Raw genomic sequence first — 60,948 nt, forward strand, 5'->3', positions numbered from 1 at the left:
GCTGTCAAGTGATTAAAAAAATTAATCATGATTAATCGCGCAATTAATCACACTGTTAAACAATAATAAAATACCATTTATTTAAATATTTTTGGATGTTTTCTACATTTTCAAATATATTGATTTTGATTAGCACACAGAATGCAAAGTCTACAGGGCTCATTTTATATTTATTTTTTATTACAATCTAATACAAGTATTGCAGTGCAATTTCTTTATAATGAAAGTTGAACTTACAAATGTAGACTTCTATACAAAAAATAACTACATTCAAAAATAAAACAATGTAAAATTTTAGAAGCTAGAAGTCCACTCAGTCTTACTTCAGCCAATCGCTCAGACAAACAAGTTTGGTTACAATTTGCAAGAGATAATGCTGCCCACATCTTGTTTACAATGTCACCTGAAAGTGAGAAAAGGCGTTCACATGGCACTGTTGTAGCCGACATTGCAAGATATTTACATGCCAGATGCACTACAGATTCATGTGTCCCTTCATGCCTCAATCAGCATTCCAGAGGACATGCATCCATGCTGATGACGGGTTCTGCTTGATAATGATCCAATGCCGTGCAGACCGATGCATGTTCATGTTCATCATCTGATCAGATGCCACTAGCAGAAGGTGCATTTTCTTTTTTGGTGGTTCGGGTTCTGTAGTTTCTGCATCGGAGTGTGGCTCTTTTAAGACATGTGAAAGCATGCTCCACACCTCGTCCCTCTCAGATTTTGGAAGGCGTTTCAGATCCTTAAACCTTGGGTCAAATGCTGTAGCTATCCTTAGAAATCTCACATTGGTACCTTCTTTGCATTTTGTCAAATCTGCTGTGAAGCTGATCTTAAAACGAACGTGCTGGGTCATCATCCGAGACTGCTATAACATGAAATACATGGCAGAATGTGGATAAAACAGAACAGGAGACACACAATTCTCCCCAAGGGAGTTCAGTCACAAATTTAATTAACACATTTTTTTTTAATGAGCATCATCAGCATGGAACCATGTCCTTTGGAATGGTGGCCGAAGCATGAAGGGGCATATGAATGTTTAGCATATCTGGTATGTAAATACCTTGCAATTCTGGCTACAAAATTGCCATGTGAACGCCTGTTCTCACTTTCAGGAGACATTGTAAATAAGAAGCAGTCAGCAGTATCTCCCATAAATCTAAACAAACTTGTTTGTCTTAGCAATCGGCTGAACAAGAAGTAGGACTGAGTGGACTTGTAGGCTCTGAAGTTTTACTTTTTTATTTTTTTGAGTGCAGTTATGTAACAAAAGAAATCTACATTTGTAAATTACACTTTCAGGATAAAGGGGTTGCACTACAGTACTTGTATGAGGTGAACTGAAAAATAGTATTTCTTTTGTTTATCATTTTTACAGTGCAAATATTTGTAATAAAAATAATAATATAAAGTGAGCACTGTACACTTTGTATTCTGGGTTGTAACAGAAATCAATATATTTGAAAATGTAGAAAAACATCCAAAAATATCTACTATGTTTCAATTGGTATTCTATTGTTTAACAGTGCGATTAGTCACGATTAATTTTTTAATCACAAATAATTTTTTGAGTTAATCCTGTGTCTTAACTGCGATTGACAGCCCTAATAAACATAAAAAAGCTCACATAAATATATTACCACAAACATGTCACAATAACATTTTACAAAGCACAAAGAAACATGCACTCAAATGCAATCCTTCTCTCCTGCTTTACTTTATTTACTTGGCATCCAAGCCCTGTAATCACAAAAATCAGCCAGAATACCTCCTCCCACTGCAAAAGGGAACCCGGAGGTATTCTGTGAAGGGTGGAGGGTAGCTGTAGGACAGGAATACCAGGAGGAGCTATGCGCTAGAACTGAGGAGTGCTGGAAGAGCTGAGTGTGATTTTCAGGATTGTGATAGCAGAGAGAAGTGGAGTGGAGAAGGAGACTCCTGAGGTGGCTTAGAAGAACTACTGTGTAGGGCCCACAGAAATGGAAGGCCAGGGGTATTTCAGATCAGCACTGGATTGCAATAACAGAACTGTGTGAGCTATTCTAGGGCTAGAATAGAAGGGATTGTACAGATAAAACTTTGCATTGGCAGAGGAGTGGGGGGGGTGTCAAGACTGGAAAATGACAAGAAATATGACTGCAGGGAAGGACTGAAGTGCAACCCTAGATTGGTGTGGGGAGGCAGGACTAGACTAAGAAGGGGTGTTGCAGACAAAGACTAAGTTATTTCGCTAGAGCTCTAAGATTTGAGGCCAGGAATATTAAGCCAAATGAGGAGCCAGGTGCTTTGGCAGAGTGACCTAATAGTTGCATGAGTGGAAGAACATGGGAGCAGAGGAACAGGGCTAAGGTGTGTTGAGTATCAGTACAGTGCTTGCTTGGATTTTCTTAACAAGGCGTAACTTCTATTAAACACAAAAAGAAAGACTCCCAAGGAATTTTAAAGAATAAAGAGCAGCCTCTGTTACCAGCACTTCCTGCACCTTTGCATGCAGCCTATCCCAGACTCAGACTAAATTACTTGTACACACAACTGCGGGCTACGACATGTTGTAACACCGCACTGTGTTACCCTGGAGTATTCCCAACCCTCTGTCACCAACAGGAACACAGCAACTCACACGAACTCTGCAACTCATTTAACCCTTTCATTATTGGACTAAAGCTTTGTGCAAAATACCTGTCTGACAAGGTGCGTCACTAGAGCGATGTGGCTGTGCCAAGAGTGATAGATACAGTGTTGCAGGTCCGGATCGAGGTGCATTATCAATGCGTGAGTCAGCAGGACTGGTATGGCAAGGGGCGATGTAGGTAAGAATTCAGGTGCACAGGCAGAATGGTGTGAGGTCCCAGTGGTCTGGTTTTGAAAGGTCAGACTGAGGTATATTTGTAGAGGTGGTCAGAGGGCCCAGGAAGGGAATAGCACTGTGTGCTGCAAAAGAACTGAGGTGCATCAGTGGAAGTACAGGAGGGTGCAGTGGGTCACCACAGAGATGTATTAGCAAAGGTGTGGGGAGGGTTGAAGTAGAAGTGCTGCAGATCAGGTTTGAGATGCATCAACCTGTGCAGATGGCTAGGGGCCTATGAACAGCATGTTCAAGTTAGGATTGAGCTGCATAAGCAGAACTACTTGGGAAGCAGCGGACTGGAATTGTGGGGAGGGTCAGATTTTAGGGTGACTGGGCCAGGGCCTACTGCTTTCAGGTTAATTTAATCTCAGAAATTTTCCTCCACTCTTAGACGTTAAACATGTTTTCTTTTTATATTGATGGCAGTTTTTAAATAGCTTTATTGAATTTTGACAGTTTTATTGCTAATGTAACAGTAAACGGATGAAAATGCAACTTATAAAATGTATAGCTCCATGCAAGAGCCTGGGGGCTCAATTCAACCCAACGTATTCCGGAGTTTGAAGTTCCTCGCAGAAGAAAGTTAGCTGGGGTGAAGCTGCAGCAGCTTAAAATAGCTACAACTGTCCCTTTGCTGGGAAGCTTGAAGGCCAGCACAGACAAAAAAACAGTGGGTGGTACTGAGTAGAAAGGGGTTGGGGCCAGGGAATGATTCATATCCCCGCAGATTCTAAAGCTGTCCATGCAAGAAAGCAAGCAGTGCCAGTATCATTATGGAATTCTCCCACCTGTGCAGCTCCATCGGTGCCAGTGGTAGTCGGAGTGCTGGTGTTGCTCTCAGGTTTAGACAACTCAGTTGCATGGGGGCTCTTAGGGCGACCAAATGTGAAAAATGGGGACGGGGGTCAGGGGTAATAGGAGCCTATATAAGAAAAAGACCCAAAAATCGGCACTGTCCCTATAACATCAGGACATCTGGTCACCCTAGGTGCTCTGAGCAGGGTTGGAGGACGCTGCAGCTAACTTGCCTACACTCTGTCTACATTAGCACTTTCACTGTCACTAGCACTGGTGGAGCGGAGGCAGTGCTAGAGCAACCGGGGGAGAATATGAAGAAATCCTGAGTGTAGATGCAGCCCATTGGGGAGAATCTCCCTCCAACACTGTGAACCAGAGGGGTGTAATTTACCCTGTGTCAAGTTCAGTGAATTTGGCCCTAAGTCTTTCACATTAATTAAAGATAATGCAATCTGTCTGTCTGTGTGTGTGGACTCTTCTGTGCTTTTCTCTTAAATGATTTAAAGGCTTAAAACAAATGCTTTATTTTTTTTAAAATCCTTTAATTGAATCATAATCAAGCTGTGCACACTAACCCTGTGATCTGATCACTGCTACCCTCATTCTCCCACCCTTGCTCTCTCCTATATATTTGTTTGCTACACCCATTTGTTGCATCCTGACTTAGACTTAGATTGCAGAGTTAGTTCCTCTGGGCAGGGACCATACCTTGATTTGTATTTGTCCCACACCCATACAATGGGGACCCTCTCTTGATTGGGGCTTCAACTGCTACAGTAATATACATAATAATAATAATTAATAATTAAGGGCTGCCCCAGTGTTTTAAATACAGAGGCACCTGAATAAAGGCAGCTGTCTCAAGCTGAATGCACACTAGATGGGCATGATAGTTATAGGGAAAGGGAAGCATTTAAAAGAACTGGCAGAATCCATTACCAAATCCTCTAGCAAGGGCATCTCCACTCCCCACAAGTTGTCAAACTGGGGCTCAGTCTTGTAGACCTATTTCATTCATCACTAAAAAAAGGCACTTAAAGACTAATGGTGACCAGAAATGTATTTTGCTATCTACACAACCCTCCAAGGATACCTGGATCCCCAAGGACACCTTGACAGATGGCACAGGTTTAAAACAAACAAAAGGAAGTATTTTTTCACACACCGCACAATCAACCGGTGGAACTTCTTGCCAGAGGATACTGTGAAGGCCAAGACTATAACAGGTTCAAAAAAGAACTAGATAAGTTCATCGAGGATAGGCCCATCAATGGCTATTAGCAAGGATGGGTTGAGAGGGTGTCCCTAGTCTCTGTTTGCCAGAAGCTGGGAATGGGCAACAGAGAATGGATCACTTGATTGTTACATGTTCTGTTCATTCCCTCTGAAGCACCTGGTATTGTCCACTGTCGGAAGACAGGATACTGGGCTAGATGGACCTTTGGTCTGACCCAGTATGGCTGTTCTTGCGTTCTTATGCCCAAAATGCATCTCTTATCTGCTTGGGGAAGGATCTGGGACATACAGGAAGTCAGTCAAGATGATCCAGTGGCCTTTTCTGGACTTAAACTCTATGACATTTTTGGAAGAGGCTCCCCAGGTATGGAACCCTCTACCACCTGAGATCAGGATGATTCCATGTCTCTCCTCTGTTAGGCCTTGTCCAAAGCCCATTGAAATAATTGAAAAGACTCTCATTGCCTACAATATGCTGTGGATCAGGCACTCAGAACAAAATGCAAGACACACCTTTCCTTCTCCGGAGGAGTCAGCACACACACACTCAATTCTGTTCCCTCCCTCTAGATACTGACACCCACAAGATGCCATAGATGTTCCATATATTCTCTCCATCCTGTGGGAACAGCAGAGTTAATGGCCTGTTTGCAGACTAGCAACTACCAATTCTTTATAATTGCTTTTTAATTGTGGCTGTCTTATTTATGCAGAGTAGCATGTTACTCCACCTGTGGCCCCATTGGAGCCAGTGAGACCACCTGTGGAGTAAGGCGCTATTCAGAATTCAAGGAATCTGGTCCTATAACAGATGCCAAGATACTATGATGAAGGGCACATTAAAAGTCCTAAAATAGATAGAGTGTTGAATGCAGCTAACAGGAGGATGGGAGGAAAGAGGTCTGTGCGGGATGGATGTGTTGATTGACTACTTATTTTCATGGGACTGTCTTCAGAAAGAGACCAGTATTTATACTCTGAGGGTTGTAGATTAAATCTATGATGGTGAATCTACCTGAACTGGACCAGGTGCAAATCTGCTTAAATGGAACATTCTTATGAAATGAGAACAACTAGACCTCCTCTTTTAGAATGGAGTTAAATAATGTATGAAGGGCAGGGACAACTAATTTTCTTTTAAAATGTTCTCCTTCTGGGATAAAATGAGTTTCTTAGAAAAAGCCAATGCTGTTGGAAGAATATTAGATCATTCACAGGAATTATTTAGACCTCTCACATTCCAAAAGACAAATTCGGAGAAATCCATCAGGTAGTGAAATTAAGAAGCCTAACTGGGTTGTCTCAGTTTAATTTTGGAGGCACGATTGCATAAGAAGAAGCTAGAGGATGATCAAGCACAGACAGGGCTTAGATTGTACTGGTGCATGGCAGTACAGCATGTAAAATATGGCTGTTATCTTGTTCTCCACAATCTCAGCTTTCATTTTTACAAACAGTAAGGCTCTAGGTGTTAAACCTCAACAACCTGAATCAGTGCGGAGGTGTCTAGCTTAGTAGCGAGCCTGGAACAATAGCTCTGAGAAGTGTGAGCAGCCCTACTCATCTCTTTGAGGTGTTAACTCATACGCCCAGTGAATCATTCTTCATGTAAGAAAGGAGAGAGAAGCTCACAGATCTGCACAAGTTACTGTCAGTGCCTCAAGTTAGTGACATTTGGGAGATATCAAATATCTTTTTTCCTCAATCAAGAAGGAACTAAGCCCAAGAAGCCTAGCGGAGCCGATGAATATATTCAGGCCCCAATGAGAGTTAGCCAAGCTTAAGGAGCTCAATATTAGTACAATGAGCAGGGGTGAAAGTGAGCCAGTAAGGCCAGTACTCTGTACCGGTAAGAACCCGCACCGGCCCATACCCCGCCCACATTAAAGTGCAGCCACGGCAACACTTTAATGTCCGTGCCCCTTTTGCCTCCCCTGTTGGGGGCCCTGCCGGTAGGGTCTGCACCAGCAGGGCCGCCAATGGGGGTGGCTGGGGGGGAGAGGCAGCATCGTTAAAACGATCCTTTGCTGCAGCAGCGCTTTAACGTTGCTGCGCTCCCCCACCCCCCGTTGGTGAGGCCGCAGATGGAGGGGAGGGTTGGGGCCCAGCAATGTTAAAGCGCTGCTGTAGCAAAAGACCTTGCAGTGTTTTAACGTCCCTACCCCTTTTGTCCCCCCCGCCCCCCTCCGGCTGCTGATGGGGGGGGGGCAAAGGGAGCAGCTGCCCTTGGGCCGACGATTTAAAAGGGCCCAGGGCTCTGGATGCCACTGCCTCTACTGCAGCAGCAGAGTCTGGAGCTCCATGCCCTTTAAATCAACACAGGAGCCCCAGGGGGTGCAAGCCAAAGGCTGGCTGGGGGATGCTGACCCCTAGCCCCGTACTGGTAAGTGCCCTCAGTTACTTTCACCCCTGACAATTAGAGTTCTGCAAAATCATATTTTGAACAGCTGCACAATCTACAACAAGCAGAATCCCATTTCATCCACTCTCTTGGGAACTTGGAAGAGTAGCACCACTTGTTCCCTGCCCCCTCCCACCCTCCAATTTGACCCCTGAGTGAAGGAGAATTCAGTGTAGAAAGTATGAGAAATAGAGTGGAAAACTTCAGAATATGTTGTGAGAGACTGATAAAGAGTAGATTTAAGTGATAAGGATGTTAAGTGAGATGAAAAAGACATGTCAGAGTGAATTCAAGAAGAGAGGTTCCCAAAGAAGCACAACAGCCTAGACCTCTCCCACCAAGGGGTACAGAGCAAGAGAAACATTTAGGAATGACAGAAGAGGTGACTGAGGTAAAGCCTGTGGATTTTCACTGATGTATGCCTGCTCAGGATCTGGCTCTGAGTCAATGCCATCAGCAGTATATCAGATTACAATCTTGGATCAGACTCCCATCACAAACTTTGTAGAAACGTATCAGAGGGTAGCTGTGTTAGTCTGGATCTGTAAAAGCAGCAAAGAGTCCTGTGGCACCTTATAGACTAACAGACATATTGGAGCATGAGCTTTCGTAGGTGAATACCCACTTCGTCGGATGCATGTAGTGGGCATGGTGTTGTCCACTCAAAATCCAGCATTGGGAGATTTAATTTATCCCTACTTAAGGGCACAACATTCATGCAGCAGCAGTTTCTCCTCCCTTGTTTTTCACACCTCAACTGCTAGAAGAGGGCCTCATCCTCCCTGATTGAACTAACCTCATTATCTCTAGCCTGCTTCTTGCTTGCTTATATATACCTGCCCCTGGAAATTTCCACTGCATGCATCTGACGAAGTGGGTATTCACCCATGAAAGCTCATGCTCCAATACGTCTGTTAGTCTATAAGGTGCCACAGGACTCTTTGCTGCTTTAACATTCATACAAACAATTTCAAAGAGCATCTCAGACTACACATAATTCATCCTGGGAAGCCCTCAAAGCCAATTTCAGAGGGATGGCAACTTCCACCTTTTCATGTTCTCCGTATGTACACCTCTATCTCGATATAACGCTGTCCTCGGGAGCCAAAAAATCTTACCATGTTATAGGTGAAACCAAGTTATATCAAATTTGCTTTGATCCGCCGGAGTGCGCAGCCATGCCTCTCCGGAGCGCTGCTTTACCGCATTATATGTGAATTTGTGTTATATCGGGTCACGTTATATTGGGGTAGAAGTGTACATTAGTTCAGTGCACACAGTACCAGAAAGAAGCAAACCAGTCTTCTCCAACAGACAAACTTGGGGAATGAGATTAAATCTGTGGAGACCCAGATAACGACCACCTCCAAAACAGTTTAGTAAAACTGAACTATGATTTAAACTCCCTTTTATCCTCCAAAAGAGAGCTCTATATAAAAATGATATAACAAAGCTATTCACTGATGGGCAAAGAGCATGCAAACAGGATTGAAAAGCAGCAGACTGTTTCCACGATTACTTCAATCCTCACTCATCAAAGGCCTTAAAAGACATTGACAAAGCCTTTGGAAATGATTTACTGGTGATGAGATGAAATGCTTACCTGCTGTCCATTGACAGCAAGAAGGTGTTTCATGGAGTCAGGAGGTTGTGCCTACTTATTACACTAAAGGAGTTTGGATTTGGTCAGACCTTTTTCAAATAGGTTTCAGTAATCTAGAACTACCAGCTAAAACACTGTTTCTCAAAGGGAGGTGCATGCCCTCCCTCCACTCCCCCAACCAGGCGTGGGGTAGTGCCAGACAAAGCTCTATTGTCCTCTAGAATCTCAGCTTTCATTTTAAAAAAGTCTCTAGCTGTTATGGTTGTGAAGAAAACCTTCTAAACACAAAGCAAGATGTCTGGCTTAGTTTGCAGAGCATCTGAGACTATAGCTCTGAGATGTAAACTGCTCTGGTCATTTCAGTGGATGTTAACTCAGATGTCTGCTCCTCATCTAACATCCCATCTTAGAATAACATGGCAAACTGATGCTACTCCAACTTCACTACTCTAATTCATAACATTACTTAGGAGATATGTTTACAAAAAACAAATTCTTGAGCTCACGCAAGTGAACAAAAAATATCAGTTCCATGACTCACATCTCCTGTTTGTCATGTATTACAGCCATTTATAGAATCAAATCTTGGAAACTAGCTCTTCTTTAGAAGACATGGCTGTCAGTCTTGGGGACTCGGTCTACTCATTTTGTTGACAATTTCTACCTTTGGCTCAATAATTACAGTATATGAACTCGCCCCAATCCAGAGAAAAATGGGATGCAAAATTTAGCCTTACTGCGCCAGAAGATTGGGCTAAGATATCATGAAAGACTCTCACTCTCTCTCTCTCTCCTTATTCCAAAACTAAATTGTAGAAAGATATTGTCAGATTTCAGCAAGTTTCTCTTGCTGTCAGCTTAACTAATAATCTATGCAAACTGTTAGAGATGACAGCACTCCCTATCATCTCATTTATAGAGCGGCCAGGTGTCCGGTTTTCGACCAGAAAGTCCAGTCAAAAAGGGGACCTAACGGTGTCGAGTCAGATCTACTGACCAGACACCCAAAGTCCGGTTACTGTGGGCAGGAGAGGTGCCAAGTCATTACCTGCACCAGCCCCTACTCAGCCAGGGTCACCTCCTACCTAGGTCGTGCAGCTGCAGCTCCCAGCCCTGGCTCTGCTGGTGAGTTCCTCCTGACCCAGGCCGCGGGAGGTGGTGGTGAAGGAGGGGGAAGAGGAGCGAATAGGGGGTGGATCTTCAGGGAGAAGAGGCAGGGCAGGGGGAAGGGGAGGTACCAGTACTCCTGCTGGAGTATCAAGTTTTTAAATATTACAAGTTGGAAACCCTACTTATTCACTGTGTAACTGGCCCTGTGACAAAGATAGGGTGACCAGACATCCTGATTTTATAGGGACAGTCCCGATTTTGGGGGCTTTTTCTTATATAGGCTCCTATTACCCAGGGCTGGCTCTGGCTTTTTTGCCACCCCAAGCCAAAAAAAAAGGCAAACCTATGGGGCGACCAGAGCGGCAGAACAAAAAAACCCATGCAGGGCGGCCAGAGTGCGAGTGCAGGGGAACTCCTGGTGCTGCAGATATGTCCCGGGCAGTGGGGGGGAGAAAAAGGGGGCGGTCAGGGCTTCCGCCACACCGCCTGCCGGGAGGGCTCCGCTTCACTCCGGTCGGTGGGAAGGGAAGGACGTGGGCTGCCCTGCCGGGCTTGCTACAGATCTGGCACCAGCTGGGCAGACCGAGGGTGCAGCTGGCTCCCAGCTCCCCTCCTCCATGCCGCCACCCTCTACAAGGCGGCCAGAGCGGTGAACCAAAAAGAAAAAAGAAAAAAACCTGCAGGGGAGCCGAAGTGGCGAAGCAAAAAAAAAAAGGATTCGAGGGAATGCCGCCCCTTAGAATCTGTCCCCTCAAGCACAGGCTTGCTCGGCTGGTGCCTGGAGCCGGCCCTGCTATTATCCCCCACCCTCGGTCCTGATTTTTTACACTTGCTATCTGGTCACCCTAGACACAGATATCTCTGGAATACATAAGAGAGTTGATCTGATGCATCTTCAGAAGAGCTCCATCCTGAATGTGGTTTATTTACCTTATTCTTGCCCTTTGTGCTTTGCACACAGGGCTTCGGATTGTGTCTGGCCCTTACAGTTTGGGATATTGCCAAAAAGAAAGCAGTCAACACTGAAAGAGAGGTTTTTGAGGTGGAGCCAGGGAGGCCAGATCTACAGTATCAGAGGCCGAGGCCTCATCCAGCAGACAAAATTGCTCACTTCTCGCATGAAATCTGTAACCTTACGTCTCAGAGCTAAACTCTCTCACCACACAGCCCATGCTGTTGGAGGTCTAAGTGCAGACATCCCTATTCCACAATAGGGGTTTTCACCCTTTTTCAGAATGTGGATTACCTCATAAAAAACAGCTTGCGATGTTCTGCTCCTCCATGAAGTACTTCATTTAGGAAGATCCAGGCTCTCACCTCATAAGTGGCTTAAGTCCCACTGGTAACTCCTGGCGCTTCTCCTGCTGGAGGACATTGACTTATCTTCCCAATCCTTCTTTTAGGGCTAGTCTGTGCTTGAAACACTACCGTGGCACTTCAGTGTAGCTACTACTACAGCGACGGGAGGGGTTTTCCCACCTCCCTGAGCGGCGGTAGCTAGGTCGATGCAAGAATTCTTCCACTGTCTACACGTTGGGGGTTAGGTTGACTTAACTGCATCATTCAGGGGTGTGGATTTTTCATACCCCTGCATGAGCTAGCTGAATTGACTTAACTTTTGAGTGTAGACCTGGCCTTAGTTGCCTTTAGCACCTCCTCATTCTTAACAGCTGCTTCCACAGCCAACCAAACTCTGTGGCCAAAATTTTCAAAAGTAGCCTCAGATTTCGGTTGCCTCTCTTTTGAGTGCTCAGCTTGAGACACTTTGTGCCTGTTTTTCTGAGTCCCTGAGCACCCACAGCGCCCATTGATTTCAGGCAGAGCTGCAGGTGCCTGTTGCATCCAAAAATCTGATCTCAGCTGGGCAGCAAACCACTAAGACCCCAGAACTAGTGGCCTTGATGAAGTGAATATAGAATTTTATATTCTATGATTCTAAGTGCCTGGATGCTTGCAGGGGCAGCTGTAAGAGGTGGAGTCTCCTCCACACGACTCAGAAGTGCACTCTGCCAGTGTGGGTTACACAAGTGCTTCACAGACCGGCAGTGGCCTGTGGACCACAGTTAGAACCACTGCTTTAGAAAACCAGCCTTAAACCCTCCAATGACACTGGAGAAACAAGATCCTCCCTTTTTATGTGAATGGGAGTAAGTCCTCATCTCAAGAAGATTACGTTTTCAGAGACCAATCTGGATTAATTTTTCTTCTCAGAGTGCGTGTCATGTGCACATATGGTACATTTGTGAGGAATGTGTCTTGTAAGTTTGTGGTGAGTGTGTCTTTTGTACATGTGGCATATTTGTGAGGACTTGGTGTAGTAAGTTTGCAGTGAGTGTGTATACATGTGGTATATTGGTGAGGAGTGTGCTTGTCCTGAGTATGTGTAGTATATTGGTGAGGAATGTGTGTGTGGTATATATGTGTAGTATATTGATGAGGAGTGTATGTGTAGTGTGTACATGTGGTATATTGGTGAGAAATGTGCATATCGTGTGTACATATGTGTGGTATATTGGTGGTGAATGTGCTTGTGAGTTTGCAGTGAATATGTGTGTCGTGTGAGTTCTGTGTGACCATGTGGGCACGGTGACTAAGTATGTGTGCCGTGTGCAGGTACTGTGGGGGGTGCTGCTGTACATGTCGTGTGTGCTGTTTGCTTAAGCTTGTTTTTCACACCATGCTCAATGCGGTTGGCTTCAAACCTGGAAATACTTCAGTGTGTGTGCTGCCCCCATGCGGACTGAGGAGGATAGGCGGTTATGAAACCAGCTTGCTCGGTTAGGATAATTCACATACTATACCTCCTCCGTGGGAGGGGCAGGAGCGATAAACAACACGTGGAAAGAAGGGAGGGCAGAGAGAAGGGCTTTAATATATGGCGTCCCAGAATGCCCCAGTGGATTAGTTTAGCATCTCAACCCAGCTTCGCTTTAATACTTATGCAAAGGTCTTCTCCGGCAGGGACAGCTTGTCCTGGCCAGTCAAATGCCAGGCACGGGGCACCGATTACAAAGGGCATCTCAACAGCCTGCTCACACAGCACAGGGCGGGAGATGAGAGGGAATTACTTCCTGCAGTAGCTCAGGAGGGTGGGTTTTTTTGCTCAGCTAACCCGCCTTTTGGATTACCAGTTCCCACAATAGAAACACAGGGAGGCCTTCCCCTAGCTGTGCCCAATAGCCCCCAGTCAGCCCCAGGACTAACCTTGGATTAATGCAGTCCTCTCTACAGGGCCCTACGCTTGGCCACTCAGAAGCCAGTGTAGATTGCAGCGGCCTCCTTGCATTGTGCTATCAATCAGGAAGCATATCTCACCTCCTATTGGACCACAGTGGCCTCCTGTTCACTTCTAGATATAATTCAAGGTGTTGATTTTTATCTATAAAGTCCTATATGGCCAGACGGCTGATGGAAACCTCCTCTCTTCTCAAGAGCAGCTGAGGAATTTAGGTAACAGTCCCTGGATCTGAATGTCTGCAGGCAGGGCACTCTCAGCACAGAGTCTCAGCCTCTGGAATATGCGCCTCACCTTTGGTCCATCAAAGCTCATTTACTTATCTAGTTGGGAGCTAAAATACTATGATGTAAGGCTCATCTCTTCCCTGAAGCTTTTGATTGACAGGAGGGCCAAAAACTTTTGGGGTTTTTTTGGTGGGAGAGGGCACTTAATCAGTATTCATGAGTAATTATTTTATATTTTTTGACATGTGTATAGAGTTTGTTGGATAAACTCAAGTGGACTGAGACTCAGGAGACCTGGGTTCAGTTCCTGGCTTTACCACTGACCTGCAGCAAGTCACTTCACTTCTCTGTGCGTGTTTCCCTTCACGTCCTTTGTCCATCTTGTCTATTTAGATTGTAAGTTCTTTGGGGCAGGGACTGTCGCTGATTATGTGATTGTACAATAGCTAGCACAACGGATCCCCAATTATGGGTGCTATCATAATATACATTTATAATAATAATTGTATAAATGAATAAACAAACATGGGAGCCTGGGAAATTCTGTGGGTGGCACAGACTTGTTCATTCTTTTTCAGAAAGTGCTATGCATTTAGAACTTCAGTGTGATAATGTCAATGCTCCAGAATAGGCGGAATCTGAAACAGAGCAGACCAGGACCGTGCATTTCCCCCCTTGCACCACACAATCCTGTCAATGCCCCTCAGTCCTGATCTGCAGCAATCTCAGCTATTGTAGCCCAGGGAACCTCTAATAGCTCTACCAACATGCCTCAAGCAAGGATTGAAAAAATCTCACTGGGGTAGCATTCCCAGACTTGCTATTCTAAGTCCTGGGATGGAGCCAGAATAGTCCTGCTAGTTCAAGGGGCCAGTGACTATTTTAACATCCAATGTCTCACAACTATTCCAGTAGAGCATTCATTTCCATCCAGGATTTCATCACAAAGTACAGGGCATTGAACTTATGTCATTCCAGTTAGCAATGTCATTCCAGTTGCCTCCTCCTTGGATTTTGCCCTGATTTTACTAGCTGCTATCCTGACATCTGTTTGATTGAGAGTCAAGACTGTACCTTCTCAAAGCTTGCAAGCTGATATCTCAAAGAATATATAGCCCTCTAGGGGGTATTGAGACTATTTGTTTCTATAATAATGTAGAAATTAAAGTATGGGCATGAAGCAAAACTGTAATCAGAAGGACTTGACTTTAAACCCAGTGTTTCTCCATTTACTTCATTGGTCTCTTCTTGAATGTGGAAACATTCAAGCATCGGGCTGAAACTGCTTCTCAGACTCACCTGAGCGGAGGAACCAAGTGGAAGTACAAATATTAACTTGTTAAAAGTTACTTTGACTTTGCTAGTGAAACTTTGCTTATGGTTTTTACAATTGATATTTGATAGCTCTGAAAAAATGCTAAAACCAAATTATTAAATTCTGTAATGCTCAGGTTTTAAGATCCTATACAAACTGCCCTGCTAGAAAAACACTGGCAGGTCAGTTCATATGTTTTCAGAGCCAATAAAATTTCCAAGCACTGCACCTGGATGTGTGATCAGAAAGGAAACATTCTGATCTCTGACCTCCTTCCTGAACTACAATACTTCCTGCTGTGCTAGTCTTAAGTCCTACACACAATTCTGCCAATGTACCTCAATTCTTCCTTGCAGTCCCCCTCCCTCCAGCTATTTCAGACCTAAGCCCCACATATACAGCTCTGTCAGTGTACTTCAGTCCAGGTCCAGGTCTGCAGTCTCTTCAACTGTTCCATGCAGATGAGTAGGGGATTGCTCCAAGTGGGTGCAAAACTGGTTGGAAAACCGTTCCCAGAGAGTAGTTATCAGTGGTTCACAGTCATGCTGGAAGGACATAATGAGTGGGGTCCCGCAGGGTCCAGTTCTGTTCAATATTTTCATCAGTGATTTCAATAATGGCATAGAGAGTACACTTATAAAGTTTGCAGATGATTGCAAGCTGGGAGTGGTTGCAAGAGCTTTGGAGGATAGGATTAAAATTCAAAATGATCTGGACAAACTGGAGAAATGGTCTGAAGTAAAGAGGAAGAAAGTGAGGACAAATGCAAAGTACTCCACTTAGGAAGGAACAATCAGTTGCAGACATACTAGGAAGGAGTACTGTGGAAAGGGATCTGGGGGGTCATAGTGGACCACAAGCTAAATATGAGTCAACAGTGTAATGCTGTTGCAAAAAAAAATTAAACATTCTGGGATGTATTAGCAGGAGTGTTGTTGGCAAGACATGAGAAATAATTCTTCTGCTCTACTCTGCGCTGAGTAGGCCTCGGCTGGAGTATTGTATTCAGTTCTGGGCACCACATTTCAGGAAAGATGTGGACAAATTGGAGAGAGTCCAGAGAAGAGCAACAAAAATAATAAAAGGTCTAGAAAACATGACCTATAAGGGAAAATTGAAACAATTGGGTTTGTTTAGTCTGGAAAAGAGAAGACTGAGAGGGGACATGATAACAGTTTTCAAGTACGTAAAAGATTATGAGGGAAGGGAGAAAAATTGTTTTTCTTAACCTCTGAGGATAGGACAAGAAGCAATGGGCTTAAATTGCAGCAAGGAAGATTTAGGTTGGACATTAGCAAAAACTTCCTAACTATCAGGGTGGTTAAGCACTGGAATAAATTGCCTAGGGAGGTTGTGAAATCTCCATCATTGGAGATTTTTAGGAGCAGGTTAGACAAACGCCTGTTAGGGATGGTCTAGGTAATACTTAGTCCTGCCATGAGTGCAGGGGATTACACTAGATGACCTCTCAAGGGCTCTTTCAGTCCTATGATTCTATGATTTTGAGCTGCAATTTACCTTTTGGTCCCTAGGTGGTGCTCTTAGAACAGACAATGGGCTAGGTATCTTCAATAGTCTTCCAACCAAACCTCATTGTGGTTTCTCTCCCCTCAGGGTGTGATTTATCCTCCTGGGAGTGGGGAAGCAAGAAGCAGCATCTAATTGTGAGGGTGATTTCTGTCTTGTTAACCCAATTTGGCAACTATTTGAGCAGGGATAGAAATTTAGGTTGGGACGGGGAGGGCAATGGACTGAGTGAGCAGCCTGTTGCTGAGGGTGTCAATAGTAAAAGCCAGGATATAATGTTCACCGCTCTATATCCAAGGTTCTTCCCACCTCCTGCTTATTTCCATTTCCTTAATGGAATTTTTAGAAACACCTGTTGGCACTGGGAGATCACTGCATAGATCTCTGGCTCTAGAAGGGTTCCTTCCCCCAAAGCATCCTCCCTACTTGGTGTTTTCTTCTCTCCTCCCACCACATCCATCGGTAGCAACATGGACTGTAGCCCTTTGCAGTGCTGTAACAATCTGATCCAGGCCATTTCCATGCCTGAATGAAGAATTCAACTCCACAATGCCAGATTCCTCCCTAGCTTAATCCCTCTGCTCCACAGTCTGGACTAGTTAATCCCAACTTCACAGATTTAGCGCACAGTTGGTGCCCTGTGGGCTTTTCCGATGCTGTCACTATTAGTGGCAGTCCATTAGGGCCTAATTCTGCTCTTCTTGAAGTCAATGGCAAAACTCCCATTGATTTTATTGGGAGCAGGAGCAAGCCCTTAATAGCTTGTGAAGGCAGGTTCGCTCTTTTCCTGGCCCCTATAATCATAGCCACCTAGTATTTCACATGGGCAAGCAATGAGAGGACTCAAGACCTGTGCTGCAAAAATACAGGATCTCTGGAAGACCTGAAGTCACCCTATAGAAGGCAGCGGCATATACCAGTACAGTGTGTTACAGCCCTCGCCCAGACGTGACCCAGTCAGGCTGGTTGACAAAATAGTACATTTGCTTTTCAGTGTGAAAGATTTCAAATTTGTTTCCATTTGTCAAAATTCAAAACAGACCAATTTTTTTCACTCTTTTGAACTTTCATGTGAAAAAAGTTTTGTAGTCAACACTTTTTGTTTGCCGGGCCTTCGGTAAATTGCAAAGTGTCAAGAGTGGTTTCAATAAAAAATGTCACAAAAAAAAGACTTTTTTTTTTTCATTTTGAGTGGGAAAAGACCATTATCAAAAATGAAAAAAATGTTCCTTCAACAAATGTAAGCAAAGGTGGCAGTGCAGCTGTTACAGCAATTTGCCATCATCTGTGGGGCTGGGCCCTGAGTCTTGATCCTGAGGTTAAAGGTAGGATGAATCCCTTTGTTTGCTACCTGGGACCAGTATGGAGGGGCTTAACAGTAAGTTAAAAGAGGATGGGTGAGGTACCCACAGAATCTGGGGCGGGGGGTGCAAGCAAAGAGAGGGAGAAAGTCTCCAGAGCACTGGTCCTGTAGGAGGGAGGAAGTCCAATACTGTGCCCTGGCCAGCAGGAGGACCAATCTGCTTTAGTCAAAGCTGGGGTAAGGTGGTATGGAGTCTGTTATAGAGAAGCAGGTGTAGTGCTCTGAATTTCACATACATAGCACCACAGTGAAAACTCCATGTGTGCTGACTGAGTATAGCTATGCAGTTTGACTAGGTGTGATGGGCATTTGTGGTGTGTGGGTACATCTGTGTTGGGAGTGTGCGTGTGTTAGGAGTTTGTGGTGTGTATGGGGATGCTGTGTTGTTTATGTATTCGTGGTGGGCTTGTGTATGCTAGGAGGCTATGAAAGGGTAGTTTGTGTTTATATATCTAATTTATATATCTGATGGGTGTTGTATGTATGGTAGTGTGTACTATTAGTAGTACTGGAGTTGGGCGCCCGTCCCCTTAGCTAAGGGAGCGGAATCACTGAGTCCAGGCTACTAGTGATTACAGGGGCCAACAAAAGAGAAAACAGGAGCAGAAGTGGAGTCAAAGGTTAATAACGAGGGATCCTGAGCAGGATACTGAGCAGAGACACTCAGACGACATCCACGTCTACTCAAAGGCATCTAAGCAGTCATTGGACACCTCCAGAGGAACTCTGCCCAGAGACATGATGTGAGAAGGGAACAGAAATAGGCTCCACCATCACAGAGCGCCGCCACCCCACTCAGCTTCTTCCTGCTGGTATGATGGATAGCTGAGTTGGCCAGCGCCAGGAAGCGGTTGCTGAGGAGGTCTCATGACTTTGTGGGGCCACAGATGGGGTGTATGTAGAGCAGGAGGTGTGGGAAGAAGTGCAGCCAGAACCTCAGTAGGAGGTTCTGAAGCAGTCGGAGGAGAGGCTGCAACCTGATGCACTCGACATAGATGTGTGCCAGGGTCTCCCTCTCATCGCCAAAGGGACAAGTGTTTGTGAACCACACCAGGTACATGCCCATGCTCATGGCTCCGTGAAGGACCAGAGTGGAATACAGACTGGCCTGCCAGGGTTCCTCACCCTCCTCAGGGGTCAGCAGGTCCCACTACCTGGTGTCAGGGCAGGACACAAGGGCAAGGAAGTGGATGGTGTGAAGCACAAGCACATACAGATGTTTCTTGGGTGCAGTTCAGAGGCAGACCATCTGTTTATTGTGTAGACAATTTAGGTTGCATGTAAGGAGCAGCTGGAGAGGCTCGCAGGACAGGGGCCCCATGACAAGGTCTGGAGGGCAAGGGATGAGAGGCGAGTGGGAAGACCTTTCCTGCAGGACCTGCTTCAGGAAAGCAAGCGTCCTGGAGCATATGACAGGGGACGTGGTCTGCACAGCCCCATGCACTGCAGGGTAGTGTGTGCAGAGGAGATTGTAGTGTGTGCATGTGTAGGGAGCATTTTTGTCTCGGTGTTTATATGTCTGTGGAGAATTAGCAGTGTGTGTGTGTGTGTGTGTGTGTGTGTGTGTGTGTGTGTGTGTGTGTGTGTGTGTGTGTGTGTGCGCTGTGGGAGTGGATTTGTTCTAGGTGATTTAACGTGGTGTGAGTGATGTGTCTTTGTGGAGCTTACGGTGAAATTATGTTTGTGGGAGGAGGTTGTGGTGTGCCTGGGATGTATTAGTGTGTGTGTAGAGTAAGTGAGCGTGGTGTATGTTATCTGTGTTTGTGTATGGGAAAGTATGTTCTCACCAGGCTTTGGCTTGTCCTCTCCTTCACCTGTGGCTTTGATGCTAGGTGCCTGGAGAAGGCTGGTGTGAAGACTTGACTGGAGAGCTGGGGAAGAGCTTCAAAGGGAGTCCTATCTGTGGAGGGGAAGGGAGTGAGTAGCAAAGTGTGACAGGTATGTTGGGGGGGATACATGGTTCCTAAAGTGCACACACTCTCAGCCACACTAGCTTGTCCTGAATATCACCCACTCCAGCGGCCAGTCTGCAGGGGTTACACAAATCACCAGTAGACAGTTTTTGTACAAGCAACAGAGACAAGCAGTGTAAGCAACTCCAAGCATGGAAGTAGAATGAGTCAGGCCCCACAACATCTGGAGATTTTAAAAAATAATATATGTTGGAGATCTTTTTATTTTCCATCTCATTTCTGAGTCTCTAGTGTTCAAGCTTTTCTTTGCAACCATGAGAGATAGAAACATACTGTACTTTGTTTTTAAAATGAAAGCCAAGACTCTCAGGTATTCACAAGACTCCAGGAGCTGGGGCTTTAAGAAGTACAACAAATTGTGGGAGTTGGCTGCAACCCTGAGTGACCAGGGCAAGGCCTGGAAACAGGCACCCTCCTCATTTTTAGGGACACGTGGGAGCCCTTCTCGAGTGTCATGCCCTAGTCTAAGAGTTCTCCAGGGAAATAATAAAAACTCAGTAAGGTTTTGGTTTCCATGGCAACACAATAGGCCAGACTGTGTGGTTTCCATATATTTACCAGGCCACAGGACTCCAATAAGGCCATTTTCACTGGCTTTGGACTCCCAGAGTTGGGGTTGCGTTGTGACTGTGATTGTGGTGTTTGGGGGTTAGGGAGTAGCAGATCTCAGGTCTGTCTTAAATCCATATCACTCCACAAGAGAGGGCACTCATCTCACCATCTGGCATTCTTTTTCCCCTGAGAGAGGCACTCCCTCAGGTGATGCAATGGAGGGGCTGGAGCAAAGCAGGATGTCATGTGAAAGCAGAGGGAAAGAGAGGAAGAATTAGGAGCGCATTCTCTTCCTTTCCTCTCTCTTCTCCATTTTCTCTTCACCATTCCTTCCATCTGTTTCCATCAGCTTTCTCTTCTGTTCTTTCTGTATGTGTAGCAGTGTTGCCAGCTCTCACAGTTTGGTCGCAAGTCTCTCAATATTTTGGTGTTTTTTTCCTTAAAGCCCCAGATGCTAGGATCATGTGATTCAATGAGACTCTCAGCTTTCATTTTTTAAAAAGTATATTTCTAGTCCTCCTGGTTACAGAGGAAATACAAAAATAGAAACCAGAAGACAAATAAAATGAGCCCCAAACCTACTATTTTTTAAAAGTCTCAGGATTTGTAGCCAATTTTATGATTTTTTTGATGCCATACTCCCCATATCTGAATGCTATGAGTTGTCAGTTCTGGTGTAGCCTTGTTCACCGCCCCCATATCTATGTGTTTGCATGTACAGAGCCTTGTACACACCTCTGCATGCTTGCACATTTATTGCATTGTACACACTTCATCTTTAAACATCAGAGTATTGCTCATTTTCCCCATCTCTACATTTTTGAACACATAGACCTTTGTGCGCATGACTTCTCTGTATGTGTGCACATGGATAGCTGTGTGCACAGGCCCAAACCAATGTTTGCACAAGCTGAGTTCTGTGCAAAGAGAACAGGGCCCCATATGGGTGTATTTGCCCACATAGACCATGCACATTCCCCTAGGGTTGCATGTTTGCATGTATTGAGCATTGTACACACACTCATGTTGCCATGTTTGCATGTGTACGTATTTGTGCACATCCTTATGTCTGCATGCACAGAGTCTTTAGCCTCTTCACATGATTGCTCTTTTGCACATGACAATCTTGTGCACATCCTGTGTCTGCACACTCACTGCCTTATCTCTGGTATACACTACTACATGGCACACAGGTGCACATCTGTGTGGGTTCCTCTCCCTGTGTATATCTCCGCACTCTGTGGATGTGTGTCCTGGATTCCTGTGTCCTCACACAGGGAGTCCTTCCTTCTCGGTCCATTAGTTGTTTCCAGTACAGTGCCCCAGCGACAGGCACAAGCCTCTGAAAGCTATATTAAAAGCCAGGTCAATACTGAGCCTTGTTTATACCCTCAAGGGGTAAAAAAAAACCTTCATTAATTAGCAGCTGGGAGAGAAGAGAGGAGAAGTAGGGACAGGGACACACATGGATCAGCAAGTGGTACATGAGGGTGAATGTCATGCTAGCAATAGGAAAATCCATTAGAGGCACAATAATCTATGTCTCTCCTGCGCACATTTACTAATATGTACCTTCCAATAGGGGAGGTATGAATGAATCATTGCTGACCTATTTAGGCAGGTGGGTGAAGGATCATTTACACATCTATCCTCATTCCTCCTCCTCCTCCTCACTCCTGGCGGCTCTCACCTACTCCCCCTGCCTTCCTCCTCCTCCTATTTGCTCTCCCTTACCTATTCCCTGATCCCTCACAACCTCTCTCCTTTCATCTTTCTTATTCCTTCATCCCCCAGCTTTCACTTCATCCTTCTTCTACTCTTGCTCCCTAAACTTCTCCTTCTCATCCCCTCCTCCTTATCTCTTCTCTCTTCTACTCCCTGTGCTATCCGTCCCCTGAAGCCTTCCCCCATTTTGTGCCAGTTACAAAATGTTGTCATGCTACATGTGGATTTTGTTCCTGTTTCCTTGTGTTGTAGGTGCCCCAGGAGATGGGGTGGGAGGTCATTCTCTCTGTAAAGCAGGTGCTCTCCCATGGGGTTTAGCTGTATGGACCAAGAGCAAGCTATTCTGTCAATCTGGTTGTTTTTTCTCTCTTGTATTGTCTATAGTTTTGAAGGATTGTCTCCATGGCTTCCATTTCCTGAGTGGAAAGCGTCTCCATAGTTCCTGTAGGCCACATTGCACCACTAAGTGGCAGTGCAGTGCGCTCACAGTTCCCTTGCTCCCTGCCACGCTGCCCGCACACATTTTATATGCCCACTAATGGGGGAGTTTTTGCAATTGTTAATAAAACCTACGAATAGTTGCTATAACCCCCATTTCTTCACCTCCCTATTAAGCATGCCTGTAACATAACTGGTGACTTGGAGCCCTTTTTCAGGCAAAACTCCCCTTGACTTCAGTGAGAATCTTACCTGAGCAAAGGCTGAGCAAAACCTGAGTAATGATTTCAGGCTCTGGCCTAGTGAGAAGAGGAAAATACATCTTCTTGGGCTGGGAAGCTAGTGAATGTTTAGAACCAAGGAAGAGACAATTAGGAGGGGGAGGATTTCCCTGGCTTCCTCCTGTATAAATAAATCACTGGGTGGTAAAAGTGGGTTGACTTCCAAGACAAAGTCTCTTTTAGGCCTTGTCTTCATGACCAAAAAAGATGTGTTTGAGTTAACGAACTTGAGATAAAATCCTAGTGAAGACAAAGCAGTTTTTGTCTTCTCCAAAGTTTGCAGGTTGAATTAAAGAGTATGGCAGTCATGGGCTTTAACTCAACCTGCCAACATGTGTGACAACTATAAAGTGCCTTGTGTTCACTAGGATTATACCTCCAGTTAGCTAACTCAAGTTAAGAACCCACCTCCTTACTGAAGTAAGACAAAGCTTTAGATAGGTCTGGTGCTGTGGCCTGCTGCTCACTAAGGTTCTAATTCTGCTGCTGTTGACATCACAGGCAAAACTCTCATTTGGCTTCAACAAGAACAGGATCGGTCTCCTCATGGGCTCAGCTGACACTTCATGAATCACAATTTTTAAGTAAAGGTATGTACATATATAATAATTGAATACAATGCCTGTGCCCCTGGGTGGGCTATTGGCAATATGATTGAACCTGGGACCTGTGGATCTTAACTCATGAGCCTCTCCTTCCTGAGCTAAAAGACCCTGCTTTCTCCTGGCAGGCTTATCAACCTCTAGGTGGCCTAGCCCCCATCCAAAGGGCACTGAGTGCTATACCAAGTGGATATGTTTATGTGTATATAACGGGTGGTATCCCTATCCCAATACTTTTCATATGCCACTTGTGCTCTTAGACTGAAAACTCTTTAGGGTAGGGCCCATCTTTGTATGGGTGTCTCCAGGACCTAGGCCAATGTGGCCCTGATTGGGGCTCCTGGGCATTACTGCAATATAAATATCAAATATCTCCTAGCAATAATAATACTACACACCGCCTCAGCCGTGAGGTCTCTTTCTCTCTCTTCTTTCCAGACTTCCCCTGGGGCATTATACTTTATTAAAAATAAATAGTTACAAATTCAGTTTTACAGCAGCTCACAGGGAAAGGAGGATGGAGGAGGTGGAAAGAGTTTGTGGAGGAACCACTGTCCTGAATGAGTAATTTGTCTGTCATCCAGACACTGCCTCAGTTAACATTCCCCCTGCACACACAGGGCTCTGCCTCCTCTGGTGGGTGTCTCTGAGAAAAGTTGGAAATAATTTTAAAAAAGAACCAGGGGAGACTTGAGATGGGTGGGTGGAGTCAACCTGCCTCTGGGAGTCAAGGATGCCAGGGGCCAGAGAGAGAGTCAAAAGGACTACTGAGTCCTTGACTCCTGATCTGGAATTTTAAATGGAAGAATATGGATTCTGGTTCTTGATCTGTTTTATATACAACAATATCATGTACAACAAGCAAAAAACATGCAAAATACACTCCACTTCCCAGATCCTTTCCACTCTTTCCCCATGACCCCCAGATTCTCCTGTCCTCCCAGTTTGGTTGGCATTTATAGTCTACTTCTTCTCCGGCAACAATCTGGACCCATTTAGTGGCCATCAGTTGTACTGAGGCGTTTGCTTTGGGTCCAAGCCTGTCTTCCCATGGTTCCAGCCCCAAACAGTGGTGGGGCTTGTGGGGGGCATTCCCTCACATCAGCTGTCAGTGTAGGAGTTCAAAATACACATATTGCTCTCCGGTCTGGTTGCAAGAAGTCTGTTCCAGTGTGGGTTGGGCCCATTGGAAACATGAGCATGTCTCACACAGTACATGCTCAGGAGCTGAGAGGTTGGCAAAGTTGGTTCTTTGCGGAATTTTTCAATTAAGCACTGGTGTGAAAGGGAGAAGGAGATGGTGGTCAACAGATGTGGAATGGAAAGGCAGGAGGAGTCAGATGGCCGACTCTCTGCGGTAGGAGATGGTGTCCAGGGGGATGGCAGCCTGAAGCCGTTCCAGATCCAAGTGACTCCCAAATTCAGTCATCTGGATGACTCCTCCATTCTTCTTGGTGCTTCCTCCTAACCCAGGCCCCACTTCCTCCTCATCCTCATCCTCATCTTCGTCTTGGCTGACTAAGGCCAACTCGTTCTCATAGCAAAAGGCACTAGGAGGTGGCGGAGAAGAGAGGATGGTGATCTTGCTCTCTTGAAGCTCCCGGGCTGAGCAGCAAGGGGTGCCGGCCACCTCGTAGGTCTTGTGGAAGTGTGAGTAGTCCACTTTGTAGCGATTCTTCTCCTCAAAGACCACAGGTTCGAAACGGTGACCCCAGAGGATCTCACTGGCCAGGTAGGAGCTACGAGCCTGGGTGGTCATGGCTGTGGCCTCCACCATCCCCTCCAGGATGACGACAATCTCAAAGTCCTCCATCTCTAGCTCCTCCTTGCCCATTCCATAGAGCGGGCTCTCCTCATCAATCTCATGGACAATGATAATGGGGGATACCAGGAATATGCGGTCAAGGCCTATGTCGTAGCCCACGTTGAGGTCCCGTTGGTCCAGCGGGAGGTACTCACCTTCCTGTGTCATGTAGGGCTTGATGAGCTGAGCCCGGACATGAGCCTCCACAATGTGACTCCTCCGCAAGTTTCCCACTCGCCACATGAGGCACAGTTTGCCATCGCGCACAGAGATGACAGCATGATGGCTGAAAAGGAGGGTTTGGGCCCGTTTCTTGGGCCGCGCCATCTTGGCCATGATGGTGCCGATCATGAAGGAGTCAATGACACAGCCCACGATGGACTGGACCACTACTGCCATGATGGCCAACGGGCACTCCTCAGTCACACAACGGAACCCATACCCAATGGTGGTCTGCGTCTCCACTGAGAAGAGAAAGGCTCCTAGGAAGCCATTGACGTGCATGATGCAGGGCTTTGCAGTGGCGGGGACACCGCCCACCCCAGTGGCACCCAGGTCACCATGGAAGAAAGCGATGCACCAGAAGAGGAACCCAAAGAAGAGCCAGGAGACCAGGAAGGCTGCTGAGAAGATCATAAACATGTAGCGCCAGCGAGTGTCCACACATGTGGTAAAGATATCGGCCATGTAGCGTTGGGACTTGTTGCTCAGGTTGGCAAAGTACACGTTGCACTGGCCATTCTTCTTCACAAAACGGTTACGGCGTTTCCGCCTGGGGACATGTCCTTTCCCATTCCAGCTGTGCCCATTCATGTTGCCTAGGGCAGAGACCTTGTGTCCATCCTCTTCAGTTGAGACAATGCTGTACCTTTCAGAGAAAACAAACTGCTGAGGTAAAAACAAAAAGGGGGGTGGAACCTGAGCACTTAGAGGGTCACTGACTCCCCAGGAGGAAGCTCATGCTCCCAGAGACAAAGCCCTGCTGTGAAGAAGTGGAAACAACTGGAGCTCTAGCTAGCTGTGCACTGCCACGGGAGAGCTATGAGGAAGAACATATTGCCAGAGTCCTCCTCTGGCACTGTCTGGGTCCTCTTTGACATTGTCAAGATGCTCCTGTGAGGAAGCTCACAGTGTTGGAGTCCTGAGAGGGCACTGTCACGAGGAAGTTCACAACACTGGATTCCCCAGCTGGTTCTACCAAGACACGGCAGTAAGAGTGGTAGAGCCTTGCAAATCCACGGGTATCTGCTTTATATCCATGGACAGCAGCGCGGATGCGGATACAAATGTTGTATCCGCACAGGGCTCTGACTCCAAGAGCCGGGCGGGCAGCTGTGAGGAACTGTGGTGTGGACCCTCCACCTGCCCTGAGCGGAGGGCCTGGGGAGCAGGGACACTGGGCGGGGTTGCTCAGGCCTCTCGCCCAGGGAAGGTGGAGGATCCACCATGGCTGCCAGCCTGGCTCTTACTGTGGCCGGGCTGCGGCTCTGAGGCATGCCACTCTGCTGGAGCCCAGTCAGGGAGAGCCTCACAGACAGCTGTGGGGAGCCTGGGTCTCTCCACCTGCTCTGGGTGGGGCCTAAGAGCAGCTCCTGGCCATGTCCCTGCCCTTCAGGCTCTTCTCCTGGCTGAGGGCAGGTGGAGGGTCCATAACTCTGGCCGGGCTCCCCACAGCTGCTGTGCGGCTCTCCCCGAGTGGGCTCTGGCGAGGGAGGAGGGGGAGGGGGTGCGGTACCTCGGAGCCTCAGGCCAGCCCCTGGTGTAGAGACCTGCGAATCTGTGGATAAATGTTGCGGATCACAGATCGGTTGCGGATACACATTTCTGCATCTGTGTCGGACTCTAAAGATTGGTGGATCTCCCTGGTTGGACATTTGCAGAGCATCGCTGCAAGGAAACTCATTCTACCAAATTCCTGACTGGACTCCACTGTGAGGAAGCTCACAACACTGAAATCTTGACCTGCCTTAACTCTGGGATCTTGTAACATTTTGACCCTGAATTATAAAGGTTGGAAGTTTCTATTTTCTGTTGCCTTCTCCTCACTGGTCTAATTGTGCATCTGTGACAATGTTTATACACTTCCTGAGTTCAGGACAATTCCGTTGCCACAGCAACGAACATGGCTCCCAGCATCCTGTATCCAGAGCCAAAGGTGTAATTTAGAGATCAACAACAGCCAAAGTGATGACAGATTCCCTGTGAGAAACTCCCTCTCTCTGAGAGCTGTTTGTCCTGCTCTCATGCTCCCCTCTCCCTCAGAATATCCCAACTACTTCCCTGCTCCTGTTCAGGAAGCAAGCTGCTGCTGTTAGGTCATAAGGTTTTGTATAACATCACAGTTGTTCCCTGATCACATAATCACAGTGGACGCTCTGACCATTGGTAGAATTAAGTTGATACACTTTCAGGAGGAAGGAGCCCACAGGGGGCATTCTGGCTTTCAGTGCCTCTCCTTCAAGGACTGTCTCTGTACTCCATTGATCTCCCTAGGTTACCAGACCATCTGGAGTTATCCAAGATGGCTTCCTTGACCCCATCTCTAACTGTTCCTGAGATGCTCCATGAGTTAAACATGGGGGTCTCTACGGGATGATAATAATCATCTCCCAAATCATTCACCCTCTTCCCTTCATTTGGGAAGGCAAGGTGAGGTTTATGGAAGGTGGGTGTTTATCTCCTGATGATTACAGGCAGAAATCTGTAATTTATCTCCCCTCTTGCCAGGGCAACTGCTTCAGCTTCTCACCTTCTCCTCATCTGCTTTCTCCTTCCACTGTAGGGACTGATCTGGCTGAGAACTGGTAACTCCTTACATATGTGTGGCACATTCCTAATAAGGTGGGAGCAAGGAAACTGGCCATAAGCTTGGTGTGGAGAAGCAGAGCAGGTGTGGCCTGGCAGCCATTGACACTGTGGGGAGTGATGAGGTGTAATTTGGAATAGATTTAGAGAAGGGAGTGAGCAAGGAATCCTATAATTCCAGGGGTGATGACTGCCTTTAAGAAGGGGTCACTCACCTGTTAACTCGAACGCTACCCATGGCTCGCTTTATCATCAGGGTATCTCAGATCGTGAGATGCTGTGGGAGTTGTACGTGTCTCGGGTCTCTAACAGCAGAGCTCACACCGGACCAGGTGAGGCTGGGACTCACCCCTGATGAGCTGTGGCGCCAGCCATACCTGTGATTGGTGCTGAACACACACCTTAGAGACAAACAACAAAGGAAAATCCCATCATTATGACAACCAAAAAGAGCAGTCCCTGGCCAAGCGAGCAGAGCATGGAGGTCCCAGGTCTCTGTGACCACTCAGGGGAGGCCTCATAATGTCACTGTATCTTGCCAAGACTTCGTCTCAATCCACTAGTTGTAAAAACAGGTATAAAGAACCAATTTATACAGACAGTACAGCAGTTCCCAGCAATCACCATACTGCAGCCCCCTTTTCCATACCACAGCCCCCAAGGCCCCTGTGTACGTAACCTAGTCTCCCTTCCTAGTTAGCAATATGGGAAGGGCAGGTCAGTCATAAATCCCAGGTCAAGAACCTGCGATTTAGCACATTTGTAAGGCACCTCGCATTATGCACTACAGTAACATAAAATCTTACATGAGGATTAGAGATCAGCCTGTCAGAATACACCAAAAACAAGGGCTAAAGGAACTCAGAAGCCTTCAGGCAAACCGCCCCCATCACCCCAGTCCAGAGGGAATGCTTCCCAATGAGCACACTCCAAAAACTGGAAAGGAAAGTGGTTAGTGGATACGAAAAAGCAAAGTGATACATAGGAGGTATCCAGCGATAGGGACAAGGCTGCAGTAATAAACAGGCCTTACAACATGTCCCCAAAGCAGCCAAGGAGGGACTCTGCTAGACAACCTGCTGCAGAGGTTCAGTGGACTGAGAAAGCCATGCCCCTGGCCTGGTCTTGATTAAACCAAAGAACCATGAACCCGAAGGGCCAAGAATCAACTTGTCCTGGCTGACTGGAGCTGCTGAGAAGGGACACACTGCAAGGGGTGATAACTCATAGATGAGGAAGGGCTTTGTGGACCAGTGCTAACCCTGCACGGTACTCTTTGGGTTCCTGGCAGCCACTGCAGAATGCAGGCATAACCAGTCCACTCCCTCACTCCCATCATCAGGAGCAAGTAAGCAACCATTTTCCCAGGGCAAATGCAAGGAAAGTGTGATTCGGAACACATTACAGTGGACTAGCCTGGATGTGAGAAAGGCATGGTGGATGACTTGGTCAAGGTCCACGTCTGAACAAACCATCTGGGTTTCTCAGATAAGCCAGGAACAGTAATAACCAGTTCTGATCACTGTTGCAAAATGGGATTCCATGCTGCTAAGGGTAACCTCCAGGTTCTGCTTCTGGCTAACTAGTGATGGACACACTCCCTGAATAATGGACACAGACAAACCAGTAGCCAGCTCCTCAAAACGCTTCCTCCTACCTCTGGCTTGGCTGGGCTGAGTTTCAACCAGCTGTCTTGCAGCCAGATAAAAATATTGCTCAGGCAGTTTGGTATCTGAGACTGTCCATACATGGCCACTTGAAGAGGAGCATGGACCCATGAATAAATAGCAGTGAAGACATAATGGAACCTTGGGTACTCTACTGGCTGGGCTCCAAGTAAAGACAAATAATTGTCCATAATTACCCTCTTAGCCTACCCAGTCAAAAATAAACACAGCCACTTGAGAGCCACCCTGCCCAACTCCATCAGGGACTGGAGCCTGGCGACCCTTCCCTGGTGGCCAAGAGAATTAAAAGCTGTTGAGAAAGTTCTGATAAAATAGATGAGGCCCTCTGTGTAAAATGCAATTATGCAGTTGCATGAATTGCAGTAAAATTGTGGTTGATAATCTAAGCCCAACAGAAAGTTTCCTTCACTCCTTAGCCTATCTCCCTTTCATCCCTGGAGAAGGTCCAACCAGAGCAAGGACAAGACTGCCTGTGCTGTATGTTCTTTAGCAAACTGCAAAAGGTAGGAGATTCAGAGTTAGGGTTGCCACATCAACACACCCAGGTCTAGCAGTAGGAGGAGGAGCATCCCCTTCTTGAGACAGTACAGCTACTGTGATGGCTAAATCTCAGCACTTTCCCTTTCTGCCATGAGACAAGGACACGGAAATCAAAGCATTTTCACACACAATTAGGCAGCACTGGAGTTAGTAGTGTAAAGAAAGGGACACTGTTTCAGATCACACTTGGATATTTAACAACTTCATAAAGGTTACTGAGCAAATCTCTCTCATCCTTCCCCAGGCATGGATGTAAAGGCTCCAGGGAGAGGAACCCTTTGCATCTAAAGGGACAGACTGTGATTGACCCTGAGTTCAAAGAGAGTATAAGGAGCTTTCTCTTTGTTGTAACCCTATGCTAACATGCCCAGAACTTTGGTTCCTTGCATTCTCTAAGCCACCAACAGGGGCAGGGGAAGAGGGACAGGTGAGATGTGCATAGAGCTGAGACCAAGTCACCTTCTGCACCAGCAAGCACAAATAAGCCAGGTGGGAGTGTAGATTGCTATCTGATAAAGGGTAACACAGCCCCCTCTGGCATGCTCTTCCCCAGCTCCCATGACAGAACTCTGGTTGAGTCAGCCAGTGCGTCTGCAGGGCTTCCTGCTGGTACTGAGCCCCTGTGCAACCCCCTTCCCAATGTGGGCTCTGGCTTGTAGCCCAAAGCCTGTAAAATACCTCTACACAGGACCTCTGACGGGGACAGGACAAACAGCTGGTTCTCCCAGCCTGTAGCGCTGCACTATTGAAACAGAGCACCTGAGGCTAAGACTCCATTAGTACATGAAATTCATATTTAATTACAATAAAAGTACTTCTGGGAAGGATAAAGGCCACCTATTTGAAGACACGCAACTTTCAGTATATGAAAGCAAACATTGCATTACTGATTGCAGTCTGGGAACAGTGTGATCTCAGTCTATACACTCACAGGTGGGAGCCCCTTAAGTGCTTTTTCATCCATCATCTTCCTTTTTGACTTCGGAAATCTTGTCTATGGATTTCAGGAGGTCAGCCACAAAATGCAGCATTTCCGTTCCCGAGACCAGCTGTTTGATTGACAAGTGTGCATTGGCTATAACCCCGTGGAGATTCTGCAAGGCAACATCTACATTTTGTTGCACTGCCCCCAGGCTGGCAGACTGGCCTGCACGCAGCATGTCATTCTCTGCCTTGAAACTCTCCAGCTCCACCTGGAGAAGGGACACCTCCTGCTTCAGCTTTGCAGCCTTACTTTCTGCTTTCAGGGCCCGCTGAGTCATCCCCTGCAGATTCCATTCTGCCTGCTGGACAATGGATTCTAAACTATGAGTCTCTTTCTTTTCTTTGACCACACTGGCCCTCAGTCTTCTCTCCAGGTTTCTCACCATGTGTGTCTGACTTTCTGAGAAGCTCTGGATACTTTTGATCTTCCTTCTGAGCATGGAATTCTCCTCTTTGAGTTCTTCGTAGCTCAGCTGCAGAGATGGATACTCCCTGTCTCCTATGGATTCTTCATGAAGAGCACAACTTTCAGGTGCCTTGTCATGAGCTGTGCTGGAAACATACAAGTCGCTGGGATGGAGGCAGGGAGCAAATGCCTCAATTCCCAACTGTTTGGCTGTGTTGTGATATAAAGAATCATGTGGGCTACAAGGTGACACACTGGCAAACCTTGACTTACGGGGTTTTTCAAGGCTAGAGTGGTGATAGCTCCCACCCCAATCATCATCCTCATCATCTGATAAGGTATTGGCCATCTCTAGGTCTTTGTAAAATGGCTCCTGAAATTCCATGCTCAAGCCCAATGCTTCTGGAGATAAGGAATGATCTTCAAGGCATAGGTTGTGTCTGGCCAATTTCTTTGCAAACTTTCTATTTTTCAACTCTTCCTCTTTTGCAGTGCCACGAGTTTTCGTTTTTACAAACCCCTTTAAGGAAAATGGAATGACTCCCTGTGGATCTTCCAGATGATTGTCCCCTGGGCTGATGAGGCTCTTAGCATGGGCCGGAGGAGGTGGCGGGTGATGGGGGAAACAGCATATGGGTTCCTCCTCCTCCCCATTATCTAGGCCTTGGGACTGTGGACAGGTCCTCTCCAATGTTCCTGAGGGGAAAAGTGGCCGTGGCATTTCTGAAGAGCTGTGGGCTTCAGCAGAAGTAGCAGTGTGTAAATTAGCTCCAGCACGGGTCACATCTCTTCTGTGACAGGGCTGCCTGAGCTGTCCAGCATTGTACCATCCTCTTTGGCAGCTGTCTTAGCCTCGGCACCGTTAAAAGTGTGACAGTGGGTTACAGAAGTATCTATACTCAAATCATCTCGGTGTGTGCATGTGTCTGTAGCTTTAATAATGGAGGGAGCAGAAGTCATCTAGGTTTGTGATGTCATCAGACAACTGCATTTCATGTTGTGACTTCGCAGCCAGGGGAAAGAGAAACAGCCAGATCAATGTTCACAGCATTTCAGCCAATGAAACTGAACTATACAAATAACTGTCAAGCATAGGATAGGCCAGGTCAGCTCTGATTTCCCAGTTCCATACCTGGGCCTCACAGCCATGGGGTTGTTCATTAACAGCCTTGATTTGCAAATAAGTTTATACAAAGCAGTCATAAGAACATAAGAACAGCCATACTGGTCAGACCAAAAGTCCATCTAGCCCAGTATCCTGTCTTCTGGCAGTGGCCAATGTCAGGTGCCCCACAGGGAATGAACAGAACAGGTAATCATTAAATGATCCATCTCCTGTTTTGGGATCAGGGCAGGGAGAATAGAGTAAGGGCAGGGCGGCGCTTCTATTAGGTGACCCTAGGCGGTCACCTAGGGTGCCAGGATTCAGGGAGGATGGCATTTTGTGCGCTCCCCATGGGGCTCACGGGAGCTTCCGTTTCTGCTCCTGTCGCACCATCGAAGAAGGACCTTCTGCCGACGTGCCGCAGAAAACAGTGGCAGGCAATTGAGCAGCTCAATGACTGCCGCTGTTGCTTGTGGCATTTCGGTGGAGGGTCCTTCTTCGGCGGTGCGATGGGAGAGGAACCGGAAGCTCCCGCACATCCTGTGGGGAGCGCACAAAATGCCGCCCCTCAAATTCTGCCTAGGGCACCAGAAACACTGTAGCCGCTCCTGAGTAAGGGGGTGGGGATTCAAAGCAGGAGCCTTAAGGTAGAGGGGATCATGGCCAATGGGCTATTGGCAGGACCAAGGGTTAGCCAGGGGATCAGGGCAGAAGGATCTCATGGCAGGAAGACAAGGTCACTGAAGGCTACACCGCATGGGGATTTGGACCAGTAGGATTCATGTCAGGGTTATAAGGCATGAGGTGAGGATGTTCATGGTAAAGGAATAAGGCCACAAAGGTGGGGAGGGAGGTTCATGAGGATCAGGGCAAGAGGAAGAATTTGGATCTGATTTTAATAAAAACATGCATTATGTCAAAATCTGGTGATGAAAACATTCAGTTATAAACAACCACATTCCCGGGAAACTATGCTTGACTCAATATCTCTCTGCCAAGGATCAGATGAGCTGAGCTTTGTTCTCAGGATTACAGGATGTCACCAGAAACCCTCAGTGTGTGTGAATAGCTCAATCACCCATGTCTAAGGTTGCCAACATTTATTTAAAAAAACAAGGGACTGTTTTTTAGCACCCCGCCCCACCCCATCTCCCAATAATAATCATTGTTATTATTTTTATTATTAATAATAAATAAGCAGTGCTCACCTACGTTCGCCAGGCATATGTCTTGCTGCTTTTTGCAGCACCCAGCAACTCCTGATCTTGTTGTACAGAAATGAAGTACAGGCCAGGCAATTATCTATTTAAATAAGGGACACCCCTTGTAATACGGGATTGTTGAAAATCCTACCTGCGTCCTAGGTTTAACGCACTGAGTGTGTCATTGCCTGGCGATAGGATTTCATTGTTTACTGGGACAACTTATCTAAATGCATTTATGATGATGCTTCCTCTGAGGGGGCAGGGACTGTGTCTCGTGCCAGTCCAGAGGACCAGAGAGGATTGCCAGCGTGCTAAGTGACTACATCACCCACTGAGAGGCTGGCCAAGATAGGCCCAGAGAAGTGGTGTGGCAGTCTGAATCAGCACTCCCCTGACTGGCAAAGGGAAGCCGTAGAATCACAAAACCCAGAGCTACCCAAATCAGGAGCAAGACGGAAATAAACTCATTAGCTGTTTCCATCCGGACATGCCCCCCCAACGTCTGTCGTAGCCTGGAAGAGAAAGAAACATACAGGTGACTAGTCCAGGGGTGGGAGTGTCAAAGTTAGAATCAGGACTCACAGTTTGTCAGACCACTCTGTTTATTAGCACAGCGCTCCGCCAATAACATTTAGAATATGTGAGTGGCCATACAAGGCCCAAACAGTCTTATTTATACAGATAAAAGAGCAGGAATTAGACAAAGGGACAAAGAAAGCAAAACAGTAAAATTCACCTGGGGCACAGCATGCATATCCTATTTCCTTACTAACTGTTATCGATCTAAGGCTAATACTTCACCAATTGCCCTTAAACGGTGCAATTGTCCTATGTTAATGTCTGTATTCCTGACACCTGGATTGCAACATTCCAACAATTTTGCTTAAAGGTACAGACAACATTTCTTTAATCCTTTCTATTCTTACAATATAATTCATTCTACTTTCACAATCCCTCCTTTTGGTCAGGCATACGCCATGACCAACCCTTACTGGGTTCTACAAATTAACCGTTCCTTATTTTTTTGTTCATCAATGATATTTCAAATTATTATATTAGCACTCTGTTTTGGGGTAGTCATCTGGGTGACACAATTCTAGATACAACAGGAGATTAACTGAGATCTTCCTGTTGAAGGTAGGGGTCCGGGCAGAGACAGATGCATCGTAGAGGTGAATGCCTGGCTGCGAAGATGGTGTCGCCAGGAGGGCTTTGGCTTCCTCGACCACGGGATGCTATTTGAGGAAGGACTGCTAGGAACAGATGGCGTTCACCTTTCGAAGAGGGGAAAGGCCTTATTTGCGCACAGACTGGCTAACCTAGTAAGAAGGGCTTTAAACTAGGTTCGACGGGGACAGGTGAGCAAAGCCCACAGGTAAGTGGGGAACAAGACCTGGGAGATGGGTTGGAAACAGGAGGGAGCACGGGCTATAACGGCAGAGAGGAAGGAGGGTCAGGGCAAAGCTGGGAGGCAAGATCAAACCAGTATCTTAGATGCCTTTATACAAATGCAAGAAGTATGGGTAATAAGCAGGAAGAACTGGAAGTGCTAATAAATAAATACAACTATGACATTATTGGCATTACTGAAACTTGGTGGGATAATACACACGACTGGAATGTTGGTGTGGATGGGTATAGTTTGCTCAGGAAGGATAGACAGGGGAAAAAGGGAGGAGGTGTTGCCTATATATTAAAATGTACACACTTGGACTGAGGTGGAGATGGACATAGGAGACGGAAGGGTGGAGAGTCTCTGGGTTAGGCTAAAAGGGGTAAAAAACACAGGTGATGTCGTGCTGGGAGTCTACTACAGGCCACCTAATCAGGCGGAAGAGGTGGATGAGGCTTTTTTCAAACAACTAACAAAATCATCCAAAGCCCAAGATTTGGTGGTGATGGGGGACTTCAACTATCCAGATATACGTTGGGAAAATAACACCTCGGGGCACAGACTATCCAATAAGTTCCTGGACTGCATTGCAGACAACTTTTTATTTCAGAAAGTTGAAAAAGCTACTAGGGGTAAGCTGTTCTAGACTTGATTTTAACCAATAGGGAGGAACTTGTTGAGAATTTGAAAGTAGAAGGAAGCTTGGGTGAAAGTGATCATGAAATCATAGAATTTGCAATTCTAAGGAAGGGTAGAAGGGAGTACAGCAGAATAGAGACAATGGATTTCAGGAAGGCGGATTTTGGTAAGCTCAGAGAGCTGATAGGCAAGGTCCCATGGGAATTAAGACTGAGGGGAAAAACAACTGAGGAAAGTTGGCAGTTTTTTCAAAGGGACGCTATTGAGGGCCCAAAAGCAAGTTATTCTGATGGTTAGGAAAGACAGAAAATGTGGCAAAAGACCACCTTGGCTTACCCTTGAGATCTTGCGTGACCTACAAAATAAAAAGGCGTCATATAAAAAATGGAAACTAGGTCAGATCACGAAGGATGAATATAGGCAAATAACACAGGAATGCAGAGGCAAGATTAGAAAAGCAAAGGCACAAAATGAGCTCAAACTAGCTATGGGAATAAAGGGAAACAAGAAGACTTTTTATCAATACATTAGAAGCAAGAGGAAGACTAAGGACAGGGTAGGCCCACTGCTCAATGAGGAGGGGGTAACAGTAACGGGAGACTTGGAAATGGCAGAGATGCTTAATGACTTCTTTGTTTCAGTCTTCACTGAGAAGTCTGAAGGAATGTCTAGTATAGTGAATGCTTACGGGAAGAGGGTAGGTTTAGAAGAGAAAATAAGGAAAGAGCAAGTAAAAAATCACTTAGAAAAGTTAGATGCCTGCAAGTCACCAGGGCCTAATGAAATGCATCCTAGAATACTCAAGGAGTTAATGGAAGAGGTATCTGAGCCTCTAGCTATTATCTTTGGGAAATCATGGGAGACGGGGGAGATTCCAGAAGACTGGAAGGGGGCAAATATAGTGCCCATCTATAAAAAGGGAAATAAAAACAACCCAGGAAACTACAGACCAGTTAGTTTAACTTCTGTGCCAGGGAAGATAATGGAGCAGGTAATCAAAGAAATAATCTGCAAACACTTGGAAGGTGGTAAGGTGATAGGGAATAGCCAGCATGGATTTGTAAAGAACAAATCGTGTCAAACTAATCTGATAGCGTTCTTTGATAGGATAACGAGCCTTGTGGATAAGGGCGAAGCGGTGGATGTGATATACCTAGACTTTAGTAAGGCATTTGATACAGTCTCGCATGATATTCTTATAGATAAGCTAGGAAAGTACAATTTAGATGGGGCTACTATAAGGTGAGTGCATAACTGGCTGGATAACTGTACTCAGAGAGTAGTTGTTAATGGCTCCCAATCTTGCTGGAAAAGTATAACAAGTGGGGTTCCGCAGGGTTCTGTTTTGGGACCGGTTCTGTTCAATATCTTAATCAACGATTTAGATGTTGACATAGAAAGTACGCTTATTAAGTTTGCGGATGATACCAAACTGGGAGGGATTGCAACTGCTTTGGAGGACAGGGTCAAAATTCAAAATGATCTGGACAAATTGGAGAAATGGTCTGAGGTAAAAAGGATGAAGTTCAATAAAGATAAATGCAAAGTGCTCCACTTAGGAAGGAACAATCAGTTTCACACATACAGAATGGGAAGAGACTGTCTAGGAAGGAGTATGGCAGAAAGAGATCTAGGGGTCATAGTGGACCACAAGCTTAATATGAGTCAACAGTGTGATACTGTTGCAAAAAAAGCAAACATGATTCTGGGATGCATTAACAGGTGTGTTGTAAACAAGACACGAGAAGTCATTCTTCTGCTTTACTCTGCGCTGGTTAGACCTCAACTGGAGTATTGTGTCCAGTTCTGGGCACCGCATTTCAAGAAAGATGTGGAGAAATTGGAGAGGGTCCAGAGAAGAGCAACAAGAATGATTAAAGGTCTTTAGAACATGACCTGTGAAGGAAGGCTGAAGGAACTGGATTTGTTTAGTTTGGAAAAGAGAAGACTGAGAGGGGACATGATAGCAGTTTTCAGGTATCTAAAAGGGTGTCATCAGGAGGAGGGAGAAAACTTGTTCACCTTAGCCTCCAATGATAGAACAAGAAGCAATGGGCTTAAACTGCAGCAAGGGAGATTTAGGTTGGACATTAGGAAAAAGTTCCTAACTGTCAGGGTAGTTAAACACTGGAATAGATTGCCTAGGGAAGTTGTGGAATCTCCATCTCTGGAGATATTTAAGAGTAGGTTAGATAAATGTCTTTTAGGGATGGTCTAGACAGTATTTGGTCCTGCCATGAAGGGCAGGGGACTGGACTCGATGACCTCTCGAGGTCCCTTCCAGTCCTAGAGTCTATGAGTCTATGAGTCTATGAAAGCATACAAAAATCACTAAGTTTCTAAACAGAATAGTTAGGGCGTTCTGAAACAACCAGTTTCCTATGCCAGAGAAATTGAACAGGTTACTTAGCCACTTCCATAAAGAACTCAGCTCTTTATGAGGAAGATATGCGATTTGTTTTAAGTGGCTAGCATGATTTATTACTTCATTGGTATTGTCAGGTATAAACACACAACATTCTTTCCCAATGAGAGCACAGGTCCCTCCTTTGGGGTGCCAGCACTATTTTTAATGCTTGACGGTTTTGGAGGGCCACCTGTCTGATCACCCCTGTTTCTTTGGCAAGGGTTTTTAAACTTTCTCTGGTTTCATTTGCCATTATTTCAACCACTGCTTGTAACTTTAGGAGTTTTTTTGCGTGGTGTATTACTCCCCCAGGTGGGATAAAGGAAGTGCCAATGGCCTCTTCTTAAGTTAAGGGGATTATGTTATGTATATACCATTGGGCATCTAGTAAGTTTCTTCTCTTTTGCCTGAAATTACGGAGGCGTTCTTGTGGGAGGGACTCTAGGACCCGGAATTGTGGGAAGAGTTGGGTGGGATAACAGATACCTGACCAGTTAGCTGGTAATACAGTATAAGCTTTGGTTCCACAAACCCAATGATGGCCTATTAAGGCCGGGAAGGGTCGATTGCATTCATTTGTTACATAGATATCTGCAAATGAGGAGTAATATCTTTCAAAGGGCACAAGGTAATCCTCCTTACGAGGAGTGGTAGTATTTGTAAGGCATTGGAAGATTATATTATTTTTACTAAGATTACTGTAGGGGGAACATGAGATTGATTTTTCTGTTTGATCCCAGGTTGAGAAAAAATTCATGTCCCCATACCCAGCCCGCCACTGTTTAGTTTTGTTTGAATAATCCCATACACCATTTGCCACAATATACTGAAGGCAACGGCTTTTTTCCAGATCCAGCCCTGTCCCATTACACACCCAACACCAATGACCTTTTCCCCCCATCACACTTATTTATTTAGATACATTTATTCCCACTGCTTCCCAAGTGTCATTGCTGTTCCATGTTTTGTTAAATGGACGAGGTCCTTCAGTACTATCTGGGGAATTCAGTGGGATAGCCAGGACAGGAACACCAGCTTGAAAGTGGGCTGGGATGTGGCTGCAGACCCAGCATTTAGAAATATTAAGGGTTTGAGCTATCCACACTTGCTGCTGAATAAAAGAATTGTCATTGTGGGCTTTTCAGATCTTAAGATACCAGCAGCCGAGCAACAGGAGCCACCAGAGGTGCATGTTGGGGGCAAGGTCCTTCTGGTTCTGACAACCTCAACTGAGGGAACCACAGTCGCGGTTTTATGTCCATCAGGCAGTAGACGCTAGGCTTACTACTGCTGCTTCTTGGGCCTTGCTTTAGGTCATTGTATGCTTCTGATAACCCTTACGAGAGCGTAGATTGTAAGGTATTGCAGGCTGTTCCTCTAAGTCTTTTTCTGGGGTCAAAACTGACTCTGCGCAGTCCTGAGATGTTGAATGGTTTGCCGGGGAGGGTGTTTTCTTACACTGTGAAGCATGTATCCATGCTGCGATGCCAGATAGCTTAACAGCTGCCTGGGTAGTAAGCAGTACCTGATGAGGATTCTTCCACTGAGGTTCCAAGGCGTGTTTTCGATGGTGATGCCGTACGTAGACCCAGTCACCTGGCTCAAGGTTGTGGCAGGCGTTAGAGGTGGGTTCCGTCGGCCAGGCGGCTTGAACCTGTGAATGGAAGTGACTTACAGCTTGTATTAATCCCTTGTAATATTGAAAGAGTGTACTGTGAGTCAAGTTCAAGTCTGGGACTGGAGTAATGGTAGCCACAGTTCGCATAGGGCGTCCCATAACGATTTCAAAAGGACTCAGTTTATGCCTTTGGGATGGAGTGGATCGCATTTCCATAAGGGCTAGTGGTAAAGCTGCTGGCCAGCTTAACCCAGTGGAGTCACAAATCTTAGCAAGTTTATTCTTAAGTACACCATTTCGCTTTTCCACAGCACCTGCACTTTGTGGGTAGTAGGGACAGTGCAGCAGGTGTGTGACATGTAATATAAGATCCAGGTGTTGAACAATTTGTCTGGTAAAGTGTGTACCCCGGTCATTGGACAGAGTGGCAGGAATTCCCTTGGCAGGCATAATATAGTTTAACAAACATTTAGCAACGGACAGTGAGTTAGCCTTGCGACAAGGAAAGGCTTCAATCCAACCAGAAAATAAACATACCATAACCAGAATAAATTCATATCATTGAAACTTAGGCATTTGTACAAAATCAAGTTGCCAATGCAAGATGGGTGCTTGGGGCAAGCCCCAGAATCCCTGAGCCACTTTTACAGGTTTACCAATATTGAGGCTCTGGCAAGTGGTGCAGGCGGCACAGTGGCGGGCTGCAAAAGAGCTGAAATGGGGAGCCCACCATCCCGCCTTAGTTAGAACAGAGACCATTCCCTCCTTTCCGACATGTGAAACACCATGTAGCAGGGCGGCCAGCGATGGGTAGAATGAAAAGGGGGCTACAAAGGCACCAGTGGGTGAACGCCAAAGGGAATCAGGATGTAGAGAGCAACCCTGGGCAACCCAGGAGTCTTTTTTGGTTTCTGGGGCAGAGTCCTGGAGCAGGGTGAGGTCAGTGAGGGACGGTAGTGGTATAGAAACAGAGAGGGAACCTAGAAATGCATCTGGGGAAGGTTTTATGGCAGCAGCATGTTTAGCAGAGGCATCAGCAAATGCGTTACCTTTAGCAACATCAGTGTCTGCCATCAAGTGGCCAGGGCACTTAACAATAGCCAGGGCAGAGGGAAGTAAAACTGCATACAGGAGAGCAGCGATATAGGGGCCGTTCTTAATAGGAGTACTGGCAGATGTAAGGAAACCCTGAGCTTGCCAGAGGGTACCAAAGTCATGTATAACCCCAAAAGCATAGCAGGAGTCAGTGTAAATGGTGGTGGAGCGTCCATCCGCCAAAAAGCAGGCACGGGTGAGGGCAACTAATTCAGCAACTTGTGCTGAGGTTACAGAAGGTAAAGGCGTAGCTTCTAGGGTTTCAGAGAGTGACACTACAGCGTATCCTGCAAGGAGACGACCTTGGTTGTCTCGATAACAGGAACTATCAGTAAGCAAAACAAGGTCAGAGTTAGGGAGAGGGACATCAGAAAGGTCAGAGCGTGGGATGGTGATAGCAGAGACAGTTGCAAGGCAGTCGTGAGGATCACCGTCATTAGACAAAGGAAGGAGAGTGGAAGGATTGAACTGAGAATAGCGCTTTATAGTGATATATAAGGCAGACAGCAGTAGAAGTTTATACCTGGTAAGGCGAGTGGAGGAGAGGTGGCTTGTATTGCATTGTAACAGCAGAGTTTCTGCAGAGTGAGGGACTATGAGAGTAAGGGGAAAGTGAAGGACAAGGGATTCAGACATTTCGACTAGGCATGCTGCGGCAGCTACAGCACGCAGGCGGGGGGGCAGGCTTTGGGCCACAGGGTCTAAAGTGGCAGAGAAATAAGCTACTGGGTGGTTCTTGCCTCCGTGCACCTGAGTGAGAACTCCAAGTGCACATCCAGATTGTTCATGACAGAAAAGGGTAAAAGGCTTAGAATAGTCTGGCAGCCCTAAAGCGGAGGCAGAAGCCAAACCTTGTTTGAGGGAAACAAAGGCAGAGTCTGCTTCAGGTGGCCATGGCATGGGATTAGGCACAGAGAGTCGAGTGAGTTTTTGTAGAGGTTTTGCAAGGGAGGCATATTGGGGAATTCATTGCCTGCAAAATCCAGCCATGCCTAAAAATTTTTGGACCTGGCGTGGAGTGCAGGGTCGGTGAAAGCTAAGGATAGCCTGGACGCGGGTGGGAGAAAGCGTACGGGAACTCTGGGAGAGGAGAAAACTAAGGTATGTGACAGAGGTTTGACAGAGCTGTAGTTTAGAGCGAGAAGCCTTGTGACTTTTGTTTGCTAGGGCAGTAAGGAGCACTAAAGAATCAGTTTCTGAGGCAGATAACGAGGGGGAACAGAAGAGCCGATCATCTACATATTGGAGTAGAGTGGACCCAGATGGGAAAACAAGGTCAGCTAGGTCTCTGGCTAATGCCTGGGAGAAATAAGATGGACTTTCCGTATACTCCTGAGGGAGCGTGGTTCATGTATATTGCTGTCCCCTGTAGGAAAAGGCAAAGAGGTACTGGGAGTTAGAGTGAACCGGAACAGAAAAGAAAGCAGAACACAAATCAACAACAGTAAAATGAGTTGCAGCTGGTGGGATAGAAGCCAGGATCGTTGCTGGGTTTGGGACAACAGGAAAAGCGGGTATGACAATACGATTAATGGCTCGAAGGTCCTGAACAAATCGCCATGATTTGCCATCAGCTTTTTGAACGGGGAGGATAGGAGTGTTACAGGGACTGGAACAGGGAACAATAATGCTTTGCTCCTGCAGGGCAGTTATTACTGGAGCAATGCCAGCTTCTGCCTCAGGGTTTAAAGGGTACTGGGATAGGCGAGGCAGGGGTTTGGAAGAGTCAACAGTAATGTAGACAGGATCAGTATTTAAGTGGCCCACTTCAGAGGGATGGGTTGGCCACAGAAAGGATGGGACCTGCGAAATTAGGTGCTCAAGGGACGGGACCAATGGGCAACAAGGGACCGGAGTAGAAAGGGACGTTTCAGACAGCAGGGAGGCTACAGAATTACTCAGGGAAGACTGGGGAACAGTATATGGTGCAGCTAAGCTTACATAACAGATTCCAACCCAAAAGGTTTACCGGAGTGGAATCAGAGAGACAGAAGGCATGATCCGCAGAAAGGGGACCAACCTGGACTGGTAGAGGTTTTGAAAGGGGATAAGGGGTTGGGACTCCCGTAATGCCCACAGCGGACACAGTTTTTCCGGAGCGGGGAACCTCAGGCAGGTCGGTAGTATGAACTGCAGAGAGCGAAGCTCCCGTATCAACAAGGAAAGGGAGAGAAAGATCATTGATAGTTAACACACACTCACCCATGGGAGTGAGAGGTAATAAAGGGGCTAAAATTTCCTGAGGTTCCCCAGTGTCCCGTCATTGTTGTGGGGCAAAGTAAGGCTGGGGGCTGACTGGCTGTGCTGGCAGGGAGTTTAACTGGTTGTTTACAGAGTTACCAGGCCGGCTTGGACACTTATTCTTCCAATGTCCCGGCTGTTTACAGTAATTACAAACATCCCCATAACCTGAAAATCCAGTTCCCTGTCCCCTCCCACGACTACGCCCCCGTTCCTGGTATTTTCCCAGTCTTCCGTACTGTTTGCCCTGCCCTGAATAATGCTATATTTGCAAGGCCATTAACCGCTGAGCTGATTGCTCTTCCTTTTTTTTTAAAGTACGTTGGCAGTGCTTTGCCACTGTTTGCAATTTGTCCATAGTTTTGGTCTCCCATTTAACACTTATTTGTTTTAGCAGATTGCCAATAGCAGGCAGGAGGCCATTAACAAATGCACTAGCCAGGGTGCCTTGTCCATTTGTATCTGGTTGCTGTATAACGGAATGTTGCAGAAAAATGTCAGTTAGCCGGGTGCGATAGTCTCCCGGGTTTTCTCCCTGTCGTTGCTTACAGCTATTTATGGCCATCCAGTTGGTTTTAGGAGTCCATACCTGAGGGATGGCTTCAAATAGATTTTTAGCTCGTTCCTTACACTTTTTTCGGTATTCAGTATTAGGACCAGTGTCAGGCAAAGTAGAGTGGCAGTCAGCAGCGAGCCAATCTGCTGCTGTGAGCCATTTTTTATGCTCACTAGGGGCTGTTACAAGTAGCTTGCACAGCTGCCAGAGGTTTGCCTCAGAGGGTTCACAGGTATCACACACTAACAAAAATTTCTCTGCAAATTTGGTAGGATTTTCTCAGGGCTTTGGAAAGCCTTTTATAATTGAAAGGAGCTCTGTGCGAGTCCAGGGTTTATAGCTCCAAGTGGGACCTCCGTCCTGGCCCCCAGTATGCAGGATTTGGGGGGGAACCTGGATATTTTTAAGGCCCAAGCGCGAGCTTTTATGAGGCAGAGTGAGTCCAGAGGAATGGGCCTCGGGGGTACCGGATGAGCCAGACGGGTCTGAACTGGAGATTTCTGGGAATTGTTCCTGATCTGGGAGATCTGGTAACAGTTGTTCCCAAGCTGGGGGCTTGGGTGGCTGTCTATTGATTCGACGCAAGGCTGCCAGGCCAATTAATGCATCTTTTTCATTCTCGCTTCCGGAATCTAGCAAGGGGTTTTCTTCATCTTTTCCCACCCGGAGACAGGGTAAAGGGGAGCGCTCGGTCTAGTGGTGGGAGAGGAGGTTTCCAATAAAGCTTTTAACTTATCATTTGAATCTTTGAGAGAGGTGAGTTTCAATTCTGTCCATCTACGATTTGCCTCTTCCCACCATTGCATGAAACAATTGACCTCTCCTTTTGCCAATTTAGTTTTAGATTGGCCGAGTTTGTCTTTTAAGACATCTACTCGATCCTTATCCCAAGATCCTAACAGTGGCCACTGAGTTTTGGGATCTCCCTGAGTTAGCCTAGACCATTTTTCCAGAAACTTACAGGAGTCCAGACCCTTTTTAAAATACATAAAATGAGCCAGAGTTCCTTTAGGGAACTGCCCCAGCTTAGATGTCTGGTTACCCATACAGGAGAACTTCACACACCAATTACACAAGAAGGAAATTAGGGTTCGTCAGAGCGATGCCCAGTGCAACACACAAAAGGAGCCCACAGGCTACTGCCTCAATCACCCTTGCTTTCACACTAAGAGTTTTACCCAAGGTGCGGTGCGGCTGCGATTGTGCAGATTTCACTTACTTAGACCGCGGAGACAGGAACCCCTTGGTCGGCCTATCCCCAGACGGAGACGGCACCCAGACTCAAACACTCTGCAGGGAGGACGGATAGACACAGAGACAGGACGATCCTCAGTCCGGACAAAACACAGAAATAATTACCTGACCAGATTCCTGATGTCAGATCCCGGGATCTCTACCACAACAGAGTGGGAACCAACAGGTTCGATGGCGTAGACCTCACTGTGGTCGTGCGCCTTTCCGTTCTAGTGGAGGACCGCTTGGGCCAAGTGCCCAGGTGCCGGCTGCCACGGTCGTCTTACAAAAACGGTCAGGAATCACACAGCCCCAGTCAAGACGGTTGCCATCTTGGTGGAACCTCCAAATTGTCAAAGTTAGAATCAGCACTCACAATTTGTCAGACCACTCTGTTTATTAGCGCAGCGCTCTGCCAATAACATTCAGAATATGTGAGTGGCCATGCAAGGCCCAAACAATCTTATTTATACAGATAAAAGAACAGGAATTAGACAAAGGGACAAAGAAAGCAAAACAGTAAAATTCACCTGGGGCACAGCATGCATATCCTATTTCCTTACTAACTGTTATCGATCTAAGGCTAATACTTCACCAATTGCCCTTAAACAGTGCAATTGTTCTATGTTAATATCTGTATTCCTGACACCTGGATTGCAACATTCCAACAATTTTGCTTAAAGGTACAGACAACATTTCTTTAATCCTTTCTATTCTTACAATATAATTCATTCTACTTTCACAGGAGGCAGCCGTCGCTTGGTGTCCTGTGGGGGTTGCTGCTTCAGAGTCTGCCATGACACTGCCCCCTAGTCACCAGCTTCTCTATGTCAGGGCCACCTCGGAGATCTCTGTCTTGTCTTCAGAAAGCCCCATGTGATCCACTTCAATCTGAATCTCATGGGCATTATCAGATCTATGATTTATTTTTAATTGTGACAGTAACAGAAGAAAGAGCCAAAAGGTTCCTCAGGGACGAAATATAGTACATTTCATCTCTAGAGGCTTTATAGCTCCACAGAACCACCAAACCGCAGTCATCTCTGGTGCGGGAGGGTGGTAGCCAGCTGGTGTGCAGTGTGCTGCACCTCAGTGAAGGAGAGGGTATACTGCCTGAGGGCACAGACACAAAAGTCTAAACATGTGAAAAGTGCCAAGGGGTTTACTGCTCATGGAGTTGAAACAGGAAGGTCTCATCTAAAACAGCCCCCGCGTGCCTTCCCCCCCCCCCCACACACACACATACACACCCACCCACATAGAGTTTATTTACCTCAGGAAGATTAAGGGCTGATTCCAGCCTGCTCCGATTCAAATCAATGCTTCTGGAGGGAAAATCTAGGAGTTTCATACCTGATGCCTTTGAGAAAGACAGCGATCTCCTCTCTGTTTGTGGGGATTACAGACTTTGCTGCTTGGGGCTGCTCATCTTAAGCCTTTGAGGGCTATAGAATTTCAAGCTCCACATTGGGCATCGCTCTTATAACCCGCCCTATAGGTGCTATCAGCTGGGTATGAACCCTAGGCCTTCAGCACCTAAAAGCATAATCTGCTACCATGTGAGCTACAGGACTGACTTCCCAGATGTAATTGACCCACTAACCTCTCACATGTGCCATCCATCAGAGGGGGACAAAGACCCCACTCTCCTTAAACCACTAAGCAACCCTCTCTAGACCTGATTTCATCAGCAGCCTGAAATGCAGCTCCCCAAGTGAATCCTCTCCCTTCTAGGCCTTGTATTTGGTGGTGCCAATAATGTTGTAACAAATCTGTGGCCACCAAGGATTTCCTGGTTGCCATTTTGCTGTGCGCTTTGGCTATGCCTGCACAAGGAAACTGCATAGCTGTAATTCACCATTGGTGCACCTCCATCAGTGACTGCAATGGTGACAGCACAAGTGTGTACAGGGCACAGACATTTTCACCACTGTTTAGTCTAACTCTACTTTGAGCCCTGCATTCCATAGTACTCCTGCCATTGCTACCACTGCTGGAGCTGCACTGCTGGTGAATTACGGATATAGAATTTGATCATGTGGAAAAGCCCTGTGGTTCTTTGGACCGTCACAGGAACAGTGGGCATAGAACTTTGGAACTGCACATAGAACTCAGATCCCTTAGTATTATCTATTATTTGTTCTATAAATGATCTGGAAAAAGAGGTAAACAGTGAGGTGGCAAATTTTGCTGATGATACACAATCCCTCAAGATAGTTAAGTCCAAAGCAGACTGCAAAGAGTTACAAAGGGGTCTCACACGAAACTGGGTGATTGGGTAACAAACTGGCAGATGAAATTCAATGTTGATAAATGCAAAGTAGTGCACATTGGGAAACATAATCCCAACTATACATACAAAATGGTGGCATCTAAATTAGCTGTTACCGCTCAAGAAAGAGATCTTGGAGTCATTGTGGATAGTTCTCTGGAAACATCCTCTCAATACGCAGCAGCAATCAAAATAGCTAACATAATGTTAGGAACCATTAGGAAAGGGATAGAAAATAAGATTATAAATACATAATATCACTTTATAAATTCATGGTACACCCACATCTTGAATACTGCAGGTAGTTCTGGTCGCCTCATCTCAAAAAAGATAGATTAGAAATGGAAAAGGTAGAAAGAAGGGCAATAAAAATGATTAGGGGTATGGAACAGCTTGCCAGTGTGGAGAGATTTAAAAAGACTGGGACTGTCCAACTTGGAAAAGAGACACCTAAGCAAAGAGATGATAGAGGTCTACAAAATCATTACTGGTGTGGAGAAAGTGAATAAGGAAGTGTTATTTACCCCTTCATATAACACAAAACCCAGGAGGTCACCCAATGAAATGAATAGGCAGCAGGTTTAAAACAAACAAAAGGAAGTACCTTTTCAGACTGTTAACCTGTGGAACTCATTGCCAGGAGCTGCTGTGAAGGCCAAAACTAGACCAGGGTTCAAAAAAGAACTAGATAAGTTCATGGAGGATAAGTCCATCAATGGCTATTGGCCAAGATGGTCAGGGATGCAGTCCTGTGCTCTGGGCGTCCCTAGGCCTCTCACTGCCAGAAGCTGAGACTGGACAACCGGGGATAGATCACTTGATAATTACCCTGTTCTGTTCATTCCTTCTGAAGCATCTGGCATTGGCCATTGTTAGAAGATAGAATACTGGGTTAGATGGATCATTGGTCTGACCCAGTAGGGCTATTTTTCTGTTATGTTGTTCTTACGTATCACAGTAGCACACAGAGGTCCCATTGTGCTAGGTGCTGTACAAACACAGATGAAGACACAGCCCCTACCCCAAACATCTTACAATCTGAGAAGAAAAGTGACAGGTGGAAGGTGAGCGGAGGAAGCTGCAATCAACTGTGCACTATTTTTACACATGCACGTATGCCTTTTCTTTCCATCATTATAAATAGATGCCTGCAATCCCCATCTGCCCCCCCAAATCCTCATTAATTGACTGATTTCTTTAGGTATCCCATTCTCTGGCACCCAAATAGGGATTTTATTGACATGCCTTTGCCTGGTTTGTATTGTGGGGTAGTGCGAAAGGGGGAACTTTTTTCCTTTGAAGTCCCGGGGATGGGGACAGGGAATATGAAAACAAAACAAAATGATCTGATGTGAAACCAGCTCTGTGTGTGTGACTCAGAGCTATTCATAGCTCCCTGAAGCCAGCTGCAGCAACAGAGCCAGAAGGACTCTGCCCGTATTATTATTCCAATTACCATCTGAATTAAAAGTTTGAGCAGTGATCAGCCCACATACTGACGGGCAGGAGGGAGGGAGAGGAAGACAACACAGCTAGAAAGGGATATACACAAAGATCCCCTGGATGACAAAGTCAGAGGGAAAGATGCAAAAAGGTTAAAGCATTCTCTGCCACCTCTGGCTTCTGCCAGCTCCCACACCTCCCTCCTCCGCCCCCCCCCCCGACACACACAACCATGTCAACTGAGGCGCCCATTTGCATGGATCATGCAAAGATCACTCTGAAAACAACTAGACACATACTCTAGTTCTCCCTGTGTCTCTCTGCTGAGAGAGAATACGCCACTGCGCATCAGGGTTGAGAGAGGGTATGAGGCAGGTATTGGGGCAGATGTTAATGTGCTAACTTCTTCCAAAATTGGGGGGCGAGAGAGCGAGTGAGACATCAGGGAAGGCCAGGGTCAGGAGAGAGAGCTAAGCTGGGGAGGAAGAGTTGGAGAAGGGAGTACAAAGGGCAAAGAGAGAGAGGGAAAGTTATGGGGACAGAGAAGGGGGAAAGACCCAGGGCCCAGTCCTCTCATCTAGGGCCTGATTCATTGCACAATGCATGCTAGACTAAAAGAGTGCACGTTACAGCTAGTCCTCTCTAGAAGAGTGCCCTGAGAGACATACTCCCCTGTGCCCCCAGCACAAGTAAGGGGGCAGAGACCAAAACACCGTTCAGCTGCACCAGTGCTTCCGCTAATGTCCATGCAAAGTAGAGCATAATTTGACCCAGTAGTGCTGTTGGCTCAATCACCTTTTCAGGCATAAAACAGAATTCACATTTTGGTGGTGAAAACAGTGGATGTGGCCTTCTAAAAAGAGGACATTACATAGGTCAGTTCCTTTATTTGGTACCCTTGCCTCCAAAAGCAGCATAAAAATGGAATTAAGTTAAAACTGTTCACGAGAATTTTAAGTTGCATCTTCTCTGTGCCACACTCACAGGAGAAATTGTTTTTGCTGTTTATTAGTCGTATTACAGCAGAGCTGAGAGGCCAGGGCCCTGTTGTGCCAGGCCCTGTACAAACATAGAACAACATCTCAGGGTTTACAATCTAATATTGCCGCTGAAGAGTTTACAATCTAAGATTGCCGCTGGCTCTTTGGTTCTTGAGGGACGCTGAACATTGCTGGGATAGTCCACTGACAAATGGAAATAAGATACATTTGTGATAGGACAGTGACATTGATAGCGTATATTAAGGACTAGAACCACTGCTGGTGTAGCTCAAAATTGAATGAAGCTCTGCCTATTTACATCAGTGAAGGATCTGGCACTATATCTTTAATATATTCGGATGCTTCCAACAGGCTACTCTCTAGCTGACCCTAGTAATTCCATGTGCCTGTAGAAGTAGCCTCTTGAAGCTTAACATTCGTTATGGCCACTTTTTGTCTGTCTTGTCTGCTTAGATTGTAAACTTTTTGAGGGCAGGAACTGTCTTTCACTCTGTGTATATAGAGCATCTAGCATAACAGAGCCCTGATCACTGATCATCAATGACTAATAAATATGTTTATTGGGTAGGTAATTAGAAAAAAGACATTCATCTCACTCTTCCACACTGCTGAGAAAGGATGCCTCCTCTCCTGGGTAATCATGGTTTGCAGCACTAGCATTAGATCACAGACTGATACAACAGCATTAGTAGCAAAACATCAGCAAAGGATTAAGCAGACCCTAGCAGTATCATTGCACTTGTGATATGAACGTAACCCCTCCTCCATGCTGCAATGCAGTAAGAAATGGGAAAGTTACTTCCGCCCAGTTGCACCACACCTCAAAAATCATCGTAAGCCAGGTCACTAAGAGGCTGCAGAATTGCCCATTTATAAACAAGGGACTGATGATTTAGAGACAAGCAGCCATCTAATGATGACAGGCTGCTCAGTCCAGCTAAAGTAATATCACTAAATAATGCCACAGCATGGAAGAGCTGGCGTTTGCTGCGTTCAGATCACTACCACCTCCGTCTAGAATGTGCATGTTGTGGGCTATGTCCCAGCTGAGGTAACTAAGCGTGTTCACTGTGGAGGAGGGAGCGCAGTGCCCCTTGTCCCTTTTCATGCTACTCTCTGATCTGATGCACCATCACTGAAATGCAGCCACCTTTGGGCTGGAATGCAGCAGACACTCAGATTACATGTAACTCTACTGTGGCTTTTCCAACAGCATAGGGATTGCTGAGCCTACAGTTCCAGATTCAGCTAGAACAGACATGCACAGTAAAACCGTCAGTGATACTGTAGATGCAGCCCCTGTTAGGAACAGCACGTAGCAGCAATGTTTGTACACATTCTTCTTGTACACCTATGATTTACCTCCACTGTGATGGTTTATTATAATCTCTCCTGGGATTCTGGACTGCACTCCTATTTCCTACATGTTTATTGCCTTTGTACCTAGTTGTGCCAAGAGTATCACCTCCTACGACCTCTGTGCTACGCATAACATTTGAGCTGATTGCTATGTTTGCTGGCAACGTGATGTGTGTTGGGTCTCCAGAAACCATAAAAGAGGGTGTTTTCAGGATACATAAGCAAATGCTGTCTCACTTTAACTGTCACAGCTTCATGGAAGTACAACCCCAGGCTGCTACTCACGATGGAAATTCACACAGATTGAATGGGATAATGGGGGCAGATTATACTTTCCTATTTTGGAGTAATTTTTAGAATGCCTTTTCCAGAAACACTCTCCTTTACTCCAAAGGGCATAGTTTAACACACAAAGGGATAAGAAAGAAAGAAAGAAAGAAAGAAAGAAAGAAAGAAAGAAAGAAAGAAAGAAAGAAAGAAAGACAAAGTGGGTGAGGTAATATCTTTTGTTGGACCAACTTCTGTTGGTGAAAGAGACAAGCTTTTGATCTACAGAGAGCTCTTCTTCAGAGTGCTCAAGAATGTCGCAGCCAAATACAAGATGGAACAGATTGTTACGCATAAGGAGTTAACACACATTGCAAGAGGCCATTGAATGAGAAGTGAGCAACTTGTCTCTTTTACCAACAGAAGTTGGTCCAATCAAAGAGATTACCTCACCTACCTTGTATTTGTAATCGCCTGGGACCAATACAGCTACAACTACACAAAAAGAAAAAAAAAGAAAAGAAAAGAAAGTTTAACTAACTCTTAAAATATGGTTAACATCAGATCCTATGACATAACCAAAGTCTGAACTGCTCAGTCATTGTCAGGCCCAGTTTCAAAAGCAGCTTCTTCATTCTGCTATCAATGGGAAAGAATAAACAAAGAAACCAGCCCTCGGCCTTGATCCCCTCTGTGCACATGGGCTGGTGGAGGGATGGGGCCACTTGCAATGGCTGTGAACTGGAAGGGAGTAGAAGAAAGACAAAAAAGAGAAAGGCAGGGAAAGAGAGTGGAAGTGAGACAGAAAGGTAGAGTGGGCTGTCACGTCTATGCACAGGAATGAAAGGGAAGAGGCGAAAGTGACAGGACATTTGAGTGTGTTAAACTCCACCCTGCACCCAGAATGACCTCTCTTGCATCAGGGCTGGGAATGTCACAGTATCCATTAAGTGGCTTGCACATTCGGAGGTTGGCAGCCTATTGCCTCTGTGCTACATCCCATTGTCAGTGTGCGGGGATTACAGGTCAGTTTTTGTAAGTGAGTAGGGTGAGGGAAGTTGCCTTTTTCATGTTGCCACAAGAATGATTTGATCTCTGAAACATTTCAGGAGAAATGTTGCCACAGAAATAAACCTGCAGTTCAGAGTCACAGGGGCAGCTCCTCAGCAGCTGCCCATCACCCATTTACATCTGCTGAGGAGTTGCACTGTGGTTTCAAAACATTTGAACTTTTTAGTTTGGTTGCAAGATTCCTTGTCCCTCTGTGTTTTCACACAGTCATAGATTCCAAGGCCGGAGACACTGACACCATCTGGCTGACTTCCCATAGAACCCCTACCATAGAATTTCAGCCAGCAGTTCCTATGTCAAATTCAACAACTTATGGTTGAACTAGAGCATATGTTTTCAAACTGTGGGGCACTCCCCCCAGGGAGGTGTGACAAGGTTATCAGCTGGGGGGAGGGGAGCACCGGCGGTCTCAGGCATGGAGCCTGGTCCCAGCAGCTATCTGCCACAGCCACCAACCAGCAGCTACCTTCCTCTGCTGGGAAGGTCAGTGGGGACGCTGTGAGCAGAAAGCTAAAGGATGCAACTCGGGAATGCACACCCTGCTGCCAGACAGAACCTCCTCCAGACCCTGGCCCTTCATCACAGCCCCACAGCACAGATCCCTAACATAAGAACATAACATAAGAATGGCCTATCCCTGTCTGCTTTCCCCTGCCAGACAGAGCACCTTCCTGCCTGCGGCCCTTCAGCGCGACCCCTGGCACAGAGCCCCTGCCAGACACAGAGTGCAGGGGAAGTGGATGGACAGTGCTGAAGGATCTGGGGCACCGGCAGAGGGTTGTCACTGGCTGGGGGCAGTACTGATGGGTACAATCTCCAGCTCCCTTCTTGACCCTGGCCCTTCAGCATGGCCATTTTGCTTCCTGCACAGGGTCGGGAGCAAGACAGGCAGAGATACGGGTCCTGGCAGCTGAGACTACCTGACCATTGCAGAGAGTGGAAGACTTCCTCAACTGCCACATGGTGAGTACTCCCCACAACCCTATGGGTACCGGGCACGCTTTCTTGTCCCCTCACCCATCACCCCAATGAGTACAGGGTGCCCCTTCCCCCGAGAGAGGTGGAGCTGATAGGACATGACTCTCTAAAGTGGAGGCTCAGCAAAAAGAGTGTGGGAATCTCTTAACTAGAGCACATCTTTTAAGAAGACCTGCTGCCTTGATTTACCGTCTTTAAGTGATGGAGAAGCCTCCACATTCCTTGATAATCTGTGTCACTGGTTAATGACCCTTTCCAGGAAAGGTCTGCCCCTTTTTGTCTGATTCCAACTCCCAGCCATTGGATCTTGCTCAACCTTAGTGTATGAAATCAAAGAGCCCTCCACCACCTTTAAGCATGCACAGTCAGTATATTCTAATGCTGTTAACCTGTTGTCAAATAGTTTTGCAGGGTGGTGAGGAATGGGGAAATTTCTTCCCCTTAATTTTTACCATTCATAGAAAATCAGTGCTAGCAGGAGGCCGGGAAGCTAAACGTTTATGAATAAGGGATTGATCACTAAGACACAAGCAGCCGTCTATTGATCACAGGCTGCTCCGTTTGATTAAACTAATACAACTAAATAACGTCACAACATGGAAAAATTGGAGCTTGCTGAGGTCAGACTGCTATTAACCAGTCTGGAACGTGTATGAGTTAGGCTATGTGCCATGAGTGTAGGGCACAGGGGAGCACAGTGTCAATTGCTGTGTCCTTCTCCGTTTTCCTGGTACCCTCCAAAGTGATTTCACCACTGAAATGCAGCTGCCTCTGGGATGGAATGCAGCAGACACTTTGTATCTGTCACCTCATGCACCAGAGTCAAAAGGTGAGAAATGAAGAATAATTTCTCCATGTGAAACTGCAGGATGATTTACAATAGCTATTAGCCAAAAGGGAGTGGATCCACAGGGCGTGCATTGGCAGAGTAATAACCTGAGGACCTGGAAGAGATGCATGAAGGATCCCCCAGAACTGGAATAAGAACATAAGAACAGCCATACTGAGTCGGACCAAAGGTCCATTTATCCCAGTGTCCTGTCTTCTGACAGTGGTCAATGCCAGGTACCCCAGAGGGAATGAACAGAACAGGTAATCACCAAGTGATCCATCCCATTGCCCATTCCCAGCTTCTGGCAAAAAGAGGTTAGGGACAATATCCCTGCCTATCCTGGCTAATAGCCATTGATGGACCTATCCTCCATGAATTTATCTAGTTCTTTTTTTAACCATTATAGTCTTGGCCTTCACAACATCCTCTGGCAAGGAGTTCCACAGGTTGACTGTGCATTATGTGAAGAAATACTTCCTGTTTGTTTGTTTGTTTGTTTGTTTGTTTGTTTTAAACAAACAGGAGTTGTGAGGCAAAGCTGAGGAGCACTCACAGAGCTGTGGGGGGGGGGGAAGAAGAACTGAGGTGCATTGGCAAAGTGGAGTGCAAGGGGTTTTCACTGTGCAGTAACCTCTTGATTTCCTGAGCACCTCACACACATTTTACAGAAGATAGCTTTAATTTGAAAAAAGTGAGTTTTCCTTACAAATTACATGACGATGCTGTAAGGGGTGGGGTTTGGTTAGGGTGACCAGACAGCAAGTGTGAAAAATTGGGATGGGGGTGGGGAGTAATACGATCCCATATAAAAAAAGCCCCAAATATCAGGACTGTCCCTATAAAATTAGGACATCTGGTTATCCTAGGTTTGGTGCCTCTGCTAGTCTCAGAACTGAAACAACTGATCACATCAGTCCGTTTTGGCCTCCAAAGAGGAGAGGAGAAAAGAGGAGAGGAGAAGGGGGACAAAGAGAAAGGAGAAGGAAATAGAGCTCCCCCTCTCCAGCTCAACCCCATCTCCTCCCTCTGTCCCCTTCTTCTCTATCTCCTCCCATTCTCTCTCTTTCCTCTTCCCTCCTATCCCCACCAGAATAGCTCTCTCTTTAAAGAATGTGTGTCCCCCAGACAGTTATCAGCTACATGCAGTCATCAGCAGCTACATGCAGTATGCTGCACATTTTGATCACTCATCCCTTCTGGAGGCGCCATTTCCACTTACTAAATCAACCACGGGGCACATTTAAATTCTTTCTATGACAGCTAAACTCAGTATTAAGGAACCCCTCTATTTTGGAAACATTTAGTAAAACCTGGAGCCCCATATTCCACTGGATCACAAGGGGGCAGAACCCCCTATCACTTACTCCATGTTCTCACATAGTTCCCTCACCATGCAGCCAATCCTTCTAGCTTCCACCACACGGGCAGGATGAACGAGGTCTCATAACAAAGGGAAACCGAATGGATTTTGACTTCTATGTTTGTACAGCCCCTAGCACCATGGAACCCTGATTCATAATTAGCCCCTCTGGGAGCTATGGTAATGCAAATAATAAATAATATATGTGCAAGAATGGGGATGTTTCTTTCTTTGTCCAGCACCTGGGGCCCATCCAGATGGATCAACCATCATTTTAGACAGGAACCTGAGGAATGGAGGTTCCTGTGTGAGTGGGGAGAATGGGAGCTAGGCTGAGATCTCTCCATCCTGAGCTTGCTCCCAATAGAGATCTTCTCAGCAGAAAAACCTAACAGAGCAGATAGCTAGGAGCTCCATTAGCATGATGAGGACTGCTCATGTCTCATCAATCACATCCCTGCAGCACACCCAACCCGCCCCATTTTCACTCTGCCCCCTTGCAAGGGAGGCAGATGGTGCACAGGCTTCATACAGTACAGAGGCCAATATTCATTGCTTAACCTTACTTGCACCCAGGCATCACTAGCTTCTGCTCACAATCAGGCTGGCACACAATAACTTGGCACACTATGCTAGGCAAGGACTGACAGCATCCAGGCAAGGCTTGGGTTTAGACACACAAACACATTTGCACTCAGTTTGCACCAAATGGGCTTGACACACATCAACTCTGTCCCTTGTGCACAAAAAGTGCAGGGGGCCCAAATAGTCTTTGAGAAGGGGAGGGGCAGACAGCAGGGCCCCCGCTTGGGTAATGATGCAGTGAGAATAGAGCCCCCCCAACCCCCAATATCCACACACAGACTTCAAACAAGAGGAAATCAGAGCCCACCCCCTCAGAGCATGGTGTCCCAGGAAGCCTTTTTCCAAAGTCAGGAAACTTGAGATCACACAGCCCCGAATGTCTGCAATATAATGACACTGTACACGTGTGTGGACATAGATAGGTGAATTTAACAATTCTCCCCTCCACCCTTGGAAGCCGTGGGGATGGCATATGTGCATAAGGAAGAAACAAGCTGACTGTCACCACCGCTGGCCTCTGGCCCTGGTTCTCTCCCTCACCTGACCACACGGAACACCAGTTTTGACGTCATAGAATCATAGAGAGGTAAGGCTGGAAGGGCTCTCGAGAGGTCATCGAGTTCAGCTTCCTGCGCTGAGACAGGACCAGGTAAACCTAGAGCATCCCTGATAGGTGTTTGTTCAGCGTGGTCTGAAAAGAACCTCCAGTGACGGGGATTCCAGCATAGATTGCCACCCTCCTTCCACAGACCGCTGCCCATTTGGGAGGGTGAGAGCACATTCCATTGTTGATCAAATGAAAAAAAAATTACTCAATGGGATTTGAAGAGAAAACCCCAAAGGTTAATTCCTATATCCAGTCCCATCTGCTTTACACCTTGGAACAGAGCAGGCGAAGAGCCGATCCTGAAGGGAAGCTATTCTCTTTCCATCCTCCCAGCAAGGCCAGGGCACTTCAGAGAGGCCCCATCCATTTTAGCACCCATGTTAGCACTGTGCCTCATGGATTGGAAGGGGATGATTTTGTTTGCCATATGTCACCCATTCAAATACATTTCAGGCCAATCCCCACTCTCCTTGCACACCAAAGTCACTATCTCCTCACTGAAGTCAATAGGGCCGCTCAGCTGAGTAAAGCAAGTGGGATTTGGCTCTATAAGGTTGACGATGCAGTTTTTGTGCTGCTATAGCTGATCTTTCAGTCAGTACAACCCCTAGTGTGGATGCAGCTGCACCAATATAAATATAATATACTACAGTCACTTGCTTTGGTAAATTTCCAGGAATAAGCTATACCAGCATAAGCACCTTTATATCAGAATAATTGCGCCCATGGTGGGGATGGGGGTTGCATTGAACTAATGATGTCAGTTTCTCAACAGATACCACAGCACAAAAACTGTGCATAGACCAGCCCTTAGATGTCTCTCCTACTAGTCATTTGGGTCATTCAATACCAATACTTCCTGGGTATGTTAAATGGAATAATCTAACTGGGACATCAAGCCATGGCTGTCACCTCCTTCCTCCATCAATGATGTGGGAATGGATGGACTCTGGTGATGGAATACATCAGCTTCCTAGCAGAGGGAGCCTCTCTGAAATTTGCCCACTAATGAGGATGCAGTGTCCAATGTGTACAGGAGGGACCTCCAGAGTGTGGGGTGGCAGCAGGAGGTCACATGAGACATGCCAGGTCCACCCACACGCTCTGACAACACAACGCACTGTAGTGATGGATGCACTAGAAGCACAGGGAGAGGGAGAGATTAGATGAAACAGAGATTTTCCCCGGCATGTTGCTGGCTGCTTCTTCAGCTTCAAAGAAACTCAAGAGTTTGAAGCCACTTTAGACACTGCTTATTTGGGCTTCATTTCTGCCAATTAGATCAGCCACACAGACAATCAGTGACCTAGAAGAGGTTGGACAGAGGGGTGTGGGGTATCGATTATCAGTGCTGACAAGCTTCACAGAGCGAGAACCAGCATGTGCCCTGATGTGCCCGATTGAGCACATGCCCAAGGAATCCAGCTCCTCATCTCTAGACTTGATTAGGGAAATAGGGTGGAAAGGCACAGAGAAGACGTGGACGGTGCCAGCAATTGGGGGTGAGAGACGAAGGGAAAACAAAAACACACCCTATAAAGGGGAGCAGCCAACAAATTATTTGGGGACTTAACAATAAAAAGTCTCATAAATGTAACCAAAGTTGACATTCCAGGTCAAAAAAAGAGGGAAACTTATGGAACTTTAATTATATATATATGTGTTTTTGTGTGTATGTGTGTGTATATATATAAATCTTTACATATATAAAGACGTGTGTATATATGTCTATACACACTCATTCTTACACTTTATTTTCTATATATACACACACACATAGTTTTATATATACACACACACACACACATATATGCAGACATAAATACGTTTATATATATGCACACATACTTATACATATTATATATATTTGCATAGATCATTCATATGAAATTATGCATTATTAGCATAGCAAAAATCCTGAAAAATTATAATGAGGCTAATAACCATAATAATTTCTTACCCAGGTCCTGTGTTATTCCCTGTTTGAGTCCTGGAGAGCCAAAAGTCAGGGAAATGGAAAAGAGGGAGATTTCTCCATCCCACCATGAAATCTGTCACCGAGCCTGGATTTAAGGAATCTGGGGGGTCTCTCTCCTTTTAGTCTCTCTTTCTATCTCCTCTCTATTTTTCAAGTAGCTACTTCTTCCTCCTAAGAATTCCTTCTGGCATGCTCTAACTTTCCCTCATTTGTCTCTATCTCCTTCTCTTTCCTGCACTTTGTATCTCCCCCTTTTTAGCATTTTTTGTTTTGAGGAATTTCCATCCTTTATGAGCTTTATTTGTCTGCAGCTTGGCGATGAGTTCTTGGACTGGTTTCTCCCTTCTGTCTTTTTATCACCCTCTTTCTCTTTTTTTGTCTGGTTGTCGCTTTCCCGCCCCCCCCCCCCTCAGTTTGTCTCTTATTTTACAATCTCTCTATTCGCTCTTTTTCTCCATTCTATTTTTTCTCTCTCCTTCCTCCCTCTCACTCTCTCTCTCGGATTGCTATGCAGTCTGTAGCTAAGAAGTCAGTAACTCTCTGGTAGAATCCAACAGCTTTCTGCTACTTTAGCCCATCCTCACATGTGATCTCAGAGCCATAGATACACACTGCAGATGCAGAGATGGGGAGAGATGAGAGCGCAACCAAAAGCAATGGAAACACGAATGGGAACACATGCAGCTGGCGCTCAGATGCCCCAGGCATGTTTGCATGGAGCACAGTAGCCTGTAGAGGCTTGCCACACAGTCCATACCAGAAGGCAGAGAAATCCAGGTCCTTTTTTTTTCTTCTTCCCAGATGCTGCACCCAGCATCTAATCCAGGGCAGTACAGAAATCTCCCTCTAATTCGCCAGCTGTCACACTCTTCCAGAACTTTCTCCAAAGGTGCCGTGTGTCATCACTATTTTTGCTTGTCATTGGATTTGAAGCAGTTCCCAGTACTGGGTGATCCTACTGTAGATTTACAAACAATGTCCTTCCAGGGGTCCTCAGGGGCCTTCTGAGGATCTCTGTGGAGTTATTTCAGGGCCTGCTGTGATGCTGTGTCCCTCACCTGCTGAGCAATTCAGCCAGGAAAATACTCTCTAGGTCTCACCTCCCGGAAATGTCTCAGCTATTTTTCACAGGGCTGCTCCTCTAGCAGGCAACAGGGGCTTTGTGTCAGAGGAAAGCACAGGGGGTGCCCCTCATTTTCATATTAGAACAAGGTACAGGTAACAGGGCTCTCCCTTTAGCTACTCAGTATCCCTTAGGTGCTTGACCTTTGGGCTTCAGGGCCAGTTACTGGGAGGTTCTGGTCTCATTGAATTTCCTCAGCCAGAGGTTCCTAAACCCTTTCAGAACATGGATTACATCCTAATAAAACACTGTCTTGTGGACACCTCTTCTCCCATGAGTAATTCCACAGACCACCTCCCCTCTCACTGGCGATCAAACACCATCCCAGTGGCAGCCACAGCAGCACTTACATGGAACAGCAATATAGGGAAAGAGATGTGGTTTTAGCATCTTTCAGTGCAGTTTAGCAGCTGTAAAGAAGAAAAGCCAGCACCATGCAACCAGCTTGCTCTTTGCAGACCACCCACGAGAGCTCCAGAGAGCATAGTTCGCTTAGCCCTTGGATGGAAGACCTCCAAGGCACCTCAGATGATGCAAGAAGTGGTGTCAGTCAGTAGGGAGTGCTCTTCCCTCTGAGTTAGTACTGAACTCACACCAGCAGAGTGCTAGGAGCCTGCGGTTCAACTGTAAACACCACCTTTCAAATGAAACATACTGTCAAACCACTATTTGTGGCCATAAAGGTCCCATGATCCTTTCCCCAAGAGCTCTCGGTGCTGTCATAGTCCAGTTCCAGTTTGGGTAATTGTATTCTTGCTCCCTCATATCCCCTCTGTGGCTTCAGTTATTGGTGGTTGTTTCCCCCCCCGAAAACTGTTGTGTTGTTGTGCACTGCTCCATCTCAGAGGCAGCTACGCTTCAGAGATCCCAGCCTAGGAGAGAAAGTGCTTTGGGACCCTTCAGGAGTCAAGTCACTAGAAATGTGAATGGTGAAATTATTTTGATGATCAGGTCCTGTCTTCTCTCAGAACAGCTCTCCAGGTGCTTCCTTCACAGCAAGGCAACCAGGAAGGAAGGATGGGCTTGAGCTGGAGTGGGATTCAGGAGGTCTTGGCTATGCCACTAATTCCCTCTGTGACCTCGGGCAAGTCACTTCACCTCACTGTGCAT

The 60,948-nt window shown here is 46.3% G+C and overlaps 2 protein-coding genes across 3 annotated transcripts; both read right to left on the reverse strand.

Annotated features, from left to right (window-relative positions):
• Positions 1 to 24,104: 24,104 nt before the first annotated feature.
• Positions 24,105 to 59,103, reverse strand: KCNJ4 (potassium inwardly rectifying channel subfamily J member 4). Of its 2 annotated transcripts, none has more exons than XM_030546288.1 (3): positions 58,698 to 59,103; positions 28,068 to 28,253; positions 24,105 to 25,909 (listed from the first exon to the last, which is right to left on the reverse strand). In XM_030546288.1, exons 2-3 carry the CDS (start codon positions 28,103 to 28,105, stop codon positions 24,580 to 24,582), a joined length of 1,368 nt encoding a protein of 455 aa, XP_030402148.1. In that variant the 5' UTR covers positions 28,106 to 28,253; positions 58,698 to 59,103; the 3' UTR covers positions 24,105 to 24,579. The 2 variants fall into 2 exon arrangements, with proteins under 2 accessions (XP_030402148.1, XP_030402138.1); XM_030546278.1 differs by having other exon boundaries at positions 24,105 to 25,915.
• Positions 31,037 to 31,855, reverse strand: LOC115644854 (endosome-associated-trafficking regulator 1-like). The gene has a single exon (XM_030549311.1). The coding sequence runs from the start codon at positions 31,853 to 31,855 to the stop codon at positions 31,037 to 31,039; it is 819 nt and encodes a 272-aa protein (XP_030405171.1).
• Positions 59,104 to 60,948: the final 1,845 nt, after the last annotated feature.

This window comes from Gopherus evgoodei, chromosome 1 (assembly GCF_007399415.2).
Source record: "Gopherus evgoodei ecotype Sinaloan lineage chromosome 1, rGopEvg1_v1.p, whole genome shotgun sequence".
NCBI classification, from domain to species: domain Eukaryota; kingdom Metazoa; phylum Chordata; order Testudines; family Testudinidae; genus Gopherus; species Gopherus evgoodei.

What these genes read in the sequence shown, in the direction of transcription:
- LOC115644854 (XM_030549311.1), bottom strand. Translation starts at nt 31,855, where the DNA reads ATGGAATTTCAGGAGCCATTTTACAAAGACCTAGAGATGGCCAATACC.
- KCNJ4 (XM_030546278.1), bottom strand. Translation starts at nt 28,105, where the DNA reads ATGATAAAGCGAGCCATGGGTAGCGTTCGAGTTAACAG. An exon ending in GGTAGCGTTCGAGTTAACAG is followed by an intron (nt 25,916 to 28,067) that starts GTGAGTGACCCC and finishes TTTCTCTGAAAG; the next exon opens with GTACAGCATTGTCTCAACTG.